The sequence below is a fragment of the Aquarana catesbeiana genome, linkage group LG12, assembly GCF_042186555.1.
Source record: "Aquarana catesbeiana isolate 2022-GZ linkage group LG12, ASM4218655v1, whole genome shotgun sequence".
NCBI lineage: Eukaryota > Metazoa > Chordata > Amphibia > Anura > Ranidae > Aquarana > Aquarana catesbeiana.
Genome location: NC_133335.1, coordinates 42,992,750 through 43,049,247, shown reverse-complemented (window position 1 = coordinate 43,049,247; position 56,498 = coordinate 42,992,750). Strand labels below are relative to the sequence as shown.

Here is a 56,498-nt window from a genome sequence, read left to right as displayed (position 1 = left end):
AACAGATTGGTTGCCGGACTCCCGCTTTAAGGGGCCAGAGTGTGCCCAGTGAGAGTAAACCATGTCCGATATTTGATGTTAGAGGGAGGAATAGTACCCCATTGTTGGTGTCAGTGGCAAGAGTTCTGCCCCATTGTTGGTGTCAGTGGCAGGAATAGCTAAAGGCAGCTCAGTTGCAACATCTAATGGGTTGTGGCACTTTGGGAGGAGGGAACCCTTGCAACAGAATGATAATGGGGACCCCACATAGTATACTAGTGGAGGTGTTAGAGGCAGATTCATGTATTCATAGCCCAACGATAAAATTAGTAAAGTATGGCAGGTAACTAAGGCATTAATGGGATATAACAGGGTAACAGAATATACCCCCTTATGGAACAACAAAAACTTGGCGGAAGTAAGGAGTTCAGAGAGACCTAGGGAATGGGAGAGGTTGGGTATTAACCGACTGGCTCAATTATATGAGGGTAATCTTATGAAGACATTTGAGGACCTACGACAAGAGTTTGATATTTCAAACAAGGCATTTTATAAATACCTGCAGATCAGGCATGCCATTCAAGCACAGTTTGGGTCACAAACCATTGAGTGGTTTGATCCCCACACTTTTAAAGATAATTTCAGCCAGCCTCAAATAAGGGTCTAATCTCTGAGTTGTATGCTGGTTTGGGGGCTAGAATAATAAGTGGAGTAGGACCCTCTAGGAGTAGAGAGGGGTGGGAGAGAGACGTGGGGGGCAATAACTACGGAACAATGGGATAAGATCTTGGAACAAGGAGACTTGGTCTTGATCTCCCCCTCTCAGAAAGTATCCCATTTGTTCCTAATTCATAGAGCCTACCATACCCCCCCAAAAAATGTTTAAATTCGGAAGGAGACAAAATGAGTGCTCTAGATGTAAGGCGTCAGGAGATCTGATCCATATGGTGTGGCAGTGTCCCAAGCTATTTAGATACTGGGTGGAGATGGTAGCTAGGATAAATTAAAACTTTGGGACCTCATTAGACCCGAAGGTCAAGACTTGCCTATTAGGAAGCTGGGAGGAAGGTAGAGTCCCGACCTGCGCCATTGAAGTAGTGCTGAGATGCCTGTTTCAGGCGAGAAAATAATTAGCACAGAAATGGCAGGCACAGTCTCCCCCGACAGCAGAGAACTGGGTTGAGAACATTAATTCAATGGTATGGAGTGAGAGGGCGATATGTATCAGGCGGGGCAATTACAGTAAGTTTAAAAGAATGTGGAGGCCTTGGCTGGACGAGATGCGGTGTCCCCCATAAGGGGTTGGCGAGTTTCTTTTCTGGTCCTTGCCCCTAGTCTTGGCTCCCTCTCCCTCACCTGAACCTAGGTGCTACTCTTTTAAACCTCTCTTGCTTAGGCAGTTGGCTTTTCCCTTCTTTGGCTTTATAATTATTGTAGTACACGCACAGCTAATGACCGAGTGGTGTGTGGGAGTAGGTTGAGGGGGGGAGGTATAGCAATAATAATCCTGTTTCTTTTTTTTCCGCTCTTTGCACGATGTAACATATATAATATTTTACAATGTATGATTTTTTTCTTTTTTTTGATATTGAAAAATAAAAATGAAGTTTTAAAAAAGAAAAAAATAATTTTTCTTCATTTAGATCAGAGGTCTCCTAACTTTCTAAAAGGGCCAGTTTACTGTCTTTCAAACTTTAAGGGGCCAGAGTGTGCCCAGTGAGAGTAAACCATGTCTGATATTTGGTGTTAGAGGGAGGAATAGTACCCCATTGTTGGTGTCAGTGGCAGGAATAGCTAAAGGGCAAGCAAAGGCTGCAGTTTGGAGACCACTGATTTAGATCATTCCTTGCATTGGTCAAATATGTATATAATAGCTCCTAGCAAAAAATAAAAAAATTATAGGAAAAAGTTTGTCCTGAAAATACTTGCTGCTTGTCCATGACCAGAAGTAGAAGTGGGGCGTTGAAGACTTCCATGTAGGCACTGCTACAATTTTCATTTTCTGGTTGGTGTTGTCTAATGGAAAAAATATATATATATTTTCCATTAACGGCCTCGGGGAGGCATTTTTACAGGTGTAGCCAGTGACCTGCTGACTTGGTGGTAAGCTCAGTGAAGGAGGATGATATGGAAGAAGGGGCTGAAGAATCCATTGAACTTGGAGAGGATAAGTAGGAAAACTGGAACCGCTATATATATATATTTCCCTTTCCATGAGACTGGGCAGCTTCTGATTAGTGGAGCCACCATCTTGTGTTGTGCTACTTTTTGTTCCCCCCCTACCCTCCTCCACCTGTTGCATCACTTGTTTCCCTTCTCATTTGCACTGGAGATAAGTCACTTGTGCCCCTTTTTTGTCTTATTCGCGCCTACGTTTTGACAGTTTCTGCCCCCTTTGGACTCTGTTACTAGGTTGGATCGCTTTTAGGGCTTCTGTCCATGGCATCTGTTTGAGATGCTTCTGAGATCTGAATCAATTGATGGGTGCTTCAGGCGAGTTTTGGATTTCCATAGACTTTTATGGGAATACAAAACCCATTTGAAGCCAAGAGAAGCCCATCAACATGATCACTTACTCCTCTCCTGCTCCTTATTAGTCCCAAGGTTGTACCAATTTCACCTCCAAGTGCAATGTTAGGGCATTTTTTGCCCCATCTCTTGTCCTTATTCGCACCTAGGTTGTGCCACTTCTGGGATGGCCATTGGTGCTTATACTGTTCTACCATAACTTTATGATCACTGACAAGTAAATTGAATAATTTGAATTAACTTGTTACAATGGCACCTCAAAGTGAGTGATATATTAGGTAGCAAGTGAGAATGCCCCTGAAGTTGATGTGTTGACAGCAGAAAAAACGAGCAAGCATAAAGATTTCAGCGACTGACAAGAGCCAAACTGTAATGAGTAGACAACTGGGTGAGAGCAACTACAAAAAGTGCAGCTGCTGTAGGATGTTCCCAGTCTGTAGTGGTCAGGACCTGCCAACAGTGTTCCAAGGAAGGAAAATCTGCAAACTAGTAATGGCCATGAGTGGCAAAGGCTCATTAATGCACAGGGGGAGCAAAGGCTGTCCTATGTAGTCTGATCCAATAGAAGAGCTGCTGTGGCTAAAGTTGCTGAAAAAGTTCATGCTGGTTCCGATAGAATGGAGTCAGGACACACAATGCATCCCAGGTTGTTGCGTATGGGGTTACGTAGATGCAGACTCGTCATGGCATCAATGTTGACCCATGCCCACAGTCAAAAGCACTTACAATGGTATGTAAAGATTCTATATTGGGTGGGACTTTTTAAGCACCCAAGTTTATAACAAAACATTAGAATTTGACATTTAACATATAGTTCAATACGGAATTCTGTTTTCAATCGTTTTTTTTTTTTTTTTAATTTGAAATTTTTAAAGAATATAAGCATTATGAACATTATGCAGAGCAGAAAACAATCCTTGCATGCTCTGGATAAACAGGAAGAGATGATACTGTAGGGGGAACGCGTGCAGTTACCGGCCCCCTAGTCGCCCGCCCCCCCCCCCCGTTTTACTTACCTGAACTCCTTCATTCAGTAGGGATGCGCTGGCTCCTTCTCCACAGGCCCCGGCTCGAGATTGGATAGATTGATAGCAGCACAGCCATTGGCTCCCGCTGCTGTTAATCAAATCCAATGATGTGGGGGCAGGGCCGAGTCTGGCATTCTGTGTCTGTAGACGCAGAAACCAAATAATTCTGCGCTGCTCCGAAATCAGCAGCTAACACACCACATATGAAAATAATTGTATACCAGACAAAATTTACAAAGTGTAGCACTAAAAAATAACGTGCCTAATGCAATGTACATAGGTGAATCTAAAGATGGCGGTCTGGCGTGCGTTCCACGCCGCTCACCAGACAGCATGAAGCTGCGTTCCACATTATTATCATTGTGCCGCAAACACTCGGAAGTAGTACATGAATGGGGGTGGTACAATGTGTTGAGCCCATACCCATGTGTAGTAGTCAAGACATGTGATCAGTTGTCACGCGTCTAAACGTCACATGTCCAAAACAAACAGAAACACAGTAATCCTACGATACTGTGCTCCATGAGTCATGGGCGTGCGTGCCACGCACACATCTGATGTGCGCTCCACATCCTTCCTAGCATATGGCCAAACAGCCACACGTGACCCGCCTTGCGCTTGTCACATGCGTGACTCGCCGCACGCGTCTGTTTATGATCTCAGCGTGATCATCATTGGGCGGTTTGTGTCCGCTCTGCCGGCGTGCGAGGCGGGTCACGTGTGGCTGTTTGGCCATACGCTAGTCAGGATGTGGAGTGCATGTCAGATGTGTGCGTGACACGCACGCCCATGACTCATGGAGCACGGTATTGTAGGATTACTGTGTTCCTGTTTGTTTTGGACATGTGACGTTTGGTCACGTGACTGTTTAGACGCGCGAGGTCCAATCACATGTCTTGACTACTACACATGGGTATGGGCTCAACACATATTGTACCACTCCCATTCATGTACTACTTTCGAGTGTTTGCGGCACAATGATAAACATGTGGAACACAGCTTCATGCTGTCTGGTGAGCGGCCTGGTTAGCCTGTGGCACTGCTGAGGTGATATGGAAGCCCAGGTTGCGTTGATAGCAGCTTACAGCTCATCTGCATTGTTGAGTCTGGTGTCTCTCCTCTTCCTCTTTAAAATACCCCACAGATTCTCTATGGGGTTTAGGTCAGGCAACTTTGCTGGCCAATCAAGCACATTGATACCATAATCGATAAACCAGGTATTGGCAATTTTGGCAGAGTAGGCAGGTGCCAAGTCCTGCTGGAAAATGAAATCCGCATCTTCATAAAGCCGGTCAGCAGAGGGAAGCATAAAGTGCTTTAGAATTTCCTGGTAGAGGGCTGTGCTGACTTTGGACTTGATAAAACACAGTGGACCAACACCAGCAGATGACATGGCTCCCTAAATCATCACTGATGGTGAAATCTTCAGACTGGACCTCATGCAGCTTAGATTCTGTGACTCTCCACTCATCCTTCATACTCTTGGACCTTGATTTCCAAATTAAATGCAAAATTTACTTTCATCCAAAAAGAGGACTTAGGACCACTGAGCAACAGTCTAGTCCTTTTTCTCCTTAGCCCAGGTAAGACTCTTCTGATGTTGTGTCTGGTTCAGTAGTAGCTTGACACAAATATGCTGCCTGCTACACAGTGTACAGGCACTCTGCCTGTCTCTGTACACCAAATTGCAAAAAAAAATATGTGGGCCACTTTTTTGGCTGTAGGCGGAGCTGTACAATAATTAGGGGGCGGGGGCATTCGTTTGTGGGCGTGACTTAGAAAAAAGTAAAACTGCAGAGTGCGAAGCGTGCCGCGATGAAAAATGGGTGTGGTTTACGAGAAATGGGTGTGGCTTAAATGGGCGTGGTTCAAATGGGGTGTGGTTAGAGTCTGAGATGAATAAGGGATGGAGAGGGAAAAGGGGGAGAGAGGAATGAAGGGACAGCAGCCCCAGATCCTACACAACAATGGAAATATGTGTATTCCACCTGGTGTTAGCACTTCAATCATCCCGGCACCATGGTTGTTATGGTGTCAGGATGATTGAATTGTATTATTTCTATTATTACATTGTAATAAAAAATGAAATCATTCAACTCACCATAATGCCGAATCAGTGGAATCCCTGAGCGTGTCACCTGCCGCGTCGCCTGCTCAGTGCCTAAGTACATTTCCACTTCAAAGTGCTCCTTGTGTTGATAGGGAGTCCTCCTGCTAGATAAAGTGGATCTCGAATTACAGAGATCAAATCCTACAAATAATGCCTAAATTCAATATTATTTGTTTGTAAGAGTTTTATATGGCACACTGTTGTAAAGAAACATAAACTCCCTTGTTTCTACTGTAGGCTGACAAATACACAAAAATGTAAAAAAAAAAAAAAAAGCAACATTTTTTTTTACTTATTTTTTAATTAATTTGTTATTATTTTTAATACTGCAACTGCCACCACAAGTTGAACACTGCCATCTGAACACTGCCACCACAAGTTGAACACTGCCACCACAAGTTGAACACTGCCATTACAACACTGCCACCACATATGAACACTGCCACCACAAGTTGAACACTGCCACCACATATGAACACTGCCACAAGTTGGATGTGTTCATATATAGGTTGAAGACTTTTATTTGACCAAGGACCCCCCTCCAGCCCACCACCCCCCCCCCCCCGACTTACCGCTCAGCTGACAGATTGCCGGTGTCCATGTGATCAGTGCAGGGAGCTCCCCTCCATCCGTGTTTGAATCTATTTGGCGGCGTGCTCCCTCCTCCGCGTCCCGGCTCCCGTGCGCCTCCGCTCTGAACACATGGGGAAATAATCCTCGAGTTGTGATGGCGGCGGCCATCTTCCATCTTTTTGTAGCCCGCCGCCCGTTTTTCCTAAAACATTCCCGATTTTCCTGGGACAAAGGCAAAATCCCGGGAAATTAATCGGGACGAGCTTCGATCGGGACGAGGGTCCCAAAATCGGGATTGTCCCGGGAAAATCGGGACTGTTGGCAAGTATGGAATTGGTGGTTTTAGATTTCCCCTATTTATTATAAATATGTATTATCTTGTCTTTTCCTATAGTTATCTAGTGAGCCTACCAAAGCTCTGATAAGGTTAATGGCGATGATACAATAACAATGTTCGCTATAAAAATAAACACAATGCTTAAATGAGCAAGGATCTCATTTATTTATCAAGAAAGTAGAAATGCTAACCTAAAACACTAAAAGAACACTACAGAGCATATAAAACAAAAGAAAATAGATGTTACTTTATGTAAGGGTTTGACATCTCAGCTGGGCTCAATGGGAAAGAGAAAGAACTCTAGCTGGCCATTCTCTTTTAAAGAGCACTCAGACACCACCCACACAAACACCCTCTACCTGCCTGTGCACTCCTCTGTCCAATGAAAATCCATAAGAGGCCGTCCTTCCTATTTAGCAGGAAGCATAGTTCTTCCCCTGACCATCTTCCAGGAATCATGCTGTGGTCTCCACTAGATAGCAGTATTAATTTATGAACCACTGCTTTGACCCAGGGCAACATTCCAACAGCAGCTGGCCTTCAGTCGTGTTAATCAAGCACTTTAATCTTCATTACACTAGGTGGTTTGAAGCTCTCCTATCCCATGCTCCACAGCAGGAGTCATGCGTGACTGTTTTCTTTCTTCCAGATGAAGGTTCTGATATGCATTCTTCAGTTACACACGCCCTGCTGGGTAAACCTGCTTTACTGGCATCCCAGGCTAACCCCAACAGTATCCAGGCTAGGTGCAACCAAATTTCACAGTTCAGAAACATCTGACAAAAAAAAAAAAAAAAAAAAACATGTCTTCCAACAGGAGGTAATCATTTTTGAACAGGAATAGCCTCACTTTGTAAAAGTGGTGCTATTAAAGTGTTTGTTTTACCCTAAAAATAAATGGATTCTGTTCCTTTAAAGCATGAATAACAGCACAGTGCTTGTAATTTGGCCCCCTGTATCACCTGAAATACCTGTCTGATCCTGCCGGTTTCTGCACTCCCCTCTGTAAACTGACCAAGGTTTACGTACCTCCGTCATCCGCTGTGTCTCCTGTCCTCTCCCCCTGCCTGTTAGCTTCGGGTCCGTGCCCACCCCCTCCCCTACTGCTGCTAAAATTACTGTTACATGTTTTACACTATCCTCTCTGTTTATTAATGTAATCTGCCCCTGTGTTTGTGCCGACTCTCTCCTCCTCCCCTCCTGACTGACGTCAGTGGGGGATTCTTGGCCCCACCCACTGCAGCTGTCGGGCCGAGAGAGGGGGCGCCAAACAGTGCTCGGAAATCAGGTATATAGCTGCATTATTTTTTTTATAAGGCACAGGCAGATTACATTAATAAACAGAGAGGCTAGTGTAATTTGTGCATAGTGGGTTAACAACCATTTTAAGGAGAAAGTAAACCTCCCTGTATAATTGTTAGCTATAGGTAAGCCTAGAATAAGGCTTACCTATAGGTACTGCAAATATCTCCTAAACGTGTGCCGTTTAGGAGATGTCTACTGTATACTGTGCCGATGATGTAATCGGCACATGTGCCGTTTCTTCAGAAGCGTGTGCTATGACCGGCGGCTCCTGCGCACATGCGGCTTCGGCGAGTCGCAAAGCTGGAGTCCGCGGCCCTGGAAGGAAGACCGGCGAAGATGGATGCGGCCTCCAGCGGGGACAACACGGGCTTCGTTTGCAGGTAAGTGTCACATAATGTGCTAGTTTGCGATGCATGCTAGCACATTATGCCTTTACTTTGCAGGGAAGAAAAAAAAAACTCAACCAGAGTTGAGGGGAGGGTAAAGCCTTCCTGGGCTGAAGTGATTAAAGCATTTGTTACCCTAGAAAAAAAAAAAAAGTATCCTGTTTCCTTAAAGCATGTTATACAGCACAGTGCTTGTGCTGTGTAATTTGGCCCCTTGCGTCATAAAATACCTGGCTGATCCTGGATGAATAAAGTGATCATGCGCAGACTAGCAAATATTCAAAATCCAAAAAGTGCAATGTGCAATCAAAGAGGAGTGAAAACTTCATATATAAGTTGAAGGAACTGTGCAAAAATTGGTTAAAACAAGGGGCATGAAAATATAGACAAATATCCACTAAATGGGAAAAAATCAATAATGTGCAAAAAGTCGCATGTGCAAAAAATCGCATGTGCAATAATTAATTACAACAAGGGACATGAAAATATAAACAAATAAAAACAAATATCCACTAAATGGGCAAAAAAGTGGAAAAAAATCAATAATGTGCAAAAAGTCGCATGTGCAAAAAAACGCATGTGCAATGTATGATAACAATAATAGCAAATATAAACAAATGGCCACTAAATAAGCAAAAAACAGAGAAAGAGTTAATGTGTAAGAAAATAAATAAAATTGCATGTGCAAAAATCGCATGTGCAAAAATGCCAAAAAAAGCGTATAAGGGCACATAAAAATTAGTTCACTCTTAAGGGACAGAGAGATGATGATAAATCGTCTTCTATGGAGAAGGTTGAGTACAAGGGTAATAAATGTTCATGAGGTAGTGTACAGAGATGGTGTGGTAATGAGAAAGCAAATCAGTGCTGCTCAGTATCCATGTAAAACTTCATACATAAATGAATTCCCGAACAGTCAGTCTCCCAGAACTCTCACCTCATATACTGTAATAAATCGCATGGTAAAGTGTACATAACTCTCCACCGCTCCCCTTTGGCTCCTTCTCCAGCTCACATACACTTCAACAAGGGTTAGAGGTACCTTCTCCAGCTGTGAATGTCTTTACTCAACCGTCCCTATACACTCGGGTATATTAATAAGGTGGTGATGGGGAAGAGAAATGATTAAAATGCCTCCAACAGTGTAGTGGGGTTAAAAAAATCAAGGTACGTTTTATTAAAACAATTAGGTGGACACTTACATGAAGAACAAAAATAACGGCGCCTCCTTACGTCACTTCCGGTGTGCGTCTGACTCCAGCCACTCCCTACGTGTTACGTCACATCACGTGACTTCATCTGGGGAACCTGGCTGATCCTGCCTGGTCTCGCCCTCCCCTCTGCTGAGCCCTGACACCATGGTCAGATTACGTGCCTCCATCATCTGCAGCTCTCCTGTGCTCCACTGTCCTATTCTCCCCCCTCCCTCCTTGTCAGCTGTGTCAGTGCCTGCCCCTCCTGTGGAAATAACTGTAATTTTCAAGCACTCACCTGTCTTCCTTAATGCTAAGTGCCCTGTGTCTGTGTTTAATTTTAAAAATGCTGTTCTATACCATCTACAAGCATACCCCACTTCTACGTACACAATGGGACCAGAGCATGGATGTAAAATAAAAATGTACTTCAAGTGAAGCAATACCCTTTTTCACTTTTCAGTGCATGTACTGCATTGCAATAGTCATTTACAGGCATAACTGCTTACCTAGGCAAACTGGCCCACCTCAAAATCACATATGTTGTAGTCCTGGGTCCCCTTTCGGTGCGCCCCAAGTTTGGTGTCCCTGTCACTTACGGTTTGGGAGCAGTGCCATGTCAAGCTGACCAAGATTTCCCATAGACGCCAATGTGTCCGTATTTACGAGTGTACATAAAGTGAGGGTACGTAAAGCAGGGTATGACTGTATCCTAGTGCCGCTCAGGGGACTGCCTGCCGCTCTCCTCCCCTCTTCCTGACTGACACCAGTGGGGGATTCTCAGACCCACCTGCTGTAGCTGTCAGATCGGGAGAGGGAACACTAGGCGGTCATGTGAGCAGCGAGCGGTGCTAGGATATAAGTTATAGAACGCCAGTTTTGTAATAAAACACATACGCAGGGCACTTAGCATTAACCACTTAGGTCCGGGCCTATTTTTCAGACTCTGTGTTTACAAGTTAAAATTATTTTTTGCTAGAAAATTACTTAGAACCCCCAAAGATATATATATATTTTCAGACACCATAGAAAATAAAATGGCTGTCATTGCAATACTTTTTGTCACACCGTATTTGCGCAGCAGTCTTACAAGCGCACTTTTTTTTGGAAAAATTTTTTTTTTTTAATTAAAAAATAGAGATAACAGTAAAGATAGCCCAATTTTCTTTGATATTGTGAAAGATAATGTTACGCCAAGTAAATTGATGCCCAACATGTCACACTTCAAAATTGCGCCCGCTCGTGGAATGGCGACAAAATTTTACCCTTAAAAATCTCCATAGGGGATGTTTAAAAATTTGTACAGGTTACCAGTTCTGAGTTAAAGAGGAGGTCTGGTGCTAGAATTATTGCTCTCGCTCTAACGATCACGGCGATACCTCACATGTGTGGTTTGAACACCGTTTTCATATGCGGACGCGACTTACGTACGCGTTTGCTTCTGTGTGCGAGCTCAGCGGGATGGGGCGCTTACATTTTTTTTCTTATTTATTTTACTTTTTTTTTTCTTATTTATTTTACTTTTTATTTTTTATTTTGACACTGTTCTTTAAAAAAAAAATTAGGGTCATTTTTTTCCTATTATAAGGAATGTAAACATCCCTTGAAATCGAAAAAAGCATGACAGGACCTCTTAAATATGAGATCTGGGGTCAAAAATATCTCAGATCTCATATTTACACAAAAATTCAATATAAAAAAAAATGTAATTTAAAAAAAAAAATTCCCCTTTAAGAGCATTGGACAGAAGTGATGTTTGACGTCACTTCCGCCCTCCAATGCTATGGTGCTGAGTGGGGGCCATCTTCCCCTCACTTGGCATCCAGGCTCAGAGGAGAGCGGACACGATAGTCTCCGCCACTATCGCCAGCTCCGGTAAGCGGCGGAGATGACCGGAGCGAGACGGGACGGGGGGGCTCGCCCCCGTCCCCGATAAAAGTGATCTTGCGATGAATCAGCCGCAGAGACCACTTTTATCTGAAAGCGGACCGCCCACTGAAGAAGATGATACCGGTGTTATGGCAGATAGCTGCTGCCATAACAATACTCCTCTTCAAACTGCCGACGTATAACGACGGCGGGCGGTCCGTAAGTGGTAAGGAAGACAAGTGAGTGCCTGAAAATTACCAAGTGGGGTTACAACCACTTTAAGCCAGCCATAGATGGATCAAATCTCTGCTGGTTCAGCAGATTCCAAGATTTGATCCACCTATGGGCATGCTGGTTTTACTTCAGTACAACCAGCCTTATGGACTTTTTGCCTGTGATCATTACTGGCAGCTATAGCCACTAGCAGTGGTGATCATTGTGTTCTGCCATCTGGGAAGGCTACCTGCCAGCTGAACACAATATCGCTATGCGTAGGATTCCTCCATCAACACATTCTGTGTTGATGGGGGGAATCAAGCAATTTTCTTTCCCTCCACCCATGGTGGTAGAAGGAAAGAAAATTGTATATTCTATGGCTTGCCTTAGGTGAAGATTAGATCACACCAAATGTGTTACGTGGGTGGCAAGAGGTTAGACCCCTTTCCTGTCCGGACTGTTTTTTCCGACCCCTTTTTAGGGTTGAAAATATATTTATTGGTAATTTACCAGACAATACAAGGAACAACGTCTAAAGTTACAATCTGGTGACAATCGCAAGTGAACATGTGTGGTGAGTCAGCCCAATGGCTATCGCCCATAGCTTAACTCCTATCGTCATACAGTATATTACTGACATTGACGACTGTCACTTGGGACAAAGAGTACTTCTGGCTAGAAGAGCCCCTTTGTTCATAATAAAATTGTGTACAAAAATTTGAGCAGTTAAAAAAGAAAAAAACAAGAAGAAAGGGGGGAGCGATCCAAAGATGGGCCAGAATTGAAAAAGAAAGGGAAAGAGGAAGGAAGAGGAAACATGGGAAGAATGAGAAAAACCAGAGTTACCAGAGGACAACGAGAGGGGAGGGGGGACCCATATGTACATGCCCTGCCCATCCTGCCATCAGGTTGTATGTTAGGGTGATCGTAGGGGGGTCAGCAGCATGTTGGCAAGAGTATCAGAGGCAGAGAAGCGGTGCCAGATGGACCACAGTATCTTGTATTTATCAAAGGTGTCGTTGTCAAGGGCCAGCATCTCCTCCATTCTCATGGTATCGTTCATAATCGAGACCCATCGTGACAAGGGAGGGGTGGTGGTTGTCTTCCAAAATAATGGAATGAGCTGTCTCGCTGAGGACATGAAAAAGCAGAGGAGATTCCATTTCTGTGATGTTATCGACCCAGGGGGTATTGAGAGAAGGGCAATCTTAGGGGAAGGTGTTAGCGTTTCATCATAAATTTTATTATAACATTCAGATACCTGATTCCAGAAGGGACGGATCCTCTCGCTTCCCAACAGACATGTAGGTAGGTCCCTGTGGAAGAATTACAGCACCATCAAGAGGCTGGGGTAGATGGAAAAATGTTGTGCAAAGTGGAGGGGTCCCTGTACCATCTTGACAATATTTTGTAGTTCTTTTCCTGAGAGTAGCAGAATATTGTTGATTTGTGGGTAAAGTGAAACAAGGTTTGCCAATCTGGTTGGGGGATGTCCTCTCCCAAGTCTGCAAACCACATCCTGGTGTAAGGTGGTAAGTCTTCATGTGTAAGAGCTTGTAGAAGACAGTATATAGTTGAGAGAAGGTGTCTGGGTGTTTCCGATAGGGAACATAGCTGTTCAAATTCATTATAGGAGCGGTGGATTTGGGAGGAAGAATGTAAATGTGTTGTGAACGTGGATAATTGGAGGGTGGTGAGCCAGTCATGGGAACCTGCCGGCGTAGCCGATGTCCCTCGCAGTGGGTGTACAAAAGAGTGCGCTTGAGGCCAGTCGGGGGATTTGAAGGGCCCCATTGTTGTCGCTCCTATGCCCTGAGGGAAAGCGGGGTTGTCAAACAAGGAGGACAGCGGGGAGGGGTCAGAGGACAGAGTGGAGCACAAACCCCTATTATACCAGAGTCTGAGAGAGGTGAGTGTTAGCGGTGAGGGAGAGGGCAGATGGGCAAAGTTGGTTTTATACCCCCAGAGAAATGCCTGGAGGTCCACGGGTGTTAAGTCCTGTTCTATGGCGACAGAAGCCTTCAGGAAGAAACGGGGGAACCATTTCAGGATGCATGCCACATGAGTAGCCTTATAATAGGTCTCGTAGTCAGGCAGGCCCACCCCCCCCCTGCAGCTTTGGAAGGGTAATTTGTATTTCACCCTAGGCAACCCCCGATTCCACATAAATCTGATAGCGAGTGAGCGTAGGGATGTAAAGAAAGATTTAGGAACCATAATGGGGATCGTCTGGAAGATATAAAAGCTTGGGCAGTGTGTCCATCTTAAGTGTATTGATCCGCCCAAACCACGGCAAGGGGGAACCACCCCACACCTCTAGGTCCTTCCGTATGCGGGAAAGCAGGGGAACGTAATTCAGGGAGAATAAGTTGGAAAGGTTAGAGGGGATGATGACCCCTAGGGTAGGATATTCCCTTCATCTGCCATTGAAATGGAAAGTTTGACCGTAGTGAGGACATCGTGGAGGTGGGGAGGGAAAATAATGAGGGCTTCACTCTTGAATGTGTTGAGTTTGAAGTTACTAAAGGAGCCAAACCGACGGAATTCATGGAAAAGGAATGGGGGGGGAGGTATGGGGATGTTGTATATAAACCAGGGGGTCGTCGACATAAAGGGATAGCTTATGATGAGAGGAGGGAGTTTGAATACCTAGGATGGAGGCGTTCTGCCGGATGGCACACACTAGATGTTCTATAATGATGACAAATAAAAGGGGGGAGAGGGGGCAGCCTTGCCGGGTGCCATTGGTAATGTCAAATGGCTCAGATGCAGTGCCATTCACCAAAACCGAGGCAGACGGTTGGGAGTATAATGACATCACCTTAGAAATAAAAGTTGTTCTCAAGCCCAGTTGTTCTAGTGAGAGTCGGAGGAATCTCCAATTGACTCTATCGAATGCCTTTTCAGCGTCGAAGGATAAGAGGCAGGCTTTCAAGTTTTTACGTTGGATAAAGGAGATGAGAGGAATAATTTTAGTGGTATTGTCCCTCGCCTGGCAGCCCGGGACAAATCCCACTTGATCATTATGGATCACTCCTGGCAGGAGGGGAGACAAGCGGTTGGCCAATACCTTTGCAAACAGCTTAAGGTCTATGTTGAGCAAAGATATTGGCCGGTAGCTGCTACATTGGGATGGATCTTTGCCCAGCTTGGGTATTTTGGAGATATTAACAGACAATAAACCTTTAGTGGGCGGGTGGGAATTGTCTATTAAAAGTGGTGCTATTTGAGGGGCAAAAGTCTTGTAGAAACGAGGGGTGTATCCGTCTGGGCCAGGACATTTGCCTATCCTCAGGGCTTTGATGGCGCCTAAAAATTCAGGCGCGACCAAAGGCATGTCCAGAGAGTCTAGTGTGTCTATAGTGGGCAACGCCGTTTCCGTAATGTAGTCCCACATTTTGTTACCGGAAGAGGTGGTTCGGGTGTTTGGGATTGCAGGGGAAAGATTGTAGAGTTGGGAGTAGTAATCTCTAAAGGCAGAGGAGATGCCTTTCGTGTTGAACGTCTTGTTTTGATTAGGATGGGTAATAAAAGGAATGGAGTATCGGGGTGGTCTAGGATGGAGGACCCGCGCCAGGTGTTTGCCACATTTGTTGGCTAAGGAGTAATGGTGATTGCGAGCCCTGTCTCGAGCTATCAGGGAATGCGAGTCCAATAGCTGTAATAGGTCTCTACGGGCATTCGATAATTGGACAAACATGGCAGGGTCTAGGTCCCGTTTATGGAGAGATTCAAGTTCCATTATGGTGGAGAGGAGATGGCGGATATCATCTGCTCTTATACGTTTGAAGCGGGAGCCGTGCTGTATGAGCACACCCTGGACCACACATTTCAGGGCTTCCCATTGAATGAGAGGGGAGGTACTGTCGGAGGAGTGGTCAGATATAAGGTTCTGAATGGTTTTGGAGATGTCCGCTACACAAACGGAGTCCCGCAGCAGATTGTCATTGAGCCTCCAGTGCGTGCCATTACGGAAAGGCCGGGGGGCGCTCTAGGGTGAAATAGACCGGGGCATGGTCAGACCAAAGTAGGTGGCCAAGGGATGCCTGGAGGGGGGTTTCTAGTAGGGATTGTGATATCAGAAAGTGGTCGAGTCTGCTATAGGAATTGTGTGCCGCTGAGTAATGGCTGTAATCTCTCTCTGTAGGATGCTGGACAAGCCAGACATCCACCAGATGAGATGAGTGTAGTAGGGATTTGATGCGTGTCAGAGTAGAGGAAGAAACAAGAGACTTACCCGAGGAAGTGTCTGCAGACAGGGACATGGCAATGTTGAGATCTCTACCGATGATAAAGCAGGGACCCCCAAATGAGGATAGTCTGGTGAGAATGGATGATAGGAACCGAGCCTGATCCACGTTAGATACGTATATGTTGGCCAATGTGAAGAGAAAATTATTTAGTTTCAGCTTAAGAAAAATGAAGCAACCAGCCACGTCAATAAGGGAGTCTAGGACCTCAGGATTGAAAGATTTATGGAAGGCGATGGATACCCCCTTAGATTTGGCCTGGGGATTAGTACTGTGATACCATTGTGTATAGTACCTGTTGCGTAGCGCAGGTACAGAGCCCGTACGGAAGTGCGTTTCTTGGAGCAATAAAATATTTGAGCGCATTTTATGGGAGTGATACAGAATCTGGCTCCGCTTCTCCGGCTTGTTGAACGCCCTACAATTGAAAGATGCTACAGCAATCGGGTTAACAGTAGCCATACCCTGTTTCCCCGAAAATAAGACCTAGTGTGATTGTCATGATGGCTGCAATATAAGCCCTAGCCTCCAAATAAGCCCTACCCTGTTTCCCTGAAAATAAGCTCTACCCTGAAAATAAGACCTACAAGGACTTTAACTAGGGCTTATTTGGGGGGTAGGGCTTATATTGCAGCCATCACCGACAATCACGCTAGGTCTTATTTTCAGGGAAACAGGGTAGTATAATTAGTATGATGGGAGGGGAAAGGGGGGCGGGAGGCACATCAGGTGTCTTATAGGTCAGCAGCTCTTGGTGGAAAAAGCAAAGCCAAGGGAGGCCCAGAGAGAGAGAGTAGGGTAGACAAGGAGAAAAAGGAAGGAAAAAGAAAAAGCAAACAGAAAGAAAAAAAATAGAGAGTAACATAGTTCAGAAGGACCAAATATATATGAGGGTAATCAGCTGGATCTTGGTCGCCGTCTCCAGAACCAAAAATGGGAAATAGAAATGTTGAGGAGAGTACATTTTGAGACGGTGGGGAAGACGACCAACAGGTCAAATTTGGAAAAAATTGAACATGAACAAAAAAAAGGCCACTAGGTGGCTCCAAAGAACTATAAGTAAGGGATAAAAAGACCTTACACCGTGATATACAGTAGTATACCAGTCAGTGTCCACAATGGCACTAAAAAAAAAAGAGAAAAAAAACCCCTTTAGGGGGGGTTCAAGGGAAATCCATAAGGCAGGGTAGCCCCCTGGTCCCCGGCTCCACAGGGAATCAAAAAACAATCAAAACCATTACACAAACAGCATAATATGAAAATAGTAGGATATAATATTGGTTAATAATGACTTGTAGGAAACACAATATTCAAAGAGATAAGCAATATATCTAAGGGTGAACTTAATATGAAAAGCATAGGTGGGGAGCATCAGCAAAACAGAACCATGTACAGTGAGGCAATAGAAAAATTTCACATATTAGGAGGCCCAGGGCATGAGCTAGGTATCCAGAGCAACCTGGAAAAAGGTGATGAAAAATGACATGTGTGGAACAGGTATAATAGTCCAGATCATAGGATTATCGTACTGTGGTAAAGAAAAAAACATTAAGAGAACAAAGAAGTTCAAAAACAGGTCTCAAAAACTAGATTAGTAACATACAAGGGAGACAGACTGTTGCAAAATCGTGTCTGCATCCAACCTGTGTCGTCGTAGGGGTAGTCCCTGTAAAGGCAAAAGAACAGTAAATATGATCAGGTCGTATTCAATCATTGGGAATCTGTGGGGGCATAGACCCAGAATGTTGGGGCATAGGTCTGGAGTTGCGTTTGCGGCCCTGCTTCTGCCATTGAGGCGCAAAGGGTAGACCAGGGGTAGTAGGTGTGAACAGCCATTCTGGAAGGAAGACCTGTGGAAGCTCTAACGTGCTGAGGAAGGAAGACAAATCTCCTAGAGCGCCATCGCGGCAATCGCCATTGATACTTCATTTGACTGGCTTGCAGCAGCTGTGTGAACGGCTTCAAAGCTTTCCTCATCGTCAGCGTGATAGGTCTGGAAGAAGCATCACAGGAGTGTCGTTGAAGAGAATAGTGGTCTGAAAGCTAGCAGCCCTCATGATGTCTTCCTTGATCCTGTAAAAGTGGACCCGGTATAGGTTATCTCGCACAAAGGAGGGATCGGGGGTCCGGGGGCCCAAGGTCCTGTGCACACGGTCCAATTCAATGGGGTCGTCTTTGGGGACGTTGCAGTAGTTTGTTAAAAATAGTTGTCACAGCCGCGGGCAGATTTTTGGGGTCTACCGTCTCAGGGATCCCGCGTATGCGGATATTGTTACAACGATTGCGATTTTCGATATCGTCCTGTTGGTAGGAAAGTTGTTGTAGCATAACGGTGTGCGTGTTGAGGATTTTGTCATGAGCCTGCACAGAGCTGCTGAGGCTTTCAGTGGTATTATCTACATCCTCAAAATGGGCCCCCATGTCTCTTTTAAGATCAGAGATTTTTTTTTTGTAAGCCTTTTCAATCCTGTGAACATAGTTCTCAAAGTCTGCTTTGGTGGGCAGGGATGTAATGTAGCTATGGAGGGACCTCATCTGGGATTCCATGTCCCAGCCTTCATCTGAGTCCAGGGAGGCATTAGGCCTGCTTCTGGTGAGCATGGAGGGGAATTCAGAGTCCTCAAGGAGTGGGAAGTGGCTGTGGGTGCTTACCTGTGTGTTCAGGGACGATTCAGAGCGGGCTGGAGACGGTGGCGCCGGCGCCATCTTTAATTCTGAGCAGCGCTGTGTGGTGGCCCTGGATCTTGCAAAAGAGTCCTCCAAATTGCCTCCATTTTTGTTCCCACAGGTGCCCCTTGATGCCCGGTGTTTGTCTTTCCCCATAAGCGGTGTTTTGGGTGGGTCTCCTGGTCAGGATGTGGTCTGTGGATCCGAGGGACCCGGGAGCTGTGAGCAGACATGTCTCACTGCTCCATGCGTCAAGCCACGCCCCCCCTTTTTTAGAAAGAACACAGTCCAAGGTATTTGGTGAGAGGCAATGGCGAGTTTTTTGAAGTTGTAATTTCCTGGCGCCAACATGGCAGCATACATGTGGTAATATGCTTCTATGGATTGGTGCCAGGAAAGGAAAATTATGGTAAGCATTTGATACAATTTGCTGTTTTTGTGTCGCAATTTTTTGGAAAATGAAGAAATTAATTTTTCACAATTTGTTTTTTACATACTGTCACTAGTGCAGTACAGCATTGTCATATGACTGGTGTGGTGGTGATCAGGGACACTGACTGGTGACAGTATGTTAACTACTTCAGATCTGCGCTATAGCCGAATGACGGCTACAGGGCGGATCTGATTTGCCGGGTGGGTGTCAATAGACGTCCTCCCTTTGCATGCTCGCCTCGCCCCCTTGATGGGCGCGCACGGCACGCTCTGTGATCCCCGATCACAGATCGGAGTAAGGGGTGGATCCCGACCCCTTACCATGTGATCAGCTGTCAGCCAATAAACAGCTGATCACGTGATGTAAACAGAAGCTCGGTAATAGTTTTTTTTTCTTCTTCTCGCACTGACAGCGGCTTCTCTTGAAGGGACATCGGTCCCGAAGAGGAAGAGGCGAAGCCGCCTCATGTGCCCACCAGTACCGCCTGCAATTGCCACGAATCATTGTCCACAGTGCCCACCAATCAGTGCCCACAAGTACATCAGTGCCACCTATCAATGCCCACGAGTGCCACCTATCAATGCCCACTAGTGATGCCAATCAGTGCCTCATCAGTTCCACCTAGCAGTTCTGCCTATCAGTGTCACCTACCAGTGCCGATCAGTGCCCATCACTACCACCATCAGTGCCAGCTATCAGTGCCACCTATTAGTGCCCTTCAGTGCCACCTATTAGTGCCCTTCAGTGCTACCTCTCAGTGTCGCCTATTAGTGCTCATCAGTGCCGCCTTGTCAGTGCCCATCAGTGTCGCCTTATCGGTGCCCATCAATGCAGCCTATCGGTGCCCATCAATGCAGCCTATCAGTGCCCATCAGTGCAGCCTATCAATGCCCTTCAGTGTAGCCTCATCAGCGTACATCAATGAAGGAGGAAAATTACCTGTTTGCAAGATTTATTTTGATTGGGAAGAGGAAGTGAGAGCAAAGAGCTTGTGGGGAGATCCGCATATGAGTTTTGACTCATCTGGGAGGTGAGCGCGCATTTTTACTGGTGGTGGTGTACACTCCTTTTGAGGATGAACAATCACTGTGGTGGAATTGTGTGGATACACTGATCACAAGAAGAGTTTTTCATGTTTTATTTCTTCATTGTATGGACTATTCATTTATATGTAGGATTTATTTATTTTAGAGATTTGAACTTTATATTTATAATTAACACATAGCGATACATTTATTTATTTACTATCCATTTTAAAAATGTAATAAATATATATATATATATATATATATATATATATATATATATATATATATATTTTATATATATATATATATATATATATATATATATTATATATATATATATATATATATATATATATATCTATAATTTTATTTTTTTTAAGGCACCCCCATCCCCACATGCTCACGCATAGTAGTGAACACATACGTAGGTCACACCCACATATGAAAATGGTGTCTGCACCACACATGTGAGGTATCGCTGTGAACGTCAGAGTGAGAGCAATAATTCTAGCACTAGACCTCCTGTGTAACTCTAAACTGGTAACCTGAGGAAAAAATTTCGCCTATGAAGATTTTTAAGTACCATAGTTTGGCGCCATTCCATGAGCACACACAATTTTAAAGCGTGTCATGTTAAGTATTTATTTACTCTGCATAACATCATCTTTCAGGCTGGGTACTTACTGCTGCCTGATGCAGCTCTCAGCAGGGGGTCCTGTGAATTTGGACCTGAAACAGAGCCAAAGATGCACAGGACTCCTATGCAGTCCGCATGAATCGGCTCCTTAAGCCTCGTACACGCGATTGGATTTTCCGCAGACAAAACCGCAGACTTTTGTCTAAAGGGCGTTGGCCCCAAACTTGTCTTGCATACAAATGGCACATAATTTTCGGCCAACAAACATGAACGTAGTGACATACTATGTGGTTTTTCAGCTCTTTAGCGCCACCCGTTGGGCTCCTGCTAATTTCATGTTAGTAAAAATTTGGTGAGTGTTGATTCACGCTTTTCATTTCGCGCTTTTAAGTTTGTTTCTGAACAGCCGTTTGTCAACCAGCCATGAAGCGGAATCGGAGGGGATAACGTGTTATTTATTATTGGCCTTGGAGTTATTGCTTTCAAAAATTGGTTGCTTTATTAATCGTGATCAATTATGTCATATGTATATATATATTGGTTTTTCTGCCCTTGCCCAACCCAATGTGCAGGCGATGTATAAAAACTGTATAAAAACTAATTAAGTGAAAAAAATATGTAAAAAATTGGAAAGAAATTTGAATAAAGTTATAAATACAGCTATCGCCTGACAAATTGAATACTCAATTAAAACGGATATATATACAGTGGCTTGCAAAAGTATTCACCCCCCTTGGCTTTTTACCTATTTTGTTACATTACAGCATTTAGTTCAATGTTTTTTTAATCTGAATTATATGTGATGGATCAGAACACAACAGTCTAAGTTGATGAAGTAAAATTAGAAAAATATATACATAAAACTATGTTTCATAAATAAAAAAAATGATAATTGGCATGTGCGTATGTATTCATCCCCTTTGTTATGAAGCCCATAAAAAGCTCTGGTGCAACCAATTACCTTCAGAAGTCACATAATTAGTGAAATTATGCCCACCTGTGTGCAATCTAAGTGCCACATGATCAGTCATTACATATACACACCTTTTTGAAAGGCCCCAGAGGCAGCAACACCTAAGCAAGAGGCACCACTAACCAAACACTGCCATGAAGATCAAGGAACTCACCAAACAAGTAAGGGACAATGTTGTTGAGAAGTTCAAGTCAGGGTTATGTTATAAAAAAATATCCAAATCTTTGATGATCCCTAGGAGCACCATCAAATCTATCATAACCAAATGGAAAGAACATGGCACAACAGCAAACCTGGCAAGAGATGGCTGCACACCAAAACTCACAGACTGGGCAAGGAGGGCATTAATCAGAGAGGCAGCACAGAGACCTAAGGTAACCCTGGAGGAGCTGCAGAGTTCCACAGCAGAGACTGGAGTATCTGTACATAGGATGACAATAAGCCGTATGCTCCATAGAGTTGGGCTTTATGGAAGAGTGGCCAGAAGAAAGACATTACTTTCAGCAAAAAAACAAAATGGCACATTTTGAGTTTGCGAAAAGGCATGTGGGAGACTCCCAAAATGTATGGAGGAAGGTGCTCTGGTCTGATGAGACTAAAATGGAACTTTTTGGCCATCAAAGAAAATGCTATGTCTGGCGCAAACCCAACAAATCACATCACCCAAAGAACACCATCCCCACAGTGAAACGCGGTGGCAGAATCATACTGTGGGGATGTTTTTCAGCAGTCGGGACTGGGAAACTGGTCGGGGTTGAGGGAAAGATGGATGGTGCTAAATACAGGGATATTCTTGATCAAAACCTGTACCACTCTGTGTGATTTGAGGCTAGGACGGAGGTTCACCTTCCAGCAGGACAATGACCCCAAACACACTGCTAAAGCAACACTTGAGTGGTTTAAGGAGAAGGATGTAAATGTGTTGGAATGGCCTAGTCAAAACCCAGACCTCGATCCAATAGAAAATCTGTGGTCAGACTTAAAGATTGCTGTTCACAAGCACAAACCATCCAACTTGAAGGAGCTGGAGCAGTTTTGCAAGGAGGAATGGGCAAAAATCCCAGTGGTAAGATGTGGCAAGCTCATAGAGACTTATCCAAAGCGGCTTGGAGCTGTGATAGCCACAAAAGGTGGCTCTACAAAGTATTGACTTTAGGGGGGGTGAAAAGACTTTTTCTGTTATTTTGTCCTATTTGTTGTTTGCTTCACAATAATAAAAAAAAAAATCTTCAAAGTTGTGGGCATGTTCTGTAAATGAAATGATGCAAACCCTCAAACAATCCATGTTAATTCCAGGTTGTGAGGCAATAAAACACGAAAAATGCCAAGGGGGTTAATATTTTTCACTTTGCAGGATTGTTTCAATGTTTCAGATCCAGATAAACAACTTAAAATTGGCCAGGTGGCCTCTTACCGGATACGAAGGACCACTAATTATAAGGGTCAAACTCGCCAAAGATTAGCAATATGCTGTAACAGGTATTCCTCCAATCCACTCCGGAACAATAGACCGGCCACAGATCCACAGTAAGAACGCCAAGATAGGATATTACCTTTCCTTCACTCGTGAGTGGCAGCAGTAATGCTCCGCCTGGTAGATTCAAATGAGATAGCCGCTCTCCTCCATCTCAAGTGATAGGCAGTGGGATAGTTTTTTTAAACCAATTTCCCTTCACTCCGGGATTCCTCCAAATAGTTTTGCCAATGGTTGATTAAAAGAAAAAGAAGAGAAGCTTCATGTTGCAGTAAATCTTAATATTTATTTCTCACAGATTTCTTATGCACAGGAAAGAAATATTCGTAGCACACAGCTTCAGGATTTTCAGACTGCCAGCTGGTGCGTGGTGAAGTCACAGGGTTCTCTCCAACCTGGTTCAAATGTCTCACTAAAAAATAGCTACCTTTTCCACTAACTTTTTATCATATTCATGTATTGGTGATCAGTTCACTTACTCTATACCAATAAGTTTTTATAATGGTCAATTGTGGTTGACAATATTTGCGCAATCGCTTGTATGTGTATATATAGCAATTATGTCATATGCCTTTGCTGCGGGAGCTCCAGGAGAATAATCCAGATGATTTTCAGAATTATCTCCTGATGACGGAGCCCTGCTTTCACCAACTCTTGGCATTGTTGACTCCCTATATTAAGAAGCAGGACACATGCATGAGGCTTTTATTTTATTTTTTGGTTGAATAATAATGATTTGATTTGGTATATTTTCTATATTTTTGGATGCATAGAATGCACTTTTTGGTTAAGTTCTATTGGCAGATAGCATGTCTAATTTTATTTGTTTTCTTTTTTTAATGCACAATAAAAAAAATTGTGGAGAATAATACTTGGCTATGTGTTTTACTTCAAATGATAGTTTGGGAATAGGCAGTTACATTTTAAAAAATACAATGTAAAATTGACAAGGGACACCAACATAGTTGTATCTTTGATCTTTAAAACTACGGGATAATGGTGTTGTGGTAAATTGCACCAAAAAAAAAAAAAAAAAAAATAACAAGCATAATAATATATTTCTTGAGATCACTAGAAAAAAAAGCCTTTGAAAATTTGTTTGCAATAACTCCATCAGTATCACCAGCAAAGCAGCTTCATTATTATCCCATTAAAGAAGAAGAGAATTGTGCGTTGCATTTTGAGATTTCATAATTTGCCGCGTCACGAATGTTAATTCTCCATTACGAACGCTAGTTTACATGCCCGACCGCTTCTGGCTCGTCCTTGCTTCCAAGCATGCGTGTTTGTACTTTGAACTTTTGTCTGGCGGACTTGTGTACACACGCTCGGAAAATCCGACAACAGACATTTGTCCGCGGAAAATTTTAAAGCCTGCCATCCAACTATTGTCCGCGGAAAATCCGACAACAATTATCCAATAGAGCATAAAAATGGTCGGATTTTCCGCCAACAGTCTGTCATCACACAATTCCTGTCAGAAAATCCGATCGTGTGTACGAGGCTTTAGAGAGCTGGTCACAATCTCCTGTCATGCAAATTGGATGTGGAGAAACCTGCAATTTGCGTTAGTGTGAACCCAGCCTTCTATAATACAAAAGAAATGGGGCATATATTATGTTTTGTTTTTTTATTCATTAAAGTGTATCTTTTAAAAAAAATTGTGTTTGAAAAACCACTTTGCAAATACAGTTTGGCATAAAAAATTGCACGACCGCCATTTTATTCTCTAGGGTCTCTGCTCAAAAATATATACTGTTTGTGTGTTCTAAGTAATTTTGTCTTTGTACTCCTCACCTGGTTGCGGCCACACACGCTTGACACCATCTGAACCAAATAAGTTTATCTTGGTCTCATCAGACCACAGGACATGGTTCCAGTAATCCATCAGTCTGCTTGTCTTCAGCAAACTGTTGGTGGGCTTTCTTGTGCATCATCTTTATGAAGAGGCTTCCTTCTGGGACAACAGCCATGCAGACCAATTTGATGCAGTGTGCAGCGTATGGTCTGAGCACTGACAGGCTGACCCCCCCACCCCTTCAACCTCTGCAGCAATGCTGGCATCACTCATACGTCCATTTCCCAAAGACAACCTCTGGATATTACACTGAGCACGTGCACTCAACTTCTTTGGTCGACCATGGCGAGGATTGTTCTGAGTGGAACCTGTCCTGTTAAACCGCTGTATGGTCTTGGCCACCGTGCTGCAGCTCAGTTTCAGGGTCTTGGCAATCTTCTTATAGCCTAGGCCATCTTTATATAGAGCAACAATTCTTTTTTTTCAGATCCTCAGAGAGTTCTTTGCCATGAGGTGCCATGTTAAACTTCCAGTGACCAGTATGAGAGAGTGAGAGCGATAACACCAAATTTAACACACCTGCTCCCCATTCACATCTGAGACCTTGTAACGCTAACGAGTCACATGACACCAGGGAGGGAAAATGGCTAATTGGGCCCAATTTGGACATTTTCACTTAGGGGTGTACTCACTTTTGTTGCCAGTGGTTTAGACATTAATGACTTTATGTTGAGTTATTTTGCGGTGACAGCAAATTTACACTGTTATACAAGCTGTACACTCACTACTTTACATTGTAGCAAAGTGTAATTTCTTCAGTGTTGTCACATGAAAAGAATAAAATAAAAATGTAAAGGGTGTACTCACTTTTGTGAGATACTGTATATACACACACAGTATATTATATACATGCGTATGCTCATCCAAGCGTATGGCTTTCTTTACATCGCTGCAATGTGCTCTAGCCCCAGATCTTTTGTATACCTAGCAACATCCCTGCTTGTAAGCAACAAAGGTCAGAAAAGGCCGGGCCTGGTCCCCAAGAGTCATAACTTCTGGTCTCTATAGCAGTTCCAGGTCGGCAGCTCATACAGAACTGAAGCCTGACAACCAGGAGTTTAGCATTCTCACATGCAGTGATGACTATAGCAGCCTCCATGACCTCCTATGACAGGTGTTAATTGGCAACGGAAGTGATGTTCTGTCGCCGCCATCTTGCTACACCCCCTACACCCCCACACTCCTCCACAGTACCGATACACCGAGAAGGGGTGTTTCGACACATATGGCAACCCATCACATTTGGCTACGGAAGTAACGATCCACTGAGAAATGTCGCACTGCGCATGCGTAACTTGCCGATATGCGTTCCAAGAGTTTTTACGACAATACGGAGCAGTGAAACCATCAGATAATGTAATGGAAGTGACATTACAGACAAGCTCTTCTTCTGTATAATTATTATTGTAAGACACCACTTTGCAACAGGACCCCTCGCGGGCTCGCTTCGCTCGCCACGCTTTGGGCACGGCCTCGCTTCGCTCGGCATAATTATAATCTAGCTCTATATCCACTTGGATGGTGGGGCTTGTACCTGGACTTTGGGGTAGAGCCACATAATAACTGCACAAGTGCAGTTCAACCAGGGGCGGATCCAGTGGGGGGCAACGGGGCAATTGCCCCCTCCGAGAATGTGGGTCAGTAAATGTGCTGGCAGGCATCGCTGTGGGTGAGAGAGCCGGCGGGCGGCTCCGCGGCTGAAAGACAGCGGTGGGGAGAGACAGCGGGTCTCGGGTGGCTCCGGTGGGGACTGGGGAGAGACAGCAGGCGGCTCCGGTGGGGACTGGGGAGAGACAGCAGGCAGCTCCGGTGGGGACTGGGGAGAGACAGCAGGCGGCTCTGGTGGGGACTGGGGAGAGACAGCAGGCAGCTCCGGTGGGGAGAGACAGCGGGCGGCTCCAGTGGGGACTGGAGAGAGACAGCAGGCGGCTCCAGTGGGGACTGGAGAGAGACAGCAGGCGGCTCCGGTAGGGAGAGACAGCAGGCGGCTCCAGTGGGGACTGGAGAGAGACAGCAGGCGGCTCCGGTGGGGAGAGCATGGGACGTGGCAAGTGACAATCCGCAACGTGTGGCATGGGACGTGGCAAGTGACAATCTGCAACGTGTGGCATGGGACGTGGCAAGTGACAATCTGCAACGTGTGGCAAGTGACAATCTGCAATGTGTGGCATGGGACATGGCAAGTGACAATCTGCATCTAGTGACAGGCGATATGGCAAGTGGCAATCCGCAACGTGTGGCAGGTGACAGTGGCACGTTCGGGGCTCCCACTGATTCTGCATTATGGTGAGTTGAACTATTTCTTTTTTTATAACAATGTAATAATAGTAATAATGCGCTTCAATCATCCTGACACCATAACAACCATGGTGCCGTGATGACTGAAGCGCTAACACCAACCATTTCCCCATTACATTTACCCCAAAAAAAGTTTTTTCTGGCAGTGCCCCTCCCAAGACTAGGCTCTGGATCCGCCCCTGAGTTCAACGTCACTTCCGTCACACTATCTGATGGTTTTAGTGTGCTGTTTTGTCGTAAAAGTGTTGGAACGCATATGGCGGCGTCGTGCATGCGCACTCCAGCGGGTAGCCAAATGTGGTGGGTCGCCATATGTGACGATACAGGGGCAAGAGGACATCTTGTTACACCCACCGGAGTTTAGCATCTCACAGTTATTTTTAACAGGAAATGGAGCATATATGGTGAAATACAGTATTTAGAAATCCATCGGACTGTTTACATGTTGAATTATAAAAGCAGCGCTGTTCTGTCACATTAGCAAACCTGTGAGATCAGCAGGTTTGCCACTGCTTTTAAAATTTAACATCTAAACAGTCCGACGGATTTCTAAATACTGTATGTTATCTTATAAGCCCAGTTTCCTGTTACAAATAACTGTGTGATGCAAAACTCCGGTGGGTGTAACAAGATGTCCGCTTGCCCCCCTCTCGGTGTATCGTTACTGTGGAGGAGTGCGGGGGTGTAGCAAGGTGGCGACGACGGAACGTCACTTCAGTTGCAAATTCTGACGAGTCGCCATATTTGACGGAACGTAGGCTCTCTTTACGGCAGCTCCCATTCACTTTTATAACCTCGCCCCCTGCAACACGCGGCGCTCTACCGACCTGAGCGTTACCTGACCCCGCCCCGGGCGCTTTCATTGGCTCAAGAAGGAAAGGGGGCGGAACCGGGTTTTGGCGGTCCATACGCGTGAGGAGAAATGGATCCGGAAGTTGTGGCGTTTACTGTCCCCGCAGAGAGTAATAAAGTGGTGTTTGTGTGGAACATTACGGCCCGGCTCTCCGAGGGGGAGATCTATGTGAGTCACCGACCGGGTGGGGCTGTTTTTTTATTTTTTGGCGGCTTTCGGTCACGAAACAGACCTGGTTTAGTTTGTAGATATTTAGGCGCGTTCCCGCGGGAGGGAGAAAGCGCGCGCTGAGTGTGTGGTAGGCGCGTCCATGTGCAGAAAGAGGTGTGAGGGAGCGAGCCTTATAGTAATACACAATCCTGTGTCCTCATATCATAGAGACTGTACACACTGCATTGGTTTCTATGGTGACCAGCTGTGGGGAAATGCAGCTCAGCGCAGACTATGGGGCGCACGTTCCAGCGTTCGCGTCACGGGCGCAAGGACGTGCTCCTTTCCATAGTCTGCTATCCCCGATAAAGGAAGTCCCAGAACCTTTCCTAAAAAAAATGTTCCCCACGGAACTCTGATACCATGCGGTTTCGTGCACCTGAAATAGCGCCGCGGTTTTCTGATGCGAGGGGAAGCTGCTAACTATAAGGCCCTCAGCGTTTTGTAACTCGAAAAACGCTGGAGGAGAATAAAAAAAAAATAAAATCAATGCTTCATTCTGGAGATGGTTCACACCTCCGCTACAAGTCTGAAGCGCAAAAAAAAAAAAAAAAGTTCCGGAGTTTTTATTGTAGCTGGAATCTGGCAGATTTGAGCGTTTTTTTTTGCGCGTCTCTTATTCACGTAGAAACGCGCCATTCGCTTGTTTTTGTGCAACTTTTCTGTTAACAAGAATTAAATGTAAGAAATAAGATAGTAATGTGTGAATGAATAAGTTTAAATACGCAAATAACAAAAAATCATAAATAATAAGTAATAATACATAAATAATAATTAACCCCCAACCTTAACTACTTGCCGACCAGCCGCCGTCGCAGCAGGTTGGCTCCCCTGCGCGAATCGCCGCAGCTGTACGGCGGCTGCTTTAAGGGGTGTAGGGGGGGCCCGCGTGGCGTCGGAGCCGATGCGCCAAGCCGGCGGCCACGATGTCCGCAGAACGGGGATCCGTCAATGGAAACAGATCACCGTTCTCTCAGGGAAGTAGAGAGAGATCCGGAACAGCGATCTCTCTCTGTCTGTCAGTCCACTCCTCCCTAGAGGAACACTTAACCCCTTGATCGCCCCCTAGTGTTAACCCCTTCCCTGCCAGTATAATTTATACAGTAATCAGTGGCTATTTTTAGCTCTAATCGCTGTATAAATGTAAATGGTCCCAAGAAAGTGTCCGATCTGTCCGCTGCAATGTCGCAGTCCCACCAAAAATCACAGATCGCCGCCATTACTAGTAAAAAAAAAGCCATAAATCCGTCCCCTATTTTGCAGATGCTATAACTTTTGCGCAAACCAATCAATATACGCTTATTGCGATTTGTTTTACCAAAAATATGTAGAAGAATATATATTGGCCTAAACTGAGGAAGAAATTGTTTTTTTTTTTCATTTATTTTTTTTTGGATTTTTAATATAGCGAAAAGTTAAAAATATCATCCTTTTTTTTTTTTTTCCAAAATTGTCGCTCTTTTTTTGTTTATAGTGCAAAAAATAAAAACAGCAGAGGTGATCAAATACCACCAAAAGAAAGCTCTATTTGTGAGGGAAAAAAAGGACGTCAATTTTGTTTGGGTACAGTGGCGCACGACCGCGCAATTGTCAGTTAAAGCGACACAGTGCCGTATCGCAAAAAATTGCCCGGTCATTAAGGGGGCAAATCTTCCGGTCCTTAAGTGGTTAAAGTGATTGTAAAGACTTGTGTTTTTTTGTTTTTTTTTTTTAAATAACAAACATGTTATACTTACCTGCTCTGTGCAAGGGTCCCCTGGCGGCACTCCTGGCTCCTCCTTCGCATCGAGTGCCCCCATGGAGAGCCTACATTCCAAGGGGGCACCTGTGTGGGAGCGCTCACGAATCCTGCTGCTGCGTCCATTGACACAGACAGCAGGACTCGGCCCCCTCCCCCGTCTCCCATGTCACTGAATTTGATTGACAGCGCTGTTATCAATCTATCCAATGAAGACCCGAGACAGTGGAGGCGCTCATTCTCGTTGCTGGAATGATCGGGTTCAGGTAAGTAAAGGGAGGGGGGGGGGGGGCTCTGGGGGGCAGCTGCACCACAGAAGGTTTTTCACTTTAATGGATAGAATAAAGGTTTAGTCCTTAAAAGGTTAAACTGACCTCATTTACAGACAGAATAGCATGCCTTTGATTTAATTCTAAATAAACCAAAGGTTACATGTTTTTAGCCTCTTTTGCCGGTCTTCCCCACGCCGCACCTACACTGAGGGGGAGGCACTTGTGCCCCCACACATTGTAAAAGATGGGAAACATTGTTTCGTTCTCTAACTTTGCTGTAGCTGTCATCGTCAGCTTTTGTGCTGGGGAAGAGATTGGGTGCAGTTCTGCAAGGGGGGGGGCGTACCCTGTTTCCAGGAGGAGGACTGTCATTGGCCACTGCTAAAGCCAATCACAGTCCTGCTAGCCCCGCCCACCATCTGGAGGAAGATGACTCGCTTGGTTGCCACTCCCGATCTCAGAAAGAAGGGATATCGCTGTGATTGAGATAACCACAATCAGGTGACAGTTTGTGGAAACTGTTGAGCTTCTGGGAACTTTGAAATTATTCCTAAACCTTTGCGTCACTTACTTTTTTTTTTTTTTTTGCTCAAGAAAGGTTTTCATTAGAATCATGAATACATAAATCGCAGTACACTTTGTTTTGTCATTGAATTGTCCATTACACAACCATTGCTTACATCTTACAATATACATACTCCTGTTAATCAATATTACATTGTACATACCCTGTTGGATCCTTCGTCTGGTAATACATTTCAAACCCTTGCCAGTGAGTCAACATCTCCTGCATCCCCGTCCCTGCCCTGACATGCATTCTAATATCCCCCCAGGTGTGTCCCTGGGGTACCTTTTACATTTATAAGCCTCTCAGCAGTCTTATCTGTACCAGTTCCTTGGGGCTTATACCTGGCGTATCAAGCCATGCATCCCATAATCTGTCAAATTTCCCAGGGTTTCCCCTATGCTGATATATGTATTTTTCCATGATAAGAGTTTCCCATGTGTTGAATCTATGTTTTAACCGTCGGTGGCGCAGCCGATTTCCAGCTCATAAGGATTGTTTTCCAGCTTGAAACAGTGCTCTGGTGAAAGTTATCGTTGTCACCTCCGGGATTGCCCCCTCCAATACCCCCAAAAGACAGCTTAGTGGATCCAGAGGGACATTGGTTTTAAATACCTGGTTAAGTGTAGTTAGAACCCCCGTCCAATGGAGTTTGTGGCAATGCCAGAGGAGATGAATCAGGTCCCCAGGCACTGCTTTACATTTGCCACATAGCGGGTCTGGTATTTTGCCCGTTTTGTGGAGTTTTCCTGAGGTATAGTGCACTCTCAATAGTATATATAATTGGGATATCTTTTGTGATACATTCAGCGAGCAGGTGTTAACTGCCTGAAGGGCCTCTTCCCACTGCTCCCCTGTAATGGGACCCAAGTCTGCTTCCCATTATGTCGCTGCTTTCATGGGGTGCGTTTTGCAGTATATGAAAAAACAGTTGTGGGAGATTGTACCCAGTCCACTGCGTCGCCCCGTGCCTTGACGGTGTGTTTTAGTTGTAGGTAGTAAAACATCATGTTGGATGGTAATGCATACTTAGATTGTAGGTCTGTGAAGGAGAACAGTCTCCTATTGTGGAAGACATGCCTTAAGTGGGTTATTCCCATGAAGCACCACTTTGATCCCTGTTGGATTTTGGCCAGTTCTACATATGTTTTATTCCCCTAGAGTGGGCTGTAAGCTGTATACCCCGTTAGGTGTTGTAATTGTTTAGCCTTGTTCCACACCTTCTAAAGGAGCGTGTAAGTGGGCATCTGTTTGTTGGGCCGTTGAAACATCTGAGCGTCTAGGCCTTCTGGTACCGACTCCGCCCCTGTGCCAGCCAGCATAAGTTTAGCACCTGAGCAACACCTGATAGGAGTCATAGCTCCTAAAGAGGAGCATATCGTCGGCATAGAGCATTATTTTCTTATGCAATTCACCGTAGTGAAATCCCTTAATCTGTGGGCAATTCCTCACCTGGGCTGCAAGAGGCTCAATGGCCAGTTCAAATAGCAGGGGAGACAGGGGGAACCCCTGCCTAGTCCCCCTGCCCAGTGCAAAGGCATGTGACATTCTATCGGACATGCGTATGGCGACCTGTGGCGAGCCATTTAGTAGCCTTACCCATGTGATGAATCTAGACCCAAACCCAAATTTAGCCAGTACGGCCTATAGATACCGCTAGCCGTCACTGTCAAATGCCTTATTGGCGTCAAGAGACAACAGTGCCCTCTGGCCAGCCGCATCTGCTGGGGTCTGCATGTTCAGACAGTCTTCTGAGGTTGGTCGCAGTGGACTTTTCTGGCATAAAATCTGCCTGGTCTAGGTGGATGATAGACAAAATAACCTTGTTAACTCTCATGGCCAGGACCTTGGCTAGTATTTTTACGTCACTTTGCAGTAACGAGATGGGACTACAAGAACTCGGATCTAACGGGTCCTTTCTGGGTTTAAGTAATGATATAATGTTTGCCCTTGTCATAGTTATAGGTAGCTCCTCTGATTTAAAGGAGGAGTTAAAAACCTCTAGTAATTTAGGTAGGATTACTTCTCCGTATTGGTTGTAAACTTCCACGGGGATCCCCTCATCCTCTGACACTTTACAAGTAGGAAAGAAGGCCGCAGCCTCTTTCAGCTCATCCAATGCAAATTGAGCATCAAGCTCCATGCGCACTCGACGAGTTAGAGCTGGCAAGGACACAGTGTCTAATTAACTCTGCATTCCCTCCTCAGTGTAGTTGTCACAAGGTTTGTACAAATCTGCATAGAAATAAGCTAGTTCAGTGATTATTAGCTCGGGGTCATTCACCATTTGCCCCGTGGAGCAGCGAATGGCTCCTTTGGCTGGAGAGGATTGTTGGGACCTGCTAGCCAGCAAACGGCCAGTTTTCTCCCCCTCCTCATAGAAGGCCTGTTTGGTAAAGAATCGTTTTCGCTCTGAGGCGGAAGATCTCCAATGGCCCAGGGAATCCTGCCTAGATATCCATGCCTCCCTCGCAGATTCGTGCAAATGAGAGCGCAGGCGGTCTGTCTCACCTGGTCTTCAACCCGCACCAGGAGGGCTGACAAATTATGTTTTATGGCCGCAATTTCTGCTATGAATGTACCCCTAAGGCATGCCTTGAAGGCATCCCATTTCTGTGTAACATCTGTGTGCAATCGGTTATTGTGAAAGTATTGTTCTATTTGTTTCACTACCCGCTCGTGGGATGCAAAAAGTTTTAGCCAAAAGGCGTTTATTTTCCAAGGGGCTCTAGACAGGGAAGCAGCTGGATGGGTGGTAAAGTGTGCTGCCAGTGGGGAGTGATCCGATACCCCCCTGGGAAAGTACTCCACTTTGGTGATCATGTTAAGAATATGTGAGGACCCTACGCAAAGGTCAATGCAAGAGAGCGAGACATGTGTTTTAGAGAAGCGCGATAATTGTTTGGTTGTTGGGTGTTTTGCTCTCCATTCATCTGTCCAGCCCACCTCCTGCAGTGGCTGGCTCAAAATAGTGCCTCTGCCACCTAAGGGAGGCTGGGCTGGAGGATGCCGATCAAGTCTCCCATGATCATGGTGGGGATGTTAGGTTTGTCAACCAGGTACGACAGCAGAAGCTGCAATATCTCCCTAGAGAATGAGGGGGGGGGGGATAAACACAAAAGCAAGAACCACATTCAAAGTAAACAGTCTTCAGTATAAGAACACATAGCGACCCAGGGGGTCTATAGCGGAGTCTAATTCCTGGTAGACCAAGGACTTATGTACCAGTACACTCACCCCGTGAGAATATGCAGAATGCATGAAGTGGTATGCCTTGTCCACCCAGGAATATTGCAGGAATCCAACCGTATCCTTTGTAAGATGAGTCTCCTGCAGGCTCACTATCGCTGGGTGAAATTTCTTCAAACATGAGCTGATCATAGTGCGTTTTACCGGGTCATGAACACCTCGGACGTTCCAAGTCACTGTTGGAGTGGCACTGTGGCAGCCATGTTAAATAAAGTAGATTAGCACTCCTTTGGTATAGAGGTCTCTCCGCCTTGTTCCCGATTGGAAAAATGTCACCTGTCACTCGGGGGGCACTCAGTTGCTTCAGGTAGCAGATGGTCATACATTGACAAGGTATCAGGTTCAGTTGGTAAAAACAGTGAAGTGTAGGTTTCAGAGCAAAGCATAACTGCGCAACAAAGGTAAGCATAAAGATCTGTCCACAACTAGTCTGTTGAGCAGCTGTTGCAGACCTGCATGGGGCAGAAGCAAACTGCCTCCTTCTTCCCTCATGCCAGTAACTGTTCAGTAAACTTGTGCCAACCAGGCACCGAAAAACATGTCCCCACAACTGTTACATAGTAGAGTTTTGTGGACACTTGTGAGCACCACTCGCCCACAGTCACTTAGATCCTAACCTGGTGCTTAGCGTTGTCAGAGCGCTAGTTTAGGCAAATTGTACAGTGTCCCGCTTTGTAAGTACTGAACTTAAAATGTCTGCATATAACATACCGACCATGTTGTACTCGCTCTTTGGGCGTCAGTCTCCCCTGTCAGCTTCACGATGTCTCCAGAGGTCCTGTTCATTATAATCCAGCCGTGCGGCTGCATCCAAGGCAGATTCAAAGAAGGTGGACTGCCCCCTGGCAGTGATGCGCAGTTTAGCCGGATACAGCATCGCATAGGTTACTTGAATTTTTTGTAGGCACTTCTTCACCTCAGCAAATTTGGCCCTCTTTCGTTGCACCTCTGCAGAGAAGTCAGGATAAAATGAAACTTTAGTCCGATTTAAAATGAACAGTGCCTCTCTCCCTTGCCAGCCTGAGTATGATCTCATGGTCTTTGTAATTCGAGAGCCGGGCCAACATGGATCCCAGTGGGTTACCTGGGGGAGGGGTCAAGGCGGTGTGCTCGCTCCACTGCAAACAATGAGGTGAAGACCTCCCTGCCGAATATATCTTGCAGACATTTTTCTGTAAAAGCTGTGGGGTCCCGGCCCTCAACTTTCTCAGGGAGCCCCACAATGCGGACATTGTTCCGTCTTAGACGGTTCTCAATGTCGTCTGTTTTGGCGTTGGCCTGTGCAGCTTGCTGTAGTGCTGTCCTGGCATCCCTGGTGAGTGAAGGTAGCAGGTCTTCCACCTCACTAATCCTGCCCTCCACAGCCGTGGTCCTCTCCCTGATCTTTTGGAGGTCCTGTTTCATAAGGGGCACTGTTTCAGTGAGACCCCCAAACTGTTCTTTCAGGCCATCTATGGAGGCTGTGCATCGCTGTATTGCACTCAGTATTTCAGTCAGTGTGGGTTCCTGTCTGTCTTCCTGCAGTGTGTCAACCAGGTTTGGTGTAGGGACGCGGAGCCTTCCAGGGATAATGCATCATCTAGTGCAGAGGTGCCATGTTGTCTGTCAGGCTCATGTGCAGGGGTCTGTGCTGGTGGGGAAGTGAGCAGCCTGTCCCGTGCAACTTTTGCCTATAATAGAGCATGTCTCTGGGCTGTTCCTTCCCCTGCTGTTTGTGTCTTGTGGGACTTACCGCCCGCCTCCTGTGCCTTGTCGGCTCCTCGCGCCGTTCTCTGAGGCTGAGGGGAGCCGGTGCTATCTTGGGCCTCCATGGCTGCCGCGGCCTCTGCGTCTTTTTCGCCTTTTCGGGTTATCATGGGCCCCAAAAAGTGCTGAATTCTCCCCTGTGGCTCCTCGGGAGGTACAGCTGATGATCTGGGTCAGTGTCGGTGCGGATCGATGGCAGGAAGAGGATCGGTGCAGGATCTATAACAGGAGCTCTGTGCTGTGCGACCACTCACATGCCGTTCAGGCTATGCCCCCCCTCCCCCCCACGTCACTTTATTACTGAACCCCTGCACTCTGTGTCCCTTTAAGCCAGAGCCATTATTCAGTGCAATGAAAATCACACCCAACTTTTCCTGTGGCGCAGAGCGCCTAACTTTTTCTCAGCTGCAGGGGCCCAACTTATGATCCTGCACCCAGGCCCACTGCTTTCAGAAAATGCCCCTGACCTGAGCTCATCATTGCATGTGGGCTGGATGGGAGAGTTGGATCAGCAGGATGAGTGTGCCAGGACAGGTAGATGTGTCTCATCTCTGCTTCCTTTCACCACTCTGCATATCACGCATATCATAGATGAGAAGAGGGTACAACAATGGGGCAGATGTGCAAGTAGGTACAGTGGTGGAAGAGATGAGAAAGGGGTTCAGCAGTGGGACAGAAGATCGGGGGGTACAGTGTTGGGGCAGATGTGAAAGGAGTTGTGTTGGTGGGACAGATGAGCAGGGGGTTACAGTAGTGGGGCAGAAGAGCAGGGGGGTACAGAGGTGAGACAGATGTGCAGGAGGTACATTGGTGGGGCAGATGAGAAAGCGGGTTACAGTGGTTGGCCAGATGAGAAGGTGATTCAGTAGTGAGACAGAAGAGCATGGGGATACGGTGGTGGAGCAGATGTGCAGGTAGGTACAGTGGTGCGGCAGATGAGAAAAGGGGGTACATTGATAGGGTAGAGGAGCAGGGGGGTTACAGTGGTGGGGCAGATGTGCAGGAGGTACAGTGGTGGGAGGGATGACAAGGGGGTTCAGCGGTGGGACAGAAAAGCAGGGGTGTTCAGTGTTGGGCCAGATGAGAAGGGGGTTACAGTGATAGATAAGATGAGCAGGGGGGGTTCAGTGTTGGGGCAGAGGAGAAAGGAGGTACATCAGTGGAACACATGAGCAGGGGGTTACAGTGGTGGGGCAGATGTGCAGGGGGTACAGTGGTGGGACAGATGTGCAGGAGGTACAGTGGTGGGGCAGATAAGTTCAGTGTTAGGACAGATGATAAGATGGTTCAGCTGTGAGACAGAAGAGCATGGGGGTACGTCGGTGGAGCAGATGTGCAAGGAGGTACAGTGGTGAGGCAGATGAGAAAGGGGGAACATTGGTGGGGCTGATGAGCAGGGGGTTACAGTGGTGGCACAGATGAGCAGGGTGGTACAGTGGTGGGACAGATGAGGGTACAGAGGTGGGGCAAGGGGTTACAGAGATACCATCCCTCTGTCCTGCCTTGTTGCTTGGATTTTGCTAACAATCTTCCAGCTGTCACAGTTCACCTCCACCATCACAGGAGTGTTCTTTGAAACACTGAGCTCAGAGCTACTGCATCGGGGAGAGCAAGTGCAGGTAAGGAAGTTTGAATCAGAAAAAGCTCTCTCCTGTGATGGTGGAGGTGAACAGGAAGAGCTAGGAGTCTCTTAGCAACATCCTAGCAACACGATGAGATGATGATAGCCTGGGGAGTTTTTCCAGCGTTTGAGATCTCCAGCACCCTATCATTGTGAGGTCCAAAAGGGTGGTTTCCTCTGTCTCTTGGCTAAGAGATTCAGACTCCATATACATTGGTAACCGCTGTGCACACTGTATATGGTGCTTCTTTCTGTGGGGACGTCTGTGGCCCCAGCATGGAGGAGAGCTTGGGCTTCTGGACTCCTGATTGGAGGAGAGTGTATTGACCACCTGTTTCCTCCCTCTCTCTATTCTTCTGGTGAAGCAGTCATCTATCTGAGAAATGCATTGAGATATACTACGTTCCACTGCACCCGTGACTGTAAACGCCGTGAGAAATATGCATGGAAAGGCTTGTATTTACCCACATGAATGGGTGGGGAATAATGTTCAAGGGGTCATATATGTTTTAACATTTTAATACTGCTACTGTTTAAAAAAAAAAAAAAAAAAAAGTTTTTCACCAATTAATAAAATGTTTATTTTTAAAGTAAAATGTGTCTTAAAAGTCCTCCACTTTGTACATGTTTATGCATAATGAAATGTGGGCCCTGATTGCTCGGGTATTTATTTTTGTCTGTGACACCATAGCCAAGCTACAGATTGCACAATACAGGTCAGCACTCTTGTGTGATGCATGTGAATAGCCCATTCACAACAATCATTAATACTTGGACTGTGCTTTTATGATTGATTCTTTCACTTTCTTATAATATAATGGGAATTAAATGGAAGCTGTCGCTTTGCCCCAAATGAGTAGTTGTCTGCTGATAGCCCATCCCACCAACAAAATATACTTATTCAACCATGCTTTCCTTTGCTGTCTCCTTCCTCTGTTGCTGTAACGGTGCTTCTGGGTATGGGGCAGTGTGTGTGTGGCCTTCCACATGCTACAGTGCTTGGGCTTGAGCCACCAATTTCCAGGCTGTAACACTGTTACCTTTAGAGGCGCAGTGATGTTATCCACCCAGGTAAACTTTGACACTGGAGCTTTCTTAGGCCCCTTTCACACTGGGGCGGTAGGGGGCGTCGGCGGTAAAACAGCGCTATATTTAGCGCTGTTTTACCGCGGTATTCGGCCGCAAGCGGTGCGGTTTTAACCCCCCGCTGGCGGCCGAAAAAGGGTTAAAACCCCTCGTATAGCCGCGGTATTACCGCGGTATAGCCGCGCTGTCCCATTGATTTCAATGGGCTGGAGCAGTGAATACACCGCTCCTTCATTGCTCCAAAGAAGCGGCTGACAGGAGATTTTTTCTTCTCCTGCCAGCGCACCGCTTCAGTGTGAAAGCCCTCGGGCTTTCACACTGAACAAACAGCGGAGGCTGTTTAGGGGCGGTTTGCAGGCGCTATTTTTAGCGCAATAACGCCTGCAAACTGCCCCAGTGTGAAAGGGGTCGTAGGGTAGACTCCTGCAGCTGCAAGGGGCATGGATTTGTAAGTATAACATGCTGATGGGTAAGTTATCAGCAGGCATTGTCATTTTAAGTGGGCAAAATATGACAGTGTCTCTGTAAAGGCCATTTGAACATAGGCCTCTTTACATAGACGAGATCGGGTGCTTTCAGGGTGATGTGGCCGTAGGCACTGTCTCTCTTACGTTTAGCTTTTCTACATGGAAGACAAGTCATCAGGGAAATATAAACAACACTTCTGCCTCCCAGATCACATTTAAATGTTCCTGCTTAAGGTTCTGTTTCCACTAGTGCGACTTGTCATGCAACTTTGGGTATTCCACTTTCACAGTATATGCCACTGTGTAGACCTTCCCAGATCCACGCCCGTGTATGACTTTTCCTCTCCTTGCTCATTTAAAAGCTCAGCCCCTCCGTCTCCTCCACATGCAGAGAAAAGATTGCTCCCATAGCATAATACTGTTTTCAAACTTACACAGTTGTATATTTACTCACATTTTCTCTGTGCGCAAAAAGCATTTAAAAACAGGAAGTCCGGGACGATTCACGTTCCACGGCTTCAAACTGGAAGTGATACAAAGAAGCTGGAAGCTCCGCCCTACGTGTTTCGTCATCAATACGTCATCTTGCTACACTTCCCAACTATATATAGCATGTGGTGACCTGGCGACCCCGCACCACCTAATTAGCGGCCATTATTGGTTAATCTAGAATTCAGATGTTTGAGTGTGCATCTTATCTCTAATTAGTCCAGTTTTCAGGTAGCTGAATCTATTATGTAGGGCTGCAACTAACGATTATTTTCATAATCGATTAGTTGGCCGATTATTGTTTCGAATAATCGGTTAATAACCTTAAAAAGTGTGGTGTATAATTTAGTTAATATGTAAAGTTTTTTAAAAAAAAGGCAATTAATTCTTAACCACTTCAATAAAGGGCACTTACACCCCTTCCTGCCCAGACCAATTTTCAGCGCTGTCGCACTTTTGAATGACAATTGCGCGGTCATGCTACACTGTAGCCAAATGAAATTTTTATCATTTTGTTCCCACAAATAGAGCTTTCTTTTGGTGGTATTTGATCACCTCTGGGATTTTTATCTTCTGCTAAAATTAAAAAATACAGAAAATTTTGAAAAAAAATGTTTTTTTGTTTGTTTCATTTACAAAACTTTATAAATAAGTAAGTTTTCTCCTTCACTGATGGGCATTGATGGGGCTGCACTGATAAGGCGGCACTGATGGTCACCAATGAGGTGGCACTGATGAGGTGGCATTGATGGGCACTGATAAGCGGCACTGATATGCGGCACTGATATGCGGCACTGATGGGTGGCAGAGATGGGCACTGATGGGCGGCACGGATGGGCAGTGATAGGTGGCACGGATGGGCACTGATGTACTGTAATATATGTCACTGGATGCCAATCAGTGCCAAACAATAATGCCTGCCAATCAGTGATGCCCATTGTGGGCACTGATTGGCATCCATTGTGGGAAATGATTGGCATTCCTGGTGGCCTAGGGTGGCATACCTGGTGGTCATAGTGGCATCCCTGGTGGTCCAGTGTGGTCATCCTCTGGGGGGCTGTGCTGATAATCAGCACAGACCCCCCCCCCCCCCCGTCAGAGGAGCAGCCGATCGGCTCTCCTCTACTCGTGCCTGACATACGCGAGTGGGGAAAAGCCGATCACCGGCTCTTCCTGTTTACACTGTGATCAGCCGTGATTGGATACAGCTGATCACGTGGTAAAGAGTCTCTGTCAGAGACTCTTTACCTAGATCGGTGTTGCGGGGTGTCAGACTGACACCCCGCAACAACGATCGCCATGATGCGCGTCCCTGACGTCTGGTCAGAATATTGAAACCACTTTGCCGCTGTCATTTTGCTATATGGCAGGGGGCAAGTGGTTAAATATCTCTATGCAGTGGTAAATATAAATAACCAACTATATGGATAGAGAGCAAAATCTCTAATCCACTCTGAGAATAACAGACAGAAGAGATATACTGTATATACTATTAGAGGAGAGATATACTGTATATGCTATTAGATGATATATACTATTAAAGGGTGAATCTGGTAAATATCATCAGACTCAGAGATCAAATTTTTTTTTATCTAAAAAACAATGTCTTCCTTAAAAAAAAATGTCATTTTAAGAACGTTTGTTCGATTTTCTAATGACGGGCAGGCGGCGCAGCTCTCGTTGTGGGAGGGCGTCATATGACGCCCTCGCTTTCCCAGCCCACCGGGGGGCCGCGCGCGCCGCTGGTGGCAATCGCGCACGCCCGCCGTGTCACTGGGCACCCGATGCGCGTGCCCGGCGGCCGCGATGTCCGCCGGGCACCCACGATTGCCGGTAACACAGCAGGACCGTGGATCTGTGTGTGTAAACACACAGATCCACGGTCCTGTCAGAGGAGAGGAGACCGATGGTGTGTTCCCAGTACAGAGGAACACCGATCGGTCTCCTCCCCCTGTGAGTCCCCTCCCCCTACAGTTAGAATCACTCCCTAGCAAACACAGTTAACCCCTCGATCACCACTTAGTGTTAACCCCTTCCCTGCCAGTCACATTTATACAGTACTCAATGCATTTTTATAGCACGGATCGCTGTATAAATGTGAATGGTCCCAAAAATGTGTCAAAAGTGTCCGATATATCCGCCGAAATATCGCAGTCGTGATAAAAATCGCAGATCGGCGCCATTACTAGTAAAAAAATAAAAATGCTATAAATCTATCCCCTATTTTGTAGACGCTATAACTTTTGCGCAAACCAATTAATATACGCTTATTGCTTTTTTTTTTTTTTTTTTTTTTAATCAAAAATATGTAGAAAAATACATATCGGCCTAAACTGAGGAAAACATTTGTTTTAAAGAAAAAAAAATTGGATATTTATTATAGCAAAAAGTAAAAAATTTTGTGGTTTTTTTTTTTTTTTTTTCAAACTTGTCACTCTTCTTTTGTTTATAGCGCAAAAAATAAAAACCGCAGAGGTGATTAAATACCACCAAAAGAAAGCTCTATTTGTGGGGGAAAAGTAACAATTTCATCTGGGTACAGTGTTGTATGACCGCGCAATTGTCATTCAAAGTGTGACAGCGCTAAAAGCTGAAAAATGGCTTGGGCAGGAAGGGGGTGAAAATGCCTTGTATTGAGGTGGTTAAAGTGGTTGTAAAGGCAGAAGTTTTTTTTAACTTAATGCGTTAAGATAAAAAACCTTCTAGGTGCACCAGCCCCCCAATACTTACTTGATCCCCATCTCAATTCTGTGATCTTGCACGAGAGTCTCGACTGTCCCGGACTCTCCCTCCTCATTGTCTGAGAGTCCATCAAAGTCAGTGAGCCATTAAGGAGAGAGAGGGGGCAGGGCAGAGCCGCGGCTCCGTGTCTGAATAGACACACAGAGCAGCGGCTCGGCTAGGGTGCCCCCCATAGCAAGCTCCTTGCTGTGGGGGCAGGAGGGAGGGGCCAGGGGTGCTGGTGAGGGACCTGAGAAGAGGAGGATCTGGGCTGCTCTGTGCAAAACCACTGCATAGAGCAGGTACATATAACATGTTTGTTATTTTTAAACAAAAAAAAAAAAAAAACCAATACTTTTAATATCACTTTAAGTATGCCTGAAATACTGTTTGTATATTTTTATCCCATATATTCCTGTTATGTTTGTGATCTGTTCTCACACTCATTTATTCATCTGCAGTGCTCCTTGCTGAAGGTGTTTTCTCAGTTTGGGCCTCTGTATTGTATGAAGCTTTTCCCAAACGCTGGTGTTGCTGAGCCTGGTTATTATGCAGTTATTAGATATTTCTCATCACAGTGTGCCAAGAAAGCTCAAGTGGCGTGTGACAGGAAGTCTTTGTTTCAGGACACTCCTCTAAAGGTAAATATTTGATAAATGTATAGAAGGTCATGGTATCAGGTTAGCACCGCACTGTAAAGAAATATGTGCTACGTGTATGTGAATTTAGTTTTCTTTCACTTCAAAATATAAAAGCAGTCTGATATATAATTGTTTGTACCCAATCTGACTATTTGCCATACTAAGTTGATTTAGATTTTCCAGTTAAGATCCTTCTGATCACCTGATCATCAAATTTACACTCTAATTGCAAGATGACTGAGTGTTTGAGTGAGAGAAGATTTTTTTATTCGGCGCGGAAGTTTGGCAAGTGTGTCAGATATCTGAAAATATACAGGTTTGGAAATGCATGTATGTGATTAAGTCTACTTAAAGTTCAACCTTAGGTGGGTCATGCAGTCTTATCTTTGGGCATGGAGTTGGCTGGCTCGGGAGCCTGGAGGAACTCCGGGAAGCCGCGCTGACCAGCATGGAACGCACGGTGGAAGTGACGTCACTAGAAGGGAAGGAGGACCCAGACAAGAAGGGAAACAAGGCAGGATGCACGCTCTGAGCATTCAGCTTCTTCTACAGGCCCTCATTTCCGTCTGGTGATGTCACTTCCGCTGTGCGTTCCGCGCTGGTCAGTGTGGCTTCCTGGGGCACCTCCAGACTCCCGAGCCAGCCAACTCCATGCCCAGCAGCCGAAACAGATGACAGCGGTCCTGCAGGACGGTATTAGGAGGATCTACATCCACGCACAGTGTGACCAGATGAGCTTTTTATACATTTAAATCTTGAGTGTTTTTAATCTGTTTCCATTAAAAACATTTTACTGAGATACTACACTTAGCTGGCGCTTCCTTCCCTCTCTGCTTTCTACCTTTGGTCAACACAGAGCCGGCCACAACTCTGAGGATGGTCCAGAGCATTCCTATTGTACCCCCAACTACCACAGACTATTGACATTTTATGGATTCACCATTGTCACCCTTAATACTGGTATTTTTTTATATATGCAGTCCTGGCTGGACCATATACCCTAAACTCTGTGCGCCAGTAACTTCCCTTATTCATTTTCAGTTTATGTGCTGACAATGAGCGTGCTAATGGGAGGAGAAGGCAGAGTGACAGAAAGATGAGATCATCACTTTGGTGCTTCTTCTTTCACTATACAGTTCTCCTGGGCTCAGAGGAAGTGGGTTGAATGAAAGCATACTGTGTAATCAAAAAAATTTTTTTCTTTTAATGGGTTATACATTTTATGCTAATTTTCGTCTGGAGTTCTGCTATTAATCGCCTTTATATATAGGTCAATTTAATCCATTGCACCAAAAAAAAAATCTTGTGCCTGTAAAAACATTATAAAATTATTTATGTAGGCAAGTCTCATGTTTACCAATGCAAGCTAACACTGCTGAATGTATTCTGGATATGTAGACACCTATGACCTCAGGTCACAGAAGTTACCCGGGTTTTTGCATATTGCAATGGTCCGTTGACCTCCCTGTTTTCATAGCATACACATGAGTATGTTTTCTTCTATTTCACAGGTGCAGGTGTGCAATAGAAAGAAAAGTCTGCAGTTCAAATCACTGGAGCTTTATGGCTACAAATGCAAAGAGCTGGCTAACTATTACTTAGGGTTCAATGGTTGGAGCCAAAGAGTAATTGCAGTGAGTTACTGGCATTTTTTTTACTATTGTTTTCTGTAAATATACATATATTTTTAGTACTGATATTGTGACCTATACAGCTTGCTAAAGCAAATAAATGTTTAATGCTACAAGATTGAAATAGCTTGACAAAAATGTATTAAAGGGGTCAGAAGGTTTTTTTTGTCTTAATGCATTCTGTGCATTAGGATAAAAAGCCTTCTGTGTGCAAGCAGCCCCCCTCGGCCCCCCTAATACTTACCAGAGCCCTATCTCTGCCCAGCGATGTCCACGGGTCCCTCGGCTGTCCAGGACTCTCCTTCCTGGTTGACTGATACAGCAGGAGAGAAGGGGGCGGGGTCGAACCGCAGCTCTGTGTCTGAATGGACACACGGAGCTGCAGCTCGGCTCAGGTGACCCCATAGCAAGGAGAGCGGTGCCTAGCAACGAAGAGGGACCTGAAAAGAGGAGGATCAGGGCTGTACAAATCCACTGCACAGAGCAGGTAAGTATAATATGTTTGTATTTAAAAAGAAATATATCACTTTACAGTCACTTTAGATTTAAAGTGTTACTAAAGGTTCAGATTTTTTAAAAAACAACAAACATGTCATACTTACCTGCTCTGTGCAAGGATTTTGCACAGAGCAGCCTAGATCCTCCTCTTCTGGGGTGGCCCCCACTGGTGCTCCTGGCCCTCCCCCTGCTGAGTGCCCCCCATAGCAAGCTGCTTGCTTTAGGGGCACTAGTGTGTGCTCGCTCCAGAGCCACCTGTGTGTGTCTATGGGTACGTTCACACTAAACACGGGTTTGAAATCGTGCGAGTTCAGCCGAACGCGCATGATTTTAAACCCGCATTTCAGTGCGAGTTCGGAGGAGATTTGAAAGACATCTGTGTGGGTTTATGCACAGATGTCTATTGAAATCGCCCCCGAAGTCACCAAAAGTACTACAGGAACTACTCTACTTTTGGAAATCCGTGTGGCATCGCACCGATTGGGACAGTGCCGTTGCCGGCAATAGGCTGCGATTTGACATGTCAAAGTGCATGTCATTTTGCGCCAATGTGAACGAAGGCTAAAAGACATAGAGTGTGGCTAGGCCCTGCCCCCCACTCCCTCCTCACTGACTGTGATTGATAGATCAATGGCTTCCTTTGCTGTGTCTTAGCCAATGAGGAGGGAGACACCCAGGAGAGCCGATGCTCTCGTGCACATCACTGGATCAAGATGGGGCTTAGGTAAGTAATGGGGGGCTGAGGGGGGAGCTGCACACTGAAGGTTTTTTACCCTTATGCATAGAATGCACAAAGGTAAAAAACCTTCAGCTTTTAGAACCACCTTAATATCTGTGATCTAAAACTTTTTAACACAATCGTGACAAATTCAATCCTTGTTTTCTCTCTCAGATTCAGAATATTACTGGCCTGGATGATGATCCAGATGAGGAAGGGAATCCCAGGGAACAGGCGAAGTTAAGATACCTATGTGTAGTCGAGGTGATCATTCATGACCGTGAAATTCGCAGCAGGGGAGTCGGTGTCGCTGAGGAAGCTATTGAGAAGCAGAACGGTACTTGCCTGTGAATAGAGATAGAATAGAAGTCTAAAGATTGGTGCTCTATAGTTCTCAACTCCCATTTTCTGGACAGCTGATATAAATGAACTAATTGCACACAGATCACAATGTTTCAAAATACAGTAAACCTGGTTTAATACATTTTATTTGTTTATTTTCTATTTCTGTTCTGTCTAAAATACCTTAAAAAAAACTCTGAACCAATAAAAGTGTGACAGCTTAAAAGAGCTACCATCCTCCTCTTTCTTCACTCCATAGTTAGTTGCTGATCCAAAACAAGTTTACAGCTACTGAGGTCAGAACTCCTGATCTACATATTTGTTTCAGGTCAGTGGCTCCATAAGTCATGAAGCAAAGAGGGGAATGACGGGTCTGGTTCTTGAATTTTTAATAAGGTCTGAAAATTAATCAAATTCAAGCAAGTAGCTTTCTTTGCAAAATAAAAAAAAAATAATAATCAGTTTATGATAAAGTTAAAAAATAAATGTTATGTATGCTATGTTATAAATAAACATATGTTATGAAAATAAAAAAACTTTGGCACTATGAGAAGAGGTGCTCACTAATGGCATGCTGATGAGGGGGTCACCATGTGGCAACACACAGGTTCTAATTTCTTTTTTTTCCCTCACATATCTTAAGCCTAACTGTTAGAGGTGTGGGCACACCATAAACACTTGTTTTTTTTTTATTATTATTATGTTCATGCATTTTTCTAAGTTTATTTAATTGGAAAAAATGTGTGAATCCTAGGTCCTGGGTGAAAGTTTCGTGAAAATATTAATAGACCTCCTTATATCATACTGAAAAATCTCTCGGTAGCGATAGTTGATCCTTTTTTTTTTTTTTGTGCAATTGGAACAGTTCTTTTACTGCATGCACAATTTATGTGATGTATATGGTCAAGTTAATAGATTTGTATAAAAATTAATCTGCGCTCACCCAATCACTCATAAAAGATACCTAAAATAAAAAGGTGAAAAAAATGACCAAACACTGGTAAACCTATGTGAATGCTGCTATCTCCTGACAAAATTAAATACTTAATTCCAACATGGATATATATAAACACATAGGAGATGCGCAAACTATATAAACACAATATTAAAAAAGTGTAATGAGTAAATATGAAATGAATAAATCATTAAGCATCAATAAGTGATAATATATAAACTCCCACGTGAAATCTCAAAGGATTGTGGATAAATGAATGAATAAATAACGTGTTCACAAAAATATCTAGATTAATGTGTCAAAACATGTCCAAATTGAAACAAAGTAACAAAGTGAAAAAATAGCAGAAAAAAAACCTAATGATTACGCTTTTCACACTCAGCAAAACTTGATCAGATGCTTTAAATCTGGAGAGGAGAAATATATAAGCAGAACCAGATGGCCTCTTATCAAATCTAATGGACCCCAAATTATAAGGGTCAAACTCGCCTGGTATCAACCATACAATGGGATGATTTTCAGATGATCGCTCAGCAGCTCTCCCACAATACAAACTCCAAACAGAGGTAATCATTCAGCATGCTCCGGCAACAGCAGCAATCAGCTGTGATGTTTCAACCTGATCTGCTTATGGGGGATGACGGCTCTCTTCTGTAGTGAATGACAGGATGAATTTTATATATGTAACACTTGCCTTTTAACTTCATACACTGACTCCTCCGATAAATGTTTTAAATGGTATGTTGAGAAAGAAAGACGAAGAACTTTATATTTTTGTGAACATGTTATTCATTCATTTATTTATCCAAAATCCTTTGAGATTTCACGTGGGAGTTTATATATTATCACTTATTGATGCTTTAGAGATTTATTCATTTCATATTTACTCATTACACTTTTTAAATATTGTGTTTATATAGTTTGCACTTCTCCTTTGTGTTTATATACCTAAGTTAATAGATTAGTCAGTTATGGTGGGGACCAATAAATAAAGTGTAAACTTAAATATCTGGCTCTGTGGTTGTCTGGATTCCAGTTTCGGGACCCTAAGCAACAGTGACTGGCGCCCCCAATGCAGAGGTACTGCAGGTCCAGAAGTAGTGACCTACTTTTGCCAGCTGATTAGTAAGTTTATGCTCCTAGCCTGCCTTTCTGACACATACCTGGTCAATCAAACTTTAAATAAATTTGGAGTTTAGGTCCACTTTACTTGAGTTGGTTATTGCGACATAAGGAATAGGGTACCTGTAGAGGGATTTCTGATTCACTAATCACTTAAAGGCTAAATTGGAGGTGTAGAGTGCAGATGCTGGAATATGTTACATGTTCCACGCTAAAAATGGGTGGAACATGTGACACGTTCCTAAGGTGAACTTATCCTTTAATCCACAAAAATGTCAGCCTATGCTGTGTATTAGTAAGAATTGCCCTTTTCGATGCCTAGCTAATATATTACATTTGCTAAAATTTTATTTTTTAACCTTTTTTTTGTTTTTTTTTGTTTTTAGATCCAGTAGAATTTCTCTCTAAGAATGGAAAAGTTCAGAAATTTGCTGTTCAAAAGGCTCTCTCTAATGCTTTTAAGAAGATTTTATTGGTGATTTTTGGTAAGACTGGTTCATTTTACTACTTCTTCCTGTGTAAAAGTTCCCGTCACCATTGCATTGACCGCTGATCATTTTTTATGAAAGGTAAGTTCACCCAAAAATCTAAGACTACAGTTATGGATGGCCAGTACTGATCATCAAGCTCTTAGTTTAAAATAGAAATGAAAGGCAAAACATTTTTGTATAGATTAAAAAAAAATTATACCTTTTTTCCCTCCTTTTTTATAAGTGATCACATTCCCTCTGTTACTCAGTTGCATAAGAGCTGGGGGGGGGGGGGGGGCAGCAGCACACCGAGCTTCCCAATGCTGCGCAGGGAGGGCATATCAGGACAATTCTGATCATTGGAGGAGAGCACACTGAGCTCCCAGCATAGCTAGAGATCTGGCCACAGTGTGCTCTCATGCTTAGTGTGGTCAGTTTTTAATAGGAAAGCAGAGGGACTGGCAGGAACATCAGGGATTTTAAATAAAGGAGGCAATACAAAGAGAACAGGATACTTTCTCATACAAGTACATGGTACAGCAGGCACATATCAGGAATATGAAGTGTTACATAGTAGGCAAGGTTGAAAAAAGACACAAATCCATCAAGTCCAACCTATGTGTGTGATTTTATGTCAGTATTACATAGTATATCCCTGTATTAAGTGGTCATTCAGGTGCTTTTCTAATGGTTATTTTAAATGATCGATCCTCCCCGCTGATACCACCGCCTGTGGAAGAGAATTCCACATCCTTACCACTCTTAAGTATAGAACAATCTACGCAGTTTAAGGTTAAACCGCTTTTCTTCTAATTTTAGTGAATGGCCGCGTGTCTTAATAAATTCCCTTTCGCTGAAGTTTTATCCCTATTGTGGGGTCACCAGTTACGGTATTTGTACATTGAAATCATATCCCCTCTCAAAAAACACTTTAATGTAGCAATATAGTTACATTTTTGGCAGATGCTAAATCACACATGGTCACACCTGGATTTCACAAAGCTCTCTCTTTTAGACTTGTTGGTCAGTATTGTCGCCTTATTCTAGGGCAGAAATTTGTATCAACTCAGATCTTTGTACTTGATTTGCAGACAATGGGAAAGTTGCCGTGGAGTATGTTCCTGATGAAGATGATACTGTAGATTGTCTTACAGAAGAAGAGTTGCAGGGGCTCATTCAGGTATAAAAGACAGAAATGCAATAAGTACACAGTTTTATCAACATCAATTTTGTTGTTTGTTTTAATGTTGGATCTAAAATTAGCTGTGTATGTTTCCTGTAAGCCTTCTCTAGGCATTGCAGAAAGCAATGCATACAAACTGACTTTTTTGTTACATATACATAGATATTTCTCATATGTAGCCTCTCCTTGTTTTAGGGAGGGCAGTGAATTCAAATACAGTGGGTAGGGGAGTGTTTGTGGACTATGTTATACTTTAGTTGTAGTATTGTATGTTGCTATGTTTTATATATTTTTTTTATTTCGCAAAAGGAAAAACAAAAAATGGTTAAAAAGTAAAACATGATGTGAAAATCGTACATTTTTTTTTTTTTTTATTTGTGACATATTTTTTTTCATTCTGAGTGGCTGTATTTTCCTAACAGGTCAATGATTTTACCTGGGCAACCCTGGACATAGGAGACGAGGATGATGAGGAGATGCTAGCAAATATCAGTTTCTATGAAGATACCTTGGCAGATGGAGAATAAGTGGACATTTGTTTATAGGTTCAGAGAATTTGGCTGATTTATGTTAAATCATTTCTGTGCTGTAAAAAACAATATTAAATTTCATGTTATTTTTCTAAATTCTGTTGTTTGACTTTATTTCCAAAAATAACAATGTAAATTAGCCACACACTGTAATACATTAGAACTGGACAAAAGACAGACTTTCACTCTAAACAGACATGCAATTGGGAAACAGTCAGGGTCTGGTTTAAATCGGTTGTAAACCGATGGACAATTTATTTTTATTTTTTTTACCTGCAAGTAGAGCTACACGATTCTGGATAAAATGAGAATCACAATTTTTTTGCTTAGAATAAAGATCACGATTCTCTCATGATTCTGAGTCTAACATTATCTTTCACATTATACAGAAAAATTGGGCTAACTTTACTGTTTAGTTTTTTAAAATTAATTGAAGTGTATTTTTTACCAAAAAATTGCTTTTAAAAGACCGCTGCACAAATACAGTGCGACATAAAATATTGCAACGACTGCCATTTTATTCTCTAGGGCAGCGGTTCTCAACCCGGGGGTCGCGAATGCTGGTCGAGATGGACCCGAAGTTACTGTGTTACGCCGGAGTCTGCCCTTCTCAGCCAGTGAAAAGTCACTTCCGGGAGAGGAGAGACCGCACGAAAGTGATGTTCCGTCGCCGCCATCTTGGTATTCTCGTCTGCAGTAAGGCTACACTTAGAAGTCGGCAAGCGGACATCTTTTTACACCCACCGAAGTCCCCTTGCTGAGGACGAGTCTACCAAGATGGCAGCGACGAAACATCACTTCTGGTTAACACAGACGGGTTGCTGATTCTGACGGAACACCAGTGTCTTTGGTAAGTCAGAAATACTAATGAAAAAAAGCATTTTTGTACATCAATTGTCGCCACTGTGCCCATCAAATGCCGCCACTGTGCCCATCAAACGCAGCCACTGTGCCATATCAAATGCTGCCCCTGTGCCATATCAAATGCTCTCACTGTGCCCCCCATCCGCCGCCATCTGCCCGGCACTTACCCTGTCTCTCGGTGGGGCATTTTATTAATTTGTAACTTATATGTTAATTTTAAATAAATATTTTGCGCTGTATATTACAGATTGTTTTTGTGATTAATCACTATGCTTTAAGATGTTAAATTTGTAAGAATCAAAATACATCTTGCATATCAGATATTTATATTTCGATTCATAACAGTCGCAAAATTACAGCAATGAAATGACCAACGAAAATAATTTTACTGTTAGGGGTCCCCACAACTTGGGAAATTTTATCAAGGGGTCACGGCACTAGAAAGGTTGAGAACCACTGCTCTAGGGTCTCTGCTTAACATTTTATATATACAGTGGGGCACAAAAGTATTTAGTCAGCCACCAATTGTGCAAGTTATCCCACTTAAAAAGATGAATGAGGCCTGTAATTGTCATCATAGGTATACCTCATCTATGAGAGACAAAATGTGGAAACAAATCCAGACAATCACATTGTCTGATTTTTGAAAGAATTTATTCGCAAATTATGGTGGAAAATAAGTATTTGGTCATCTACAAACAAGCAAGATTTCTGGCTCTCACAGACCTGTATCTTCTTCTTTAAGAGGTTCCTCTGTCCTCCACTCATTACCTGTATTAATGGCACCTGTTTGAACTTGTTATCAGTATAAAAGACACCTGTCCACAACCTCAAACAGTCACACTCCAAACTCCACTATGGCGAAGACCAAAGCTGTCGAAGGACACCAGAAACAAAATTGTAGACCTGCACCAGGCTGGGAAGACTGAATCTGTAATAGGCAAGCAGCTTGGTGTGAAGAAATCAACTGTGGGAGCAATAATTAGAAAATGGAAGACATACAAGACCACTGATAATCTCCCTCGATCTGGGCCTCCACGCAAGATCTCATCCCGTGGGGTCAAAATGTGACAAGACAAGCTCTATGCTAGTCTATTTATAGCACCATCCCACAACACACATTTTCAGCTGCTTAAAGCTCCTGTCTCTGAGAACTTGTTAGAAGTTATCATGCTGATAACAGAGGCACAATACCGCAGAAACACATGGGACTCGGTGCTTTGGAGCGAGATAAGTAAACACTACAGATATGTGTGCCCAGGTCAAATTTCATGAATCGGGTTTACATCCACTTTAAGAGGAGCTTAGGGAGGAATTTAGGAGTGAAGCTATATAATGTAGATCAGTCTTATTGCTCCTGTTTAGTATTGCCTTGCTGTGTGACAGAATTGAAAAATGACTTCCAATGTATTTTGTTAAATGCATGCAGTGTAAGTACCTAAATTTGACCTGGTATCAGTCTCTCGCAGCCCCCTGTACAAGAGATTTCAGACTGGGACTGGAAGAAGCAGTACAAGGGGCAAGTCAGCTGTGTTACTGTGCCCAACAAGGAACATACTGATGGGGGGGAGAGAGCAGAGTGACATTAGAGATTAGCACACCAGAATGCAACTTCTCCTCTCAGTGTTCACTCATAAGCTGGGAGATGGACAGGACCTGGCCAGTGTTACTGAACTGTAGCAGAGAAAAAAAATCAGGTCTATTTCTCTGTCAGACATGGGGCAGGCTGTGTTGTGCAGCAGAACTGTGTAAATCTTAGAATGGGATGAAGCTGCCCTTCTCATCCAACACTAGTGCCTGACCTCACAAATGCGCTTCTGTGAGAACGGTCAAACATTCCCATAGGCACACTCCTAAACCTTGTGGACAGCCTTCCCAGAAGAGCTGAAGCTGTTATAGCGGCAAAGGGTGGGCCAACTCAATACTGAACCCTATGGACTAAGACTGGGATGCCATTAAATTTCACGTGTGTAAAGGCAGGTGTCCCAATACTTTTGACAATATAGTGTATGTAGTACATCCAGAGAGGCAAAATGGTTAAAGTGATATTAAAGGGTCCTTTTTTAGGCATGTTTAGGTTGTTGATAGAGTATTACTTGTTATGCCTCCTCTTGCTGTATCCAGTCTTGCTAGTATAAACCTTGTAAGTTCCTGTTGGCCTGGCTTTCAGGTTCTAGGGTGGCCCCTTTACCTCACAGGGTCCTAAGGAGCCACGTTACATGGCACGCTCATGGCTGTGCTCTTGTGTTATGCACTGTGTGCATCCATTTGAACACACAGCCCTATAGCAAGCCACTCCCCTGCTGCCTCCTGCTCCAAGCTAGATGATAAACAGTTGCTGGCACTTGGGATGTCCATTGATACCCGAAACTCACTACTCACTGTCCCCGAGAGTAAGTTCAGGGGAAGCTTTGCTGAAAGACCCAGAGCTGGCAGTGGTGCAAAGTATCTGTTAAAACAAACAAAACCTTCATCAAGGCAAAGCTACATAATCAAACACATACCCGCTATTCCGGGTGTGCTATCATGAAAGTGCATGTAAGATTAAAGTCCAAATAACCGCTGCCATCATAAAATGTAAACACTTCACATTAAATGTTTAGTAGAGTCCAAAGAAGAAAAGGTGTTTGATTCTGCCCTGGATATAACCCTTTCACCATCACCTCCACTGTAGAGTCGGGGGGTAAAAAAATCCCCCTATAGATCAGACTCTTACCAGACTGTGCTGGGTAACAGGCACAGAACACCAGATCTTGGTTTCAATCCTCTCTGGATGGCATATATATATGTAGTGACGTGAATTAGTGACGTGAACACATTCTGGGATACCACTAACATTGGAAAGCCGTGCTGCAGATGGTAGGAGACACCGTCACGCTCCCCGTTGGCGTTATCGCTTAGTTTATATGCCTGTTTGAATTTGCATTTTTATAAGTGTATGTTCTACAAGGGGGAATCTAATTTAATCAGTCTGAAGTGGGATTACGCTATGGAGTCTTCTCTTTCTCCATGTGAATGAGCTCATTAGTGTTTGACCCATCCTCCCGGCCGCAACAGGACCTGTGATTAATTATCCATATGTCTTCTTTGGACTCTACTACACATTTAATGTGAACTGTTTTTATGATTGCAGCGGTTGTTTGGACTTTAATCTTACATGCACTTTCATGATCACACACCCGGAATAGCGGGAATGTGTTTGATTATGTAGCGCTGCCTTGATAAATGTTTTGTTTGTTTTATGTTTAATTTGCTTGCCATTGACAGGTGTATGCGGTAGCAGTTTCAGCCTTAAATAGGCTATTGGTTTTTACACCTATTGTGAGATTATCTCTTACTTGTTAAGAGAATATATGGTATTTTCACCTATCCCATAAGTGCTTGAATTTGTAGGAAGAGGCCCGATTGTCTACAAGTTGTCTAAAGTAAGTGTAATGCCCCGTACACACGGTCGGACTTTGTTCGGACATTCCGACAACAAAATCCTAGCATTTTTTCCGACGGATGTTGGCTCAAACTTGTCTTGCAAACACACAGTCACACAAAGTTGTCGGAAAATCCGATCATTCTGAACGCGGTGACGTAAAACACGTACGTTGGGACTATAAACGGGGCAGTGGCCAATAGCTTTCATCTCTTTATTTATTCTGAGCATGCGTGGCACTTTGTCCGTCGGATTTGTGTACACACGATCGGAATTTCCGACAACGGATTTTGTTGTCGGAAAATTTTATAGCCTGCTCTCAAACTTTGTGTGTCGGAAAATCCGATGGAAAATGTGTGATGGAGCCTGCACACGGTCGGAATTTCCGACAACAAGGTCCTATCACACATTTTCCGTCGGAAAATCCGACCGTGTGTACAGGGCATAAGTGTAATATTTCAGTTGCGTGTGGTTGTGGCAACTGAATTATTCCCTGGCTTATCTATCATTGTCTATGGATACAGTGAAGTTGTGCTTTAATGGAGAATTTACAGCAACTGCTGTATATAATCCAGCTGTGAAACATTTATTTTCCACTAGAAACCTCCATGAAAAATAAATTCTTGGTTTTCGGTAGAGCTGATCTTTGCTGCATGTGCCTTCTGTTGTGTGTTTCTGTAAAACATAAGAATGTGGAGGAGCTTGCTGAGCCCTGTGTTCATTTTAAAGAAAGTCAAAACATGACCAGGAGCCTGGGGGTGCTCTGGTGGTGGAGGAGCACCGGAAGATAAGTGCAGCTCTTGCTCGAATAGAAGAGGGCCTTCCCGAATCTGTTCCCACAAGGTTTTGGAAGCACATGATTGTCTAAAATGTCTTAGTATGCTGTAGCATTAAAGTGGTTCTAGAGGCTGAAGTTTTTTTTTTCTACCTTTATGCATTCTATGCATGAAGCTAAAAAACCTTTAGCGTGCGGCTTCCCCCTCAGCCCCCCTAATATTTAACTAAGCCTGATTGTGATCCAGCAATGTGCACGAGAGCAGCGGCTCTCCCAGATCTCTCCCTCCTCATTGGCTGAGAGGCAGGAGCCATTGGCTCCCGCTGCTGTCAATCACAGCCAGGGAGGGGGGAGCCGGGCTGAGCCACAAACTTTCTTCTGGACACAGAGAGTGAGGCTCTGGAGCGAGCATGCATGAGTGCCCCCTATGGCAAGCAGCTTGCTGTGGGGGCACTCGCTAGGGGAGAGAGGCCCAGAGCGCCAGTGGGGGATCCGAGAGGAGGAGGATCTGGACTGCACAGTGCAGATAAGTATGACCTGCCTTTTCTTTTTTTTTATAAAAGTGTTGCCTTTACAAACAGTTTAACAGTACTTTTGACTGAAAACACAGTTTGAAGGGGCATGCACATACTTTTGGCCATATACAGTGAGGGAAAAAAGTATTTGATCCCCTGCTGATTTTGTATGTTTGCCCACTGACAGAGAAATGATCAATCTATAATTTTAATGTTAGGTTTATTTTAACGGTGAGAGACAGAATAACAACAAAAAAATCCAGAAAAACCTATTTCAAAAAAGTAATAAATTGATTTGCATTTTAATGGGTGAAATAAGTATTTGACCCCTTCGCAAAACATGACTTAGTACTTGGTGGCAAAACCCCTGTTGGCAATCACAGAGGTCAGACGTTTCTTGTAGTTGGCCACCAGGTTTTCACACATCTCAGGAAGGATTTTGTCCCACTCCTCTTTTGCAGATCTTCTCCAAGTCATTGAGGTTTCAAGGCTATTTGGTAACTGGAACCTTCAGTTCCCTATACATGTTTTCTATGTGATTAAGGTCTGGAGACTGGCTAGGCCACTCCAGGACCTTAATGTGCTTCTTCTTGAGCCAATCTTTTGTTGCCTTGGCCGTGTGTTTTGGGTCATTGTCATGGTGGAATACCCATCCACGACCCATTTTCAA

General features: G+C 44.3%; 1 protein-coding gene across 3 annotated transcripts; it reads left to right on the top strand.

The window, feature by feature from the left end:
- The first annotated feature begins 7,758 nt into the window (after window positions 1-7,758).
- Window positions 7,759-50,346, top strand: RDM1 (RAD52 motif containing 1). 3 transcript variants are annotated; one of them, XM_073607649.1, is made up of 7 exons: window positions 7,759-7,844; window positions 42,622-42,801; window positions 44,313-44,435; window positions 45,823-45,985; window positions 48,454-48,552; window positions 49,629-49,717; window positions 50,143-50,346. In XM_073607649.1, exons 2-7 carry the CDS (start codon window positions 42,667-42,669, stop codon window positions 50,245-50,247), a joined length of 714 nt encoding a protein of 237 aa, XP_073463750.1. In that variant the 5' UTR covers window positions 7,759-7,844; window positions 42,622-42,666; the 3' UTR covers window positions 50,248-50,346. The 3 variants fall into 3 exon arrangements, with proteins under 3 accessions (XP_073463750.1, XP_073463749.1, XP_073463748.1); XM_073607648.1 differs by lacking the exon at window positions 7,759-7,844 and adding an exon at window positions 27,941-28,164 and having other exon boundaries at window positions 42,739-42,801; XM_073607647.1 differs by lacking the exon at window positions 7,759-7,844 and adding an exon at window positions 27,945-28,164.
- The last annotated feature ends 6,152 nt before the right edge of the window (window positions 50,347-56,498 follow it).

Excerpts from the sequence above, each read along its gene's own strand:
- RDM1 (XM_073607647.1), top strand. The coding sequence starts at position 28,066 with ATGGATCCGGAAGTTGTGGCGTTTACTGTCCCCGCAGAGAGTAATAAA. Across the intron at positions 44,436-45,822 it reads GGAGCCAAAGAGTAATTGCA|ATTCAGAATATTACTGGCCT; the intron begins GTGAGTTACTGG and ends TTTCTCTCTCAG. Across the intron at positions 48,553-49,628 it reads GATTTTATTGGTGATTTTTG|ACAATGGGAAAGTTGCCGTG; the intron begins GTAAGACTGGTT and ends CTTGATTTGCAG.